Source organism: Electrona antarctica (assembly GCF_951216825.1).
Source record: "Electrona antarctica genome assembly, contig: scaffold_127, whole genome shotgun sequence".
Taxonomy (NCBI): domain Eukaryota; kingdom Metazoa; phylum Chordata; class Actinopteri; order Myctophiformes; family Myctophidae; genus Electrona; species Electrona antarctica.
This window is the reverse complement of record NW_027636977.1, coordinates 297,908-362,500: the sequence shown is the minus strand read 5'-3', so window position 1 is coordinate 362,500 and position 64,593 is coordinate 297,908. Positions and strand designations below refer to the sequence as shown.

Sequence of the window (64,593 nt, the reverse complement as noted above, 5' to 3'; positions counted from 1 at the left end):
CAGTGTAATTTGAATTTGGGCAGTGAGACAGCGGCCAGCAACGCATCCTTGGAGTCGAAAATCCCCGCAAATCGATTTTGAATTGCGCCCACTATTGCCTCAGGCAGTCCAGTGGTCATCTGCGATAGGCCATTTTTCAATGCCATGGTTCTGGCCATTAGAATTTCTAGCGCTGGTCAGGGTTAGAAAAGTATCCTCACCCTGCAGAATGTCAAGTGCGATGGTGAAGGGCTTCAAAATGGCACAATATTCTTTGAGAAGCAGGTACTCCCTCTCGTTCATACATTTAATCTGAAACTCTGTGCTGATGTTGTTGATGTCAGCGAGGGGCATTGATGTGATCCGTGAATATGCATCGTGAAATGAGTTCCACCGTGTCGCTGTGGGGACAATCAGCTTTCGATCACTGAACCTCTCCAGGCTCTCTGATGCTACTGTGGAGCGGCTGGCTCTGGACCACAGCGCTGAACATTTGGCTGTAGCACTGCGATACACAGCCCTCGATTCTGAATGAGATGACAGCCATTTATCAACCTCATTATTGGCAATTAGATTAAGTGTATGGGCTGCACATCGATAGTGGTTGGGCAATGCAAATAAACCAGGCTGGGCATTATCATCCATGGCCGTGTCGAATACAGTATTGAGGTCTGTAAAGGTCACCTCCTCTTCGTCGCGCTCATCTTCGTCGAGCTCCTCTTCATCTGCTGACTCTTGCTGCTGCTGCTGATGATTCTCTTTGAAAGCCTTCACAAAGTTACTGCCATTGTCCGTCACACATGCAGTCACTTTATTGTGGTTCAATCCATATTTTGAGAAAATGTCCTCCAGCTCAGTTGTAATTGCATCATATGTGTGACGGCCTCTGAACCTTTTACAAGCTATCGCTGCCTTCTTTCTTTTCAAAGTACCTGGATCTATCCAGTGGACTGTCACCCCCATGAAACTTTTGTTGTTCGCACTCCATATGTCTGCTGTTGTTGATACATATGGCTGCGCATCCAGTGTTTTTTTTAGCTCCTTCTCCATCAAGGCATATGCTGCGTCCAGGTCTTTGGCGAAAGCTTTTCTGTCTGGTAGGACATGCTGAAAATGTATAGAAGAAGATATTGTATTAATGCCATGATTTCTTGATTTGTAAATAGCATATAATCAAAAAGTGTTACTATTTGCTGCTAGGGCAGTGGTTCAACCTTATACCAAGTACCACCTCAGAAAATATCTGTCTCTCCAAGTACCACCATAATAACCAATGTTAATAAAGAACAGAAGTAATACTTAACACCTGTAGCTGTCACATAAATGTCATAAGACAGAGCCATGGGCAATTAGACAGACAGACAGACAGACAATGACCCAGAGACACAGACAGACAGACAGACAATGACCCAGAGACACAGACAGACAGACAGACAATGACACAGACAGACAATGACACAGACAGACAATGACACAGACAGACAGACAGACAGACAATGACACAGACAGACAGACAGACAATGACACAGACAGACAATGACACAGACAGACAGACAGACAGACAGACAGACAGACAGACAGACAGACAGACAGACAGACAATGACACAGACAGACAGACAGACAGACAGACAGACAGACAGACAGACAGACAGACAGACAGACAGACAGACAGACAGACAGACAGACAGACAGACAGACAGACAGACAGACAGACAGACAATGACACAGAGACAGACAATGACACAGACATACAGACAGACAGACAATGACACAGACAGACAGACAGACAGACAGACAGACAATGACACAGACAGACAGACAGACAGACAGACAGACAATGACACAGAGACAGACAATGACACAGACATACAGACAGACAGACAATGACACAGACAGACAGACAGACAATGACACAGACATACAGACAGACAGACAGACAGACAGACAATGACACAGAGACAGACAATGACACAGACATACAGACAGACAGACAGACAGACAATGACACAGAGACAGACAATGACACAGACAGACAGACAATGACACAGACAGACAGACAGACAGACAGACAGACAATGACACAGACATACAGACAGACAGACAATGACACAGAGACAGACAGACAGACAGACAGACAGACAGACAATGACGTCAGAGACACAGAGACACACACACGCGCGCGCGTTATGTGTTTCAATGAGCCACGGGTGACAGGTTTTAATCATGGACTTGGCCTGATAAGTTTGTCTCTTAACTTCGTTAGATGCCCTTAAGTAAGAGATTCATGCATTCATTGGCAAAAATTGGCAGCGGAATCTTACCTCAGATTTGACGGGGATTTTGCCCACAAGCTTTCTAAACGCTGCCGAATCCACTGTTGACAGCGGCTTCATATCCTCAACGACATACTCTGCGACAAGCCTCTTCACTTCTCGGTGGTCCAGCCGACGCGTGAAATCCATTTTTGGTTGTACAAGTTTGCTGCTCAGTGGGCTTTTGGTGTCGGTGCCATCTGATTTTCTTTTCCTTCTGTTAGTGACAGTGTCAACATCTTTTGCAGTAAGTTTTGTAAGAGGGTGAACACGTTCCAGGTGTGTCTTCAGGTTACTTGTGCTTTTTTTCGCTGTACCAAGGTTCCTTGTCTTCCCTGGCGCTGCTGCACATAGTTTGCACTTGACCACAATGTTCTTATCGTCCTTTTCTTTTATGAATTCAAAATAATGTGAATACATCCACGCAGCAAACGAAGCCTTAGCTGCAGCTGCCGTCTCTGGCTCTTCTTCAACTGCAACCGGTTGATTCTCCTGGTCGTGAATCTCCTCCTCAACCACCATCTCGTCCTCACTTTCAACAAACGCCGCCATTCTGCGTGATGATAATATTGTTGTGTTGTTGCAATGTTTTCTGTTCACTCTGTTGTGCCTTGCGCGCCAACGGGACAGGAAGGAAATAATTGTCCACTCCAGAACTCCGACCGGGTCATTGGGTTGTAGTTGTTGTCCGGACCGGCGCTGCTGCCTCCTGCCTACAGGTGACTGTAGTGTCTGACGCTGCGGCTATAATGCGCTTTTTTTGGTGGATGGATTTTCTTTTTGGATGGAAGTTTGTAACGCGGAAATAACGCGTTAACGGCAAAAGATTTTGATAATACATTACATTTTTTTTCTTCAGTAATATATTATATTACACGTTACCGCATTTCGGTAATATATTACGTAATATATTACGTTACATAACGTCCGTTACCCAACACTGCACATTGACCACTAGGAGGGGCTAGTGTGTTCAGACAACACACACATTGAACACTAGGAGGGGCTAGTGTGTTCAGACAACACACACATTGAACACTAGGAGGGGCTAGTGTGTTCAGACAACACACACATTGAACACTAGGAGGGGCTAGTGTGTTCAGACAACACACACATTGACCACTAGGAGGGGCTAGTGTGTTCAGACAACACACATATTGACCACTAGGAGGGGCTAGTGTGTTCAGACAATACACACATTGACCACTAGGAGGGGCTAGTGTGTTCAGACAATACACACATTGACCACTAGGAGGGGCTAGTGTGTTCAGACAATACACACATTGACCACTAGGAGGGGCTAGTGTGTTCAGACAACACACACATTGAACACTAGGAGGGGCTAGTGTGTTCAGACAACACACACATTGACCACTAGGAGGGGCTAGTGTGTTCAGACAACACACACATCCAAAATGTTCATTTTTCAGGAAATTAAGAAAACCTTATATTTTTAAAACAAAGCAATACTATTACTGCCTCATCAAAGTTGGTGTTGTCACTTTATATTGTCAATTACTTCCATGAGAGGTGGTGGAGTTAGCTGCTTTTTAGCAGACGGTTTGTGGGAGTTGCACTCCCTCTGGTGTTGTGGGTGAATCTGGGTTGTACATGGTTAGTTGCACCCCCTCTGGTGTTGTGGGTGAATCTGGGTTGTACATGGTTAGTTGCACTCCCTCTGGTGTTGTGGGTGAATCTGGGTTGTACATGGTTAGTTGCACACCCTCTGGTGTTGTGGGTGAATCTGGGATGTACATGGTTAGTTGCACTCCCTCTGGTGTTGTGGGTGAATCTGGGTTGTACATGTGTAGCCCAGTCTACAATTCATCCCTTAATTCATTTAGACTACTGGCTAAAATTCATGTAATATAAAAATAGGTTTAAACATTATTCTAAATAAACCTGAATGCATATGGTTTAAATAGGGTCAAATATATGGAAGAAGCCATGTATTAAAATAGGAAACTAATTCACAGTGCTTTGAGTTGAAACATTGAAATGAGTGCATTAGGCCTTTAATGCATAGTTTGTTTGCATTGTGCATTGCCCAGCACATGGTGTGCAGGCACACAACCTATCTTGTTAGCAGAAGTTGTGTCAATCTTGTTTTCTTTTGTTTTTGATTTGTTCATGCTTAATTGACAGCCAATCGGGAGTCCAGTCTCAGGTGGAGGTGGGTTCTCAGAGCCAGCTAGGGAACAGGTGTTCTAAATCAGCCCAAAAGCCTCTAATCAGTCATTCTAACAGAGACAGGCAGAGTGAGAAGTCAGTTTGTTCAGTTGATCCTGTGTGAAGAGAAATAAGTTGTAACCTGGGTTGACGACCAGTTATCCTGTTTGGTGTGAACTTTATTGATCTGCAAAAGGTAAATATATGCCTGTGTAATGTTTCTGTGCTGTAACTAAATGTTGGAGTGTAACAGTTAATGTGTATGTATATTGTGACTAGCAATTAGCATTTTCACAACCTCACATGGCTTTGTATTATGTTGTAAATGCATAGCTTGGCATTCTAAGTGATTGGTTTAAGTACAAGCTACAACTATCTCTTCATGATGTAGTATATGGACTTGTTGCTTAGCTGATTTATTTGCTTCAGGACACTGGCAATTGTGAGCATCACAGTTCCATTGGAACACACTGCCCTGCTGAAGAGTGGCTGTCTCTACTGTTTCTTCTTCTGGAGTTTGTTCTCCTGGAGTGTTTCATCGCTGCTGTTCCCTGTGCTGCATTCCCACCATCACGCAGCTAACCCTCACCATTCCCCCTCTAACATTATCCCTGGACTCGTGAGTACTGTACATGAGCACGTGCATTTTATTTTATGCTTGTGAAACAAGTGAAGCGGCCACTACAGTTTGTAGGCCACAACGCACCCAAGCCACGACTCAGGCCTGCAACGAGCGTTCAGTTAGGGTCACTAAAGAACATTTAAGTTGCAAAGTCAGGTGTGTGTGTGAGTGTGCGAGTGGGGCCCATAACTGTATGTGATCTGTTGTTTACCATTTCTGCAATTATTCACATTCTGAATCCTTTTTATTTTGTTCTATTTCATACTGCATTGAGAAACATTCATTGTGTTTTTGGTGTTAATAAATACCCCTGTCTATGCTAGGTATTTAAACACATTCAGTGCCTAAGACGTGATCTTGTTGTGTCATAGCTCACAGATAATTCATGTTCGGTAATGAAACAATTCATGTATGGTAATGATATAATTCATGTTGGGTAATGCTTGTTTAAAAAGTAGTTAAAAGCAAGTAAGAAGGTAAAAGCATACTTAAAGGTGTATAATGTAATTATATTCTCTAACTTTATTTAGAGGCACCGTCAACTGAATTAAAATTACATAAGTACAGAGTTAAAAAGGTAATAAGTTAGACTACAGGTAGTCGCGCCAGTTCATTAAAACGAACTCAGGCCCCACCCAGAGTACTACTACACAAGAAACCTCATAGCTACCTGGGATGGGTGTTACACATGTTTAGTTGAACACCCTCTGGTGTTGTGGGTGAATCTGGGTTGTACATGGTTAGTTGCACTCCCTCTGCATACATACATACTACAGTATACCTCAACATGCAACCAGAACCCCTCACTGAATTCCCATCTTTAAGGGTTAAAAAAACACCCAATGGGTTTTTTACCACACTTTACTTTGTACTCTATACTTTGTACTCTATACTTTGTACTCTATACTTTCAGGGTTTTTTACCGACCGTTGTTTTTGGCTAGTTTTAGTCATATAGTCTTTGGAATGAAACTTAATTTAGTTTCAGTCCCGTTTTAGTCACCTGGGAGTGTTTTAGTGTTAGTCTAGTTTTAGGTGCAACTAAATGTCATTCGATTTTAGTCGACTAAATCTACAGTTGGTTTAGTCGACTAAAATTTTTTTTCGTGGGCCTTCATGCCGTCGTAATGACTGATTTTACACTTGCTGAAAATAGCAGATCTACAAGCTCACAACGCGACGTGTTGTGAGCTTGTATATTAGTACAACCCTATAATACACTGTTCAATATACATTTATGTAAACAATATATATTATACAGTGTCACACACACACACACACACACACACACACACACACACACACACAAGATCTCTTCACATAGAGAGAGAGAGAGAGAGAAAGCGAGAGAGAGAGACGGCATGTGTGTGTGGGGACACACAATGTTATCGCAATCCACCTGGCAAACTCAAGGTCACTCTTGTGTGTGTGTGCCTTCAATCCCCTGCAGCCCACACACACACACACACACACACACACACACACACACACACACACTTTCGATCATTTCTGTCGCAAGAGCTTCAAGATGTCTAGTCAACCAGGCCTGCAGTAGGCTATGCACTGGACACATGTCTTCTAAATCTAGTCAACCAGGCCTGCAGTAGGCTATGCACTGGACACATGTCTTCTAAATCTAGTCAACCAGGCCTGCAGTAGGCTATGCACTGGACACATGTCTTCTAAATCTAGTCAACCAGGCCTGCAGTAGGCTATGCACTGGACACATGTCTTCTAAATCTAGTCAACCAGGCCTGCAGTAGGCTATGCACTGGACACATGTCTTCTAAATCTAGTCTACCAGGCCTGCAGTAGGCTATGCACTGGACACATGTCTTCTAAATCTAGTCAACCAGGCCTGCAGTAGGCTATGCACTGGACACATGTCTTCTAAATCTAGTCAACCAGGCCTGCAGTAGGCTATGCAGTGGACACATGTCTTCTAAATCTAGTCAACCAGGCCTGCAGTAGGCTATGCACTGGACAAATGGCTTCTAAAACTAGTCCACTGGACACATGTGAATGACATTATTTCAATAAACTATAGAAATACGAGGTAATCTTTGACTATGCATGCACCTCTTGGTACCACAGCACCTCTAAGGCCCTTAAAACTAGGCTCCAGACTTCCCAAAACAAACTGGTCAGGATACTACTTGGCCTCACTGCCCGAACCCACCTCACCCCTGCCCTTTTTTTGGGGGGGGGGGGGGGGGGGAATTACTTCCCAACTCTGACTGGGAGTGTACAAATTGTAGGCCAACACTCTCAGGGATAAATTAACATAGATTTTTACAGTATAAATTGGGGTACCCAGAGATATAAATGCCATTAAATGGGGGTCCGTAGACTAATGCATGTCACACTGGGGTCCTTGACATGAAAACGGGTTGAGAATCACTGCCAGAGAGAAAATCTTTGCTTATACTATAATAACAGAAGGTTTATAGCTACGAGCTTGTAGATCTGCTACTTTTGAAAAATCGTGTAAATGTGGCACAAATCTTTGAATATAATATTCCATCAGAGCGAACGTTTTTAACTCAAATCTTTGCTTCTGGGGGGGAGGGGGGGGTCCCTGGAACAACATATTTTCAGATGGGGGTCGGCGACCAATTACATATAATTCTGGGGGTCCTTGACATGAAAATGTTTGAGAATGACTGACACAGAAACATGAGGGTTAACGTTTTTTCAGAAAACTGTCAGGATTTAGAAGACATTTGTAGAATCGACATCTAAATGGGTTAGTTAGACAAACAAACTTACCCTGGTGCCTGTCTGTCTCTCTGCCTGTCTGTCTCTCTGCCTGTCTGTCTCTCTGCCTGTCTGTCTCTCTGCCTGTCTGTCTCTCTGCCTGTCTGTCTCTCCTCCTCCTCCTCCTACGGACGTGCTTCAGTCGAGCCGATAAACAGTGGCTACAGAATGCAGATCGTTCACCAACAGCTGCGTGAAGAACGTTACCGTGTGAGTTCTGTGTCTCTGCTCTGTGCTTCCGCATGGGGAGGTCCTCCGCATGGGGAGGTCCATGGGGAGGTCCTCCGCATGGGGAGGTCCTCCGCATGGGGAGGTCCTCCGCATGGGGAGGTCCCTGGAACAACATATTCAGATGGGGGTATAGAAACATGAGGGTTTAACCCTGTGAGAACCACTGATATAGAAACATGAGGGTTTAACCCTGTGAGAACCACTGATATAGAAACATAGGGTTTAACCCTGTGAGAACCACTGATATAGAAACATAGGGTTTAACCCTGTGAGAACCACTGATATAGAAACATGAGGGTTTAACCCTGTGAGAACCACTGATATAGAAACATGAGGGTTTAACCCTGTGAGAACCACTGATATAGAAACATGAGGGTTTAACCCTGTGAGAACCACTGATATAGAAACATGAGGGTTTAACCCTGTGAGAACCACTGATATAGAAACATGAGGTTTAACCCTTTCAGAACCACTGATATAGAAACATGAGGTTTAACCCTTTCAGAACCACTGATATAGAAACATGAGGTTTAACCCTTTCAGAACCACTGATATAGAAACATGAGGTTTAACCCTGTGAGAACCACTGATATAGAAACATGAGGTTTAACCCTGTGAGAACCACTGATATAGAAACATGAGGTTTAACCCTGTGAGAACCACTGATATAGAAACATGAGGTTTAACCCTGTGAGAACCACTGATATAGAAACATGAGGTTTAACCCTGTGAGAACCACTGATATAGAAACATGAGGGTTTAACCCTGTGAGAACCACTGATATAGAAACATGAGGGTTTAACCCTTTCAGAACCACTGATATAGAAACATGAGGTTTAACCCTGTGAGAACCACTGATATAGAAACATGAGGTTTAACCCTGTGAGAACCACTGATATAGAAACATGAGGGTTTAACCCTTTCAGAACCACTGATATAGAAACATGAGGGTTTAACCCTGTGAGAACCACTGATATAGAAACATGAGGGTTAACCCTGTGAGAACCACTGATATAGAAACATGAGGTTTAACCCTTTCAGAACCACTGATATAGAAACATGAGGGTTTAACCCTGTGAGAACCACTGATATAGAAACATGAGGGTTTAACCCTTTCAGAACCACTGATATAGAAACATGAGGTTTAACCCTGTGAGAACCACTGATATAGAAACATGAGGTTTAACCCTGTGAGAACCACTGATATAGAAACATGAGGGTTTAACCCTTTCAGAACCACTGATATAGAAACATGAGGGTTTAACCCTTTCAGAACCATTGATATAGAAACATGAGGTTTAACCCTGTGAGAACCACTGACATAGAAACATGAGGTTTAACCATGAGAGAACCACTGATATAGAAACATGAGGTTTAACCATGAGAGAACCACTGATATAGAAACATGAGGTTTAACCATGAGAGAACCACTGATATAGAAACATGAGGTTTAACCCTGTGAGAACCACTGATATAGAAACATGAGGTTTAACCATGAGAGAACCACTGATATAGAAACATGAGGTTTAACCCTGTGAGAACCACTGATATAGAAACATGAGGTTTAACCCTGCGAGAACCACTGATATAGAAACATGAGGTTTAACCCTGTGAGAACCACTGATATAGAAACATGAGGTTTAACCATGAGAGAACCACTGATATAGAAACATGAGGTTTAACCCTGTGAGAACCACTGATATAGAAACATGAGGTTTAACCCTGTGAGAACCACTGATATAGAAACATGAGGTTTAACCCTGTGAGAACCACTGACATAGAAACATGAGGTTTAACCATGAGAGAACCACTGATATAGAAACATGAGGTTTAACCCTGTGAGAACCACTGATATAGAAACATGAGGTTTAACCATGAGAGAACCACTGATATAGAAACATGAGGTTTAACCCTGTGAGAACCACTGATATAGAAACATGAGGTTTAACCCTGTGAGTACCACTGATATAGAAACATGAGGTTTAACCCTGTGAGAACCACTGATATAGAAACATGAGGTTTAACCCTTTCAGAACCACTGAATGTCGCAGATCTACAAGCTCACAACGCGTCGCGAGCTTGTAGATCGGCTATTTTCAGCAAGTGTGAAATCAGTCATTACGACGGCATCAAGGCCATCAAGGACTAAATCAACTGTAGATTTAGTCGACTAAAGCTAGAGGAACACTAAGACATTCCGGGTGACTAAAATAGAATAAATGTCTGGTTTATCTGAATCTGATTATGCTTTTATGTGACAGCTCAAACACAAGAAAATCCAAAAATCACGTCTCAAAATATTAGAATATTTTTTATGAGACCACTAAAAAAAACATTCATAATACAGAAATGTTGTCGACCATCTGAAAAGTATATGTTAAATTATGCACTCAATACATGGAGGTGATCAGCCTGTGGGGGGCACTGTTGAGGTGTTATGGAAGCCCAGGTTTGCTTTGATAACAGCCGTAAATTAAATTAAATTGTTCAGTCTCATGTCTCACACCTTCCTCTTGACGATACAACCTAGATTCTCTGTGGGGTTCAGGTCAGGCCAGTTCAATAACCTTAATAATAGAGACAATACACCATAAATAAATACTGAAACCAGATATAATCATTAGGGAAGGTGTATATGTGTACTACGTGTACAATATGTAAACTCTTCATTTCCACTTTCCAGCCATTCAGTTGCAAACAAAAAATAATAATAATAATAATTTGGGGACCCCCCAAAATAATTTGGCGACCCCCCGAGGGGTCGCGACCCACGGGTTGAGAACCCCTGCCCTAAAGCACTGATTACTCTTAGTGTATAAAACGTTTAACATTCTATCAAAATTATATAAACAAACTTAAAAATTACACAAACACTCGAACTTGAGGCAGTTTTGTTTTTTTATTTTGTCACAACGACCTCATTTTAAACAATAACACACTATGGTCTATTATATCAGTGCAAACATGATTGTATTAATTTGTTTCAAAACCCATTTTGACCTGAGATCAGGTGGCGCGCTATGAGCTTGTAGATCTGCTATTTTTCAATAGCTAAAGCATAACATAATGCTAACACAAAGGGGTTCCCGCCCAAAATGGGTTAAATATGTCTGTTTCATAAAGAAATAAATAGAACATTCATATCAATAGAACATTCACATATCAATAGAACATTCACATATCAATAGAACATTCACATATCAATAGAACATTCACATATCAATAGAACATTCACATATCAATAGAACATTCACATATCAATAGAACATTCACATATCGCTTTTTACTGGAAAATGATTGAAATAAATCGGCAGTTCATGGAAATTTGTCACGTACATATTTTATAATAACATGGTATACATAATACATTATCATTTGAAATGAAACGGTAAAACAAGCGAACATTTCTGTCTGTCTGTCTGTCATTTACACAAAATAGTTTCAACCACTTTCAAACTGTCGTCCTTACTGTAAGCATGTAATCATTGTTAAAAAAAAATCTAAATTTTTAAATTGTAGGCCTATAAAAAACAAATTGAATAACAGCACACCTAGAAAGGATTCCCAAGTATTAAATAGAGTTTACAATTTATTTTCCACCCTATCATTTTTATCCCACTATTTTGTAACCCATTTTTTCATCCGGTTGGACATAATGCGTAGAAGGAACTATGTTAATTCCAACCAGTTCCTTTCCCCTCCATCAGGCGCCCCGGCTGGCCAGGGGGAGGCAGTATAGAGACCAAGATTATGGCATGTATTTATTGTGAGGGTACCTGCCCTAGGGAACACGGGGAGAACATGTGAGGGTACCTACCCTAGGGGACACGGGGAGAACATGTGAGGGTACCTACCCTAGGGGACACGGGGAGAACATGTGAGGGTACCTACCCTAGGGGACACTGGGAGAACATGTGAGGGTACCTACCCTAGGGGACACTGGGAGAACATGTGAGGGTACCTACCCTAGGGGACACTGGGAGAACATGTGAGAGTACCTACCCTAGGGGACACTGGGAGAACATGTGAGGGTACCTACCCTAGGGGACACTGGGAGAACATGTGAGAGTACCTACCCTAGGGGACACTGGGAGAACATGTGAGGGTACCTACCCTAGGGGACACAGGGAGAACATGTGAGGGTACCTACCCTAGGGGACACAGGGAGAACATGTGAGGGTAAATCAGACTGAAGTAGCATGTGCTTAAATTCATATTTAGAAAATGTTTCAGATGTCAAAAATGTCTGAGATGATGATGGTGCGTGCGTGCGTGCGTGCGTGCGGTGTGCGTGCTTGCGTGCGTGTGTTGCATGTGTGCGTGGGTGCATGCGTGTGTTGCGTGTGTGCGTGGATGCGTGTGTTGCGTGCGGTGAGTGCATGCGTGTGTTGTGTGCGGTTCCACGCGGTGGCCACTAGTGGCCGCTGAGCAGCCTCTTGTCCTCCTTGGCTCCGTCCAGACTGCCCGCGATGCTCTGCCCGCTCTCGAACTCCAGGTTGACCTTGTTCTGCCGCAGCGTGTCCTCCACGCTGGGCCACAGGGGGGCGCTGCCGCGCAGCCCGGCCGGCTGCTCCGCCGACGTCACCACCCTGTGGCTCCGCCCCCTGCGGCACCGCAGCCTGGAAAAGGAGAAAAAAAACAAAGAAGTAATGGAACATTCTTAACCTTCCGGTTTTATCAAAATGTACTTGAGTAAATGTACAAAAAGAGCTTATACTGGTCAAAGTGACAGATGTGTTCCCTATGAGTCAAGGCACATTTGGAAACAAGATCCATGGCCTTTGGCCAAACGAGGCACGAGTTGCACTAATAATACTACTAATACTACTAATAATACTAATACTACTACTAATAATACTAATACTACTAATAATAATACTAATACTACTAATAATACTACTAATAATACTAATACTACTACTAATACTACTACTAATACTACTAATAATACTAATACTACTACTAATAATACTAATAATACTAATAATAATACTAATACTACTAATAATACTACTAATACTACTAATAATACTAATACTACTACTAATAATACTAATACTACTAATAATACTACTAATACTACTAATACTACTAATAATACTAATACTACTACTAATAATACTAATACTACTACTAATAATACTAATACTACTAATAATACTAATAATACTACTAATAATACTAATACTACTAATAATAATACTAATAATACTACTAATACTACTAATAATACTACTAATAATACTAATAATACTAATAATACTAATACTACTACTAATAATACTAATACTACTAATAATAATACTAATACTACTAATAATACTACTAATAATACTAATACTACTACTAATAATACTAATAATACTAATAATACTAATAATACTAATACTACTAATAATACTACTACTAATAATACTAATACTACTAATAATACTACTAATAATACTAATACTACTAATAATAATACTAATACTACTAATAATACTACTAATAATACTAATACTACTAATAATACTAATACTACTAATAATAATACTAATACTACTAATAATAATACTAATACTACTAATAATACTACTAATACTACTAATAATACTAATACTACTAATAATACTAATACTACTAATAATACTACTAATACTACTAATAATACTACTAATAATACTAATACTACTACTAATAATACTAATAATACTAATACTACTACTAATAATACTAATACTACTAATAATACTACTAATAATACTAATACTACTAATAATAATACTAATACTACTAATAATAATACTAATACTACTAATAATACTACTAATAATACTAATACTACTAATAATACTACTAATAATACTACTAATAATACTACTAATAATACTACTACTAATAATAATACTAATACTACTAATAATAATACTAATACTACTAATAATACTACTAATAATACTAATACTACTAATAATACTACTAATAATACTACTAATAATAATAATACTAATACTACTAATAATAATACTAATAATAATAATACTACTAATAATAATACTAATAGTGACCTTGAGCAGAGCAGGTAAAACACCTCCACCACGTTGAGAAACAGAGACACACAGGCTACGACCAGCATGAAGATGATGAAGATGGTCTTCTCTGTGGGCCGCGACATGTAGCATTCCACCTTAAAAATATATGCACAGATACATGTAGCATTCCACCTTAAAAATATATACACAGAGACATGTAGCATTCCACCTTAAAAATATATACACAGAGACATGTAGCATTCCACCTTAAAAATATATACACAGAGACATGTAGCATTCCACCTTAAAAATATATACACAGACATGTAGCATTCCACCTTAAAAATATATACACAGACATGTAGCATTCCACCTTAAAAATATCCCTGTCCCTGGAACTACACATTTTCAGATGGTCCTTGACATGAAAATGTTTGAGAACGACTGACATAGAAACATAGGGTTTAACCCTTTTTAGATCAACATGGAACATTCTGTACTGGCCATATATGGAGCATGTCTTGAGTGCATGAGGTCAGATCAACATATGGAATGTCAGAACAGGTCAGCTCCATATATGGAGATCTAAGGGTGGCAGCGGGGGGCAGTGTCTTGAGTGTACAGGGTTTGATGAGGGACCAGGAAGGGCCGGGCCTTAATTTTCGGGCCTGTTGAGAACTCTAGTTCTCGCCGGCTGCCGGGCATGGCTGCACTAACAACTTTGGGGCCCGTCTAGAGTTTAAATGGACAGGTATCAGTCAACAGGCCCGTCTAGAGTTTAAATGGACAGGTATCAGTCAACAGGCCCGTCTAGAGTTTAAATGGACAGGTGTCAGTCAACAGGCCCGTCTAGAGTTTAAATGGACAGGTATCAGTCAACAGGCCCGTCTAGAGTTTAAATGGACAGGTATCAGTCAACAGGCCCGTCTAGAGTTTAAATGGACAGGTATCAGTCAACAGGCCCCCGTCTAGAGTTTAAATGGACAGGTATCAGTCAACAGGCCCGTCTAGAGTTTAAATGGACAGGTATCAGTCAACAGGCCCGTCTAGAGTTTAATGGACAGGTATCAGTCAACAGACCCGTCTAGAGTTTAAATGGACAGGTATCAGTCAACAGGCCCGTCTAGAGTTTAAATGGACAGGTATCGGTCAACAGGCCCGTCTAGAGTTTAAATGGACAGGTATCGGTCAACAGGCCCGTCTAGAGTTTAAATGGACAGGTATCAGTCAACAGGCCCGTCTAGAGTTTAAATGGACAGGTATCAGTCAACAGGCCCGTCTAGAGTTTAAATGGACAGGTATCAGTCAACAGGCCCGTCTAGAGTTTAAACGGACAGGTATTAGTTACAGGTCAGCTCCATATATGGAGATCTAAGTGTTTGACGCTTGAGGTCAGATGTTGGCCAATATTGATGGATCTCCATATATGGGCTTAATATTGATGATATCACCCCTGATGTAAAAACCCTGTAAAAGGACAGGGTTTTAGGGTACTTACGGTAAAAGGACAGGGTTTTAGGGTACTTACGGTAAAAGGTTAGGGTTTCAGGGTACTTACGGTAAAAGGACATGGTTTTAGGTTACGTACGGTAAAAGGACAGGGTTTTAGGTTACTTACGGTAAAAGGGTAGGATTGTAGGGTACTTACGGTAAAAGGGCAGGGTTTTAGGTTACTTACGGTAAAAGGGCAGGGTTTTAGGTTACTTACGGTAAAAGGGCAGGGTTTTAGGTTACTTACGGTAAAAGGACATGGTTTTAGGTTACTTACGGTAAAAGGACATGGTTTTAGGTTACTTACGGTAAAAGGACATGGTTTTAGGTTACTTACGGTAAAAGGACATGGTTTTAGAGAACATGTACTTACGGTAAAAGGGCAGGGTTTTAGAGAACATGTACTTACGGTAAAAGGGCAGGGTTTTAGGGTACTTACGGTAAAGGGGCAGGGTTTTAGGGTACTTACGGTAAAAGGGAAGGGTTTTAGGGTACTTACGGTAAAGGGGCAGGGTTTTAGGGTACTTACGGTAAAGGGGCAGGGTTTTAGGGTAATTACGGTAAAAGGGCAGGGATTTAGGGTACTAACGGTAAAGGGGCAGGGTTTTAGGGTACTTACGGTAAAAGGGCAGGGTTTTAGGGTACTTACGGTAAAGTGGCAGGGTTTAGGGTACTTACGGTAAAGGAGCAGGGGAACATGGTGTACTTACGGTAAAGGGGCAGGGTTTTAGGGTACTTACGGTAAAGGGGCAGGGTTTTAGGGTACTTACGGTAAAGGGGCAGGGTTTTAGGGTACTTACGGTAAAAGGGCAGGGTTTTAGGGTACTTACGGTAAAAGGGCAGGGTTTTAGGGTACTTACGGTAAAAGGGCAGGGTTTTAGGGTACTTACGGTAAAGGGGCAGGGTTTAGGGTACTTACGGTAAAGGGGCAGGGTTTGCGGGAGCAGGGGAACATGGTGTACTTACGGTAAAAGGGCAGGGTTTTAGGTTACTTACGGTAAAAGGGCAGGGTTTTAGGGTACTTACGGTAAAGGGGCAGGGTTTTAGGTTACTTACGGTAAAAGGACATGGTTTTAGAGAACATGTACTTACGGTAAAAGGGCAGGGTTTTAGGGTACTTACGGTAAAGGGGCAGGGTTATAGGGTACTTACGGTAAAAGGGCAGGGTTTTAGGGTACTTACGGTAAAGGGGCAGGGTTTTAGGGTACTTACGGTAAAGGGGCAGGGTTTTAGGGTAATTACGGTAAAAGGGCAGGGTTTTAGGGTACTTACGGTAAAAGGGCATGGTTTTTAGGTACTTACGGTAAAGGGGCAGGGTTTTAGGGTACTTACGGTAAAAGGGCAGGGTTTTAGGGTAATTACGGTAAAAGGGCAGGGATTTAGGGTACTAACGGTAAAGGGGCAGGGTTTTAGGGTACTTACGGTAAAAGGGCAGGGTTTTATGGTACTTACGGTAAAGGGGCAGGGTTTAGGGTACTTACGGTAAAGGAGCAGGGGAACATGGTGTACTTACGGTAAAAGGGCAGGGTTTTAGGGTACTTACGGTAAAGGGGCAGGGTTTTAGGGTACTTACGGTAAAGGGGCAGGGTTTTAGGGTACTTACGGTAAAAGGGCAGGGTTTAGGGTACTTACGGTAAAAGGGCAGGGTTTAGGGTACTTACGGTAAAAGGGCAGGGTTTTAGGGTACTTACGGTAAAGGGGCAGGGTTTAGGGTACTTACGGTAAAGGGGCAGGGTTTGCGGGAGCAGGGGAACATGGTGTACTTACGGTAAAAGGGCAGGGTTTTAGGGTACTTACGGTAAAGGGGCAGGGTTTTAGGGTACTTACGGTAAAAGGGCAGGGTTTTAGGGTACTTACGGTAAAGGGGCAGGGTTTTAGGGTACTTACGGTAAAGGGGCAGGGTTTTAGGGTACTTACGGTAAAAGGGCAGGGTTTTAGGGTACTTACGGTAAAGGGGCAGGGTTTTAGGGTACTTACGGTAAAAGGGCAGGGTTTTAGGGTACTTACGGTAAAGGGGCAGGGTTTTAGGGTACTTACGGTAAAAGGGCAGGGTTTTAGGGTACTTACGGTAAAGGGGCAGGGTTTTAGGGTACTTACGGTAAAGGGGCAGGGTTTGCGGGAGCAGGGGAACATGGGCACCATGATGAAGCCGTACAGGTAGTACTGTCCCACGATGAAGGCCGCTTCGATGACGATCTTAACGAGCAGCTGCGCCAGGTAGCTGCCCAGCAGGTTGCCTTTGATCTTCACCTGAAACACAACGAGCAGCTTAACGAGCGGGCTGCGCCAGGTAGCTGCCCAGCGCCCCTCACTTCACACAAGTGTGATTTATTTTTATTTTTATTATTGTTGTTTATCAAAACAAATTGGAATTGTTTTGAAGTAGGTGAAAGCAAAAGCAACAGCCGCTTGCTCTAAAAGGGATAGCACCAATTTAACATTTTATTGCGCGCTGAAAACAGCCGATCTACAAGCTCACAACGCGTCTCGCTGTGACACGCTGTGAGCTTGTAGATCGGCTATTTTCAGCCATTACGACGCCATCAAGACCGCCAAAATGTTGTTGACTAAATCAACATCTAACACTAAAACATTTCAGGTGACATTCCAAACTGAAACACTGCAGTGAGTCTTATACCCTCCCTCCCACTAGGGGGCAGCAGTGAGTCTTATACCCTCCCTCCCACTAGGGGCAGCAGTGAGTCTTATACCCTCCCTCCCACTAGGGGCAGCAGTGAGTCTTATAGCCTCCCTCCCACTAGGGGCAGCAGTGAGTCTTATACACTCCCTCCCACTAGGGGCAGCAGTGAGTCTTATACCCTCCCTCCCACTAGGGGCAGCAGTGAGTCTTATACCCTCCCTCCCACTAGGGGGCAGCAGTGAGTCTTATACCCTCCCTCCCACTAGGGGCAGCAGTGAGTCTTATACCCTCCCTCCCACTAGGGGGCAGCAGTGAGTCTTATACCCTCCCTCCCACTAGGGGCAGCAGTGAGTCTTATACCCTCCCTCCCACTAGGGGCAGCAGTGAGTCTTATACCCTCCCTCCCACTAGGGGCAGCAGTGAGTCTTATAGCCTCCCTCCCACTAGGGGCAGCAGTGAGTCTTATAGCCTCCCTCCCACTAGGGGCAGCAGTGAGTCTTATACCCTCCCTCCCACTAGGGGCAGCAGTGAGTCTTATACCCTCCCTCCCACTAGGGGCAGCAGTGAGTCTTATACCCTCCCTCCCACTAGGGGCAGCAGTGAGTCTTATACCCTCCCTCCCACTAGGGGCAGCAGTGAGTCTTATACCCTCCCTCCCACTAGGGGCAGCAGTGAGTCTTATACCCTCCCTCCCACTAGGGGCAGCAGTGAGTCTTATACCCTCCCTCCCACTAGGGGCAGCAGTGAGTCTTATACCGTCCCTCCCACTAGGGGCAGCAGTGAGTCTTATACCCTCCCTCCCACTAGGGGCAGCAGTGAGTCTTATACCGTCCCTCCCACTAGGGGCAGCAGTGAGTCTTATACCCTCCCTCCCACTAGGGGCAGCAGTGAGTCTTATACCCTCCCTCCCACTAGGGGCAGCAGTGAGTCTTATACCCTCCCTCCCACTAGGGGCAGCAGTGAGTCTTATACCCTTCCTCCCACTAGCCCATTTTGGGCGGGAACCCCTTTTGGTGTTAGCATTATGCTATGCTTTAGATATTGAAAAATAGCAGATCTACAAGCTCATAGCGCGCCACCGAGTGGCGTGCTACGAGCTTGTAGGTCTGCTATTTTTTTTAAATCAAAGAACGACTGACATAGAAACATAGCTTTTTCAGAAAACTGTCAGGATGTAGAAGACATTTTTAGGTCAAAATGGGCAGCAGTGAGTCTTATACCCTCCCTCCCACTAGGGGGCAGCAGTGAGTCTTATACCCTCCCTCCCACTAGGGGCAGCAGTGAGTCTTATACCCTCCCTCCCACTAGGGGTAGCAGTGAGTCTTATACCCTCCCTCCCACTAGGGGGCAGCAGTGAGTCTTATACCCTCCCTCCCACTACGGGTAGCAGTGAGTCTTATACCCTCCCTCCCACTAGGGGCAGCAGTGAGTCTTATACACTCCCTCCCACTAGGGGCAGCAGTGAGTCTTATACCCTCCCTCCCACTAGGGGGCAGCAGTGAGTCTTATACCCTCCCTCCCACTAGGGGCAGCAGTGAGTCTTATACCCTCCCTCCCACTAGGGGCAGCAGTGAGTCTTACCTTGCCCTTCTCGTCGGTGTATTTGGGTCGTTTTATGGTCTTCCCTCCACCAGGGGGCACCGGACTGGCCAGCTGCTCCCTCAGCTTGTTCTCCTTGTGCGTGACGTGCATCACGTGACCTGTGATGTCACACACTGGGTGTAAGCACACTTGCGATTCCACACGTGGGCAAAAAAAGAAAAGAAAAAACCGCTGGCGGCTCTTCCTGGTGTTTAGAAGCATCTAGAAGGTTTTTAGAAGCATCTAGAAGGTGTTTAGAAGCATCTAGAAGGTTTTTAGAAGCATCTAGAAGGTTTTTAGAAGCATCTAGAAGGTTTTTAGAAGCATCTGGTAGAAGCTTCTAGCTTTTAGGTGGAGCTTCTAAAAACCAGGAAAAAAACTTCGGCCTTGATGCCGTCATTACGACGGATTCAAGGCCGACGTTTTTTTTTTACTTACTGAAAATAGCTGCGACGCGTTGTGGGCTTGTAGATCGTCTATTTTCAGCATGCAACCAAGTGTAAAATGACTGGATATCTTGTCCACTAGTCCCTTCCTAGTGGATCTCTTGTCCACTAGTCCCTTCCTAGTGGATCTCTTGTCCACTAGTCCCTTCCTGACATTTTAGTCTAGTTTTTATTTGTTGACGAAATTGTCGGTATATTTAGTCTAGATGTTGAGAGACCCGAAACCCTGTTGACCTCAGGATACATCACTGAGGATACGTCCCAGGTGGTGACCTTAGGATACATCACTGAGGATACGTCCCAGGTGGTGACCTTAGGATACATCACTGAGGATACGTCCCAGGTGATGACCTTAGGATACATCACTGAGGATACGTCCCAGGTGACCTTAGGATACATCACTGAGGATACGTCCCAGGTGATGACCTCAGGATACATCACTGAGGATACGTCCCAGGTGATGACCTCAGGATACATCACTGAGGATACGTCCCAGGTGATGACCTTAGGATACATCACTGAGGATACATCACTGAGGATACATCCCAGGTGATGACCTTAGGATACATCACTGAGGATACGTCCCAGGTGATGACCTCAGGATACATCACTGAGGATACGTCCCAGGTGATGACCTTAGGATACATCACTGAGGATACGTCCCAGGTGACCTTAGGATACATCACTGAGGATACGTCCCAGGTGATGACCTTAGGATACATCACTGAGGATACGTCCCAGGTGATGACCTCAGAATACATCACTGAGGATACGTCCCAGGTGATGACCTTAGGATACATCACTGAGGATACGTCCCAGGTGACCTTAGGATACATCACTGAGGATACGTCCCAGGTGATGACCTCAGGATACATCACTGAGGATACGTCCCAGGTGATGACCTTAGGATACATCACTGAGGATACGTCCCAGGTGACCTTAGGATACATCACTGAGGATACGTCCCAGGTGATGACCTCAGGATACATCACTGAGGATACGTCCCAGGTGATGACCTCAGGATACATCACTGAGGATACGTCCCAGGTGATGACCTTAGGATACATCACTGAGGATACATCACTGAGGATACATCCCAGGTGATGACCTTAGGATACATTACTGAGGATACGTCCCAGGTGATGACCTCAGGATACATCACTGAGGATACGTCCCAGGTGATGACCTCAGGATACATCACTGAGGATACGTCCCAGGTGGTGACCTCAGGATACATCACTGAGGATACGTCCCAGGTGATGACCTTAGGATACATCACTGAGGATACGTCCCAGGTGATGACCTTAGGATACATCACTGAGGATACGTCCCAGGTGACCTTAGGATACATCACTGAGGATACGTCCCAGGTGATGACCTCAGGATACATCACTGAGGATACGTCCCAGGTGATGACCTCAGGATACATCACTGAGGATACGTCCCAGGTGATGACCTTAGGATACATCACTGAGGATACATCACTGAGGATACATCCCAGGTGATGACCTTAGGATACATCACTGAGGATACGTCCCAGGTGATGACCTCAGGATACATCACTGAGGATACGTCCCAGGTGATGACCTTAGGATACATCACTGAGGATACGTCCCAGGTGACCTTAGGATACATCACTGATGATACGTCCCAGGTGATGACCTTAGGATACATCACTGAGGATACGTCCCAGGTGATGACCTCAGAATACATCACTGAGGATACGTCCCAGGTGATGACCTTAGGATACATCACTGAGGATACGTCCCAGGTGACCTTAGGATACATCACTGAGGATACGTCCCAGGTGATGACCTTAGGATACATCACTGAGGATACGTCCCAGGTGATGACCTCAGGATACATCACTGAGGATACGTCCCAGGTGATGACCTCAGGATACATCACTGAGGATACGTCCCAGGTGATGACCTTAGGATACATCACTGAGGATACATCACTGAGGATACGTCCCAGGTGATGACCTCAGGATACATCACTGAGGATACGTCCCAGGTGGTGACCTTAGGATACATCACTGATGATACGTCCCAGGTGATGACCTCAGGATACATCACTGAGGATACGTCCCAGGTGGTGACCTTAGGATACATCACTGATGATACGTCCCAGGTGATGACCTCAGGATACATCACTGATGATACGTCCCATGTGGTGACCTCAGGATACATCACTGAGGATACGTCCCAGGTGACCTTAGGATACATCACTGATGATACGTCCCAGGTGATGACCTCAGGATACATCACTGAGGATACGTCCCAGGTGGTGACCTTAGGATACATCACTGATGATACGTCCCAGGTGATGACCTCAGGATACATCACTGAGGAGACGTCCCAGGTGATGACCTCAGGATACATCACTGAGGAGACGTCCCAGGTGATGACCTCAGGATACATCACTGAGGATACGTCCCAGGTGATGACCTCAGGATACATCACTGAGGATACGTCCCAGGTGGTGACCTTAGGATACATCACTGAGGATACGTCCCAGGTGATGACCTTAGGATACATCACTGAGGATACATCACTGAGGATACGTCCCAGGTGATGACCTCAGGATACATCACTGAGGATACGTTCCAGGTGGTGACCTTAGGATACATCACTGAGGAGACGTCCCAGGTGGTGACCTCAGGATACATCACTGAGGAGACGTCCCAGGTGATGACCTCAGGATACATCACTGAGGAGACGTCCCAGGTGATGACCTCAGGATACATCACTGAGGATACGTCCCAGTTGGTGACCTTAGGATACATCACTGAGGATACGTCCCAGGTGGTGACCTTAGGATACATCACTGATGATACGTCCCAGGTGATGACCTTAGGATACATCACTGAGGATACGTCCCAGGTGATGACCTTAGGATACATCACTGAGGATACGTCCCAGGTGATGACCTCATGATACATCACTGAGGATACGTCCCAGGTGATGACCTTAGGATACATCACTGATGATACGTCCCAGGTGATGACCTTAGGATACATCACTGAGGATACGTCCCAGGTGATGACCTCGGGATACATCACTGAGGATACGTCCCAGGTGACCTCAGGATACATCACTGAGGAGACGTCCCAGGTGATGACCTCAGGATACATCACTGAGGATACGTCCCAGGTGGTGACCTTAGGATACATCACTGAGGATACGTCCCAGGTGGTGACCTTAGGATACATCACTGATGATACGTCCCAGGTGATGACCTTAGGATACATCACTGAGGATACATCCCAGGTGATGACCTTAGGATACATCACTGAGGATACGTCCCAGGTGATGACCTCAGGATACATCACTGAGGATACGTCCCAGGTGATGACCTTAGGATACATCACTGATGATACGTCCCAGGTGATGACCTTAGGATACATCACTGAGGATACGTCCCAGGTGATGACCTCGGGATACATCACTGAGGATACGTCCCAGGTGCATCCATGCGATGTTGTTTTTTTTAGTTATAGTCTCAGTTTTAGTCGTGGCTTAGTTTTCATTTAGTTTCCATTTAGTTTTTGTCAGTGAAAAAAGGTAGTCGACGAACATTTTTCGTCATAGTTTTAGTCGACAAAAACAACACTGCACCCAGGTAGACGAATATAAATAATATCTGATCTACAGACCCAGGTAGATGCATATAAATAATATCTGATCTACAGACCCAGGTAGACGAATATAAATAATATCTGATCTACAGACCCAAGTAGACGAATATAAATAATATCTGATCTACAGACCCAGGTAGATGCATATAAATAATATCTGATCTACAGACCCAGGTAGATGAATATAAATAATATCTGATCTACAGACCCAAGTAGACGAATATAAATAATATCTGATCTACAGACCCAGGTAGATGAATATAAATAATATCTGATCTACAGACCCAGGTAGACGAATATAAATAATATCTGATCTACAGACCCAAGTAGACGAATATAAATAATATCTGATCTACAGACCCAGGTAGATGAATATAAATAATATCTGATCTACAGACCCAGGTAGATGAATATAAATAATATCTGATCTACAGACCCAGGTAGATGAATATAAATAATATCTGATCTACAGACCCAAGTAGACGAATATAAATAATATCTGATCTACAGACCCAGGTAGATGAATATAAATAATATCTGATCTACAGACCCAGGTAGACGAATATAAATAATATCTGATCTACAGACCCAAGTAGACGAATATAAATAATATCTGATCTACAGACCCAGGTAGATGAATATAAATAATATCTGATCTACAGACCCAGGTAGTCGAATATAAATAATATCTGATCTACAGACCCAGGTAGACGAATATAAATAATATCTGATCTACAGACCCAAGTAGACGAATATAAATAATATCTGATCTACAGACCCAGGTAGATGAATATAAATAATATCTGATCTACAGACCCAGGTAGTCGAATATAAATGATATCTGATCTACAGACCCAGGTAGATGAATATAAATAATATCTGATCTACAGACCCAGGTAGTCGAATATAAATGATATCTGATCTACAGACCCAGGTAGTCGAATATAAATGATATCTGATCTACAGACCCAGGTAGATGAATATAAATGAATAATATCTGATCTACAGACCCAGGTAGATGAATATAAATGAATAATATCTGATCTACAGACCCAGGTAGATGAATATAAATGAATAATATCTGATCTACAGACCCAGGTAGATGAATATAAATGAATAATATCTGATCTACAGACCCAGGTAGATGAATATAAATGATATCTGATCTACAGACCCAGGTAGATGAATATAAATGAATAATATCTGATCTACAGACCCAGGTAGATGAATATAAATGAATAATATCTGATCTACAGACCCAGGTAGACGAATATAAATGATATCTGATCTACAGACCCAGGTAGATGAGTGTGGGCGTGGACACGAAGAGGATCTGAAGCACCCAGAAGCGGATGTGAGAGATGGGGAAGGTTCTGTCGTAGCAGACGTTCTCACAACCAGGCTGCTGTGTGTTGCAGGTGAAGCCCGACTGCTCGTCACCTGAGAGAGGAAGAACGTTAGTCTGATGTTCTAAACGTTTTTGGCCGGGGACCCCCGGAGATGCTTTGGCAGTGTCTCGGGACCCCCGCCCCGCCCCCTCCCGGCCCCCAATATAAATTGACTGCTACAATAACCTTAATAATGGAGACAATACAACATAAATAAATACTGAAACCAGATATAATCATTAGGGAAGGTGTATATAATGTGTACTATTATGTAAACTCTTCATTTCCATTTTCCAGCCCTTCAGTTGCAGCAAAAACAAATAATAATAATTATTTTTTTAAATAATTTGGCGACCCCCAAAGGGGTCGCGACCCACGGGTTGAGAACCCTTGTTCTAAAGGACCAGAGGAACCATGGATAACATCAGTGTGACCAGCTCAGTGGCCTTGTGGTTAGAGTGTCCACCCTGAGACTGGGAGGTCGGGGGTTCGATCCCCGGCCGGGTCATACCAAAGACTGTAAAAACCCTGACTATAGACCCAGGTTGATTCTATAGTCAGGGTGGGGGTCCCCAGGTTGATTCTATAGTCAGGGTGGGGGTCCCCAGGTTGATTCTATAGTCAGGGTGGTGGTCCCCAGGTTGATTCTATAGTCAGGGTGGGGGTCCCCAGGTTGATTCTATAGTCAGGGTGGTGGTCCCCAGGTTGATTCTATAGTCAGGGTGGTGGTCCCCAGGTTGATTCTATAGTCAGGGTGGGGGTCCCCAGGTTGATTCTATAGTCAGGGTGGTGGTCCCCAGGTTGATTCTATAGTCAGGGTGGTGGTCCCCAGGTTGATTCTATAGTCAGGGTGGGGGTCCCCAGGTTGATTCTATAGTCAGGGTGGTGGTCCCCAGGTTGATTCTATAGTCAGGGTGGTGGTCCCCAGGTTGTTTCTATAGTCAGGGTGGTGGTCCCCAGGTTGATTCCATAGTCAGGGTGGTGGTCCCCAGGTTGATTCTATAGTCAGGGTGGTGGTCCCCAGGTTGATTCTATAGTCAGGGTGGGGGTCCCCAGGTTGATTCTATAGTCAGGGTGGGGGTCCCCAGGTTGATTCTATAGTCAGGGTGGTGGTCCCCAGGTTGATTGTATAGTCAGGGTGGGGGTCCCCAGGTTGATTCTATAGTCAGGGTGGTGGTCCCCAGGTTGATTCTATAGTCAGGGTGGGGGTCCCCAGGTTGATTCTATAGTCAGGGTGGTGGTCCCCAGGTTGATTCTATAGTCAGAGTGGGGGTCCCCAGGTTGATTCTATAGTCAGGGTGGTGGTCCCCAGGTTGATTCTATAGTCAGGGTGGTGGTCCCCAGGTTGATTCTATAGTCAGGGTGGTGGTCCCCAGGTTGATTCTATAGTCAGGGTGGTGGTCCCCAGGTTGATTCTATAGTCAGGGTGGTGGTCCCCAGGTTGATTCTATAGTCAGGGTGGGGGTCCCCAGGTTGATTCTATAGTCAGGGTGGTGGTCCCCAGGTTGATTCTATAGTCAGGGTGGTGGTCCCCAGGTTGATTCTATAGTCAGGGTGGTGGTCCCCAGGTTGATTCTATAGTCAGGGTGGGGGTCCCCAGGTTGATTCTATAGTCAGGGTGGGGGTCCCCAGGTTGATTCTATAGTCAGGGTGGTCCCCATGTTGATTCTATAGTCAGGGTGGTGGTCCCCAGGTTGATTCTATAGTCAGGGTGGTGGTCCCCAGGTTGTTTCTATAGTCAGGGTGGTGGTCCCCAGGTTGATTCCATAGTCAGGGTGGTGGTCCCCAGGTTGATTCTATAGTCAGGGTGGTGGTCCCCAGGTTGATTCTATAGTCAGGGTGGTGGTCCCCATGTTGATTCTATAGTCAGGGTGGTGGTCCCCAGGTTGATTCTATAGTCAGGGTGGTGGTCCCCAGGGGGTCCCTGGTTCACAATCAGTTGAAAACCCCTGTTATAAACGACCAGAGGAACCATCGATAATAACGTAACATAATGTAACCAAACCCCCCCCCTGTAACCACACGTACCCCAGACGCTCTCCGCCCCTGCCCCCAGCACCATGATGCGAAACAGGAAAAGGACGCTCATCCAGATCTTGCCGATGACGGTGGAATGACTCTGGACCTTATCCAGGAGAGACGAGAGGAAGCCCCAGTCCCCCATCCTTAAAGCTCTGTGGTCTGTGGAAATAATAATACAATATGTTTAGAGACGAGAGGAAGCCCCATTCCCCCATCTGTAGGTTCAATGCTTAGAGTATATATTAATAGAGACGGCACCCGGAGGAAACCCTGAGGCGAAATGGACATAGTGGCCGAAGTTGGTATTGCAGCTTGACTGTCATTGCACGCGTTCATGTGCGTTCACGTATGAAACAGCGTTCACGTGTCATCGTGAACGTGCACAATGATAGTCAACGGACCAGCGCGTTCATGTGTTTGGGCCCAATCCATCCCAGAATGCACTCTGTTCCTACTCGGAAGGAGGAGTGAAATCGCCTCATGCGCTTTTGAGCAACTTAATGCAAGTGGATGGAGGAGAAATCCACCTTAATGCAAGTGGATGGAGGAGAAATCCACCTTAATGCAAGTGGATGGAGGAGAAATCCACCTTAATGTAAGTGGATGGAGGAGAAATCCACCTTAATGCAAGTGGATGGAGGAGAAATCCACCTTAATGCAAGTGGATGGAGGAGAAATCCACCTTAATGCAAGTGGATGGAGGAGAAATCCACCTTAATGTAAGTGGATGGAGGAGAAATCCACCTTAATGCAAGTGGATGGAGGAGAAATCCACCTTAATGTAAGTGGATGGAGGAGAAATCGGGTCTCTATTCATATATACTCTAAGGTTCAATGTTCTGGGGAATAAATAATACATGTTTAGAGACGAGAGGAAGCCCTAGTCCCCCATCTGTATGTTTAATGTACTTATGTTCTTAATGTTCTTAATGTTCTTAACCCAGTCACCCATCTGTATGTTTAATGTTCTTATGTTCTTATGTTCTTAACCCAGTCCCCCATCTGTATGTTTAATGGGCCTCATGCGCCAACCGTTCTTAAGAAGTTCTTAAGAGGAAATTTGTTCTTAGACCCACTTAGGACATTTTTAAGAAGGTTTTGGGATCCCTCAATCTTTTTTTAGCTGTGATTTGTTCGTAGGTAAGAACAGAATCTACGCACACTGTAGAGCACTCTTAGGGTGCCTTTTTCGTTCTTAAGTGCAATCTGAAAACATAAAGGAAAAACAGCGCCATCTGCATGATGCTCAAAGTTTGGTCTGAGGACCTCAAGGGGTCCTTGAGGAAGTTCCAGGCAGTCCACAGCAAAATATGGAACATTTTACCACTTTAATCCCATTTTATACTTGAAAATACTGAAAATAGTCAATCTACAAGCTCACAAACGCGTCCCATTACTGCCCATTTTGAGCTTGTAGATCGGCTATTTTCGAAACATTTTGATAAATCTTCAAAGCATTTCCCTAGCAGAAAATATTTTCATATGGGGGTCTGCAGAATGCATGTCAATTTGGGGGTCCTTGACATGAAAATGTTTGAGAACCACTGGTTTAGAGTTTACAACCCAACCCAAACAAATGCACCATACCCACCACATAACCCCCCCCCCCCCCCACCCGCCACCCCCCAAGTTGACTATTGTGAGATAAATAATAAAATACATTCATGAATATCGAAAATATTGAAAATATGAAAATTTCTGTTCAGTTCAGTACCTCCACAGTATTATTGATTTTTAATGTTTGGAGTTTGGTGTTCCACCATCTTTAGACTTTAGTTTAGGTATTCTTGACTTCACTCAACTTTATTTCTATGTGTGAGGTCCTGAGATTTCTGTGTGCTGCAATCACACACAGGTGTGACTGCAGGCAAGGCCATGGAGTCATGCAAAACCACACCCACCTGGGTGAACACAGGTAGGAAAGTGAATTCCCAATTCCTTATATGGGATTGGTGGGGTGGTTCCCTATGGTAATTAGGATGCTAATTAGGATATATGGGGCGTCTACCTATGATAATTTGAACGAACTGGCACACCCCTTCAAGTTACGAGGATTTGGATTCATCATCATAAGAACATGCTTACGAACAATTCTGCCTACTTAAGAACGTTTCATGAATCTGACTGGACTTCTCTTAGGAATTCACTTAGGAAGAAATGTAAGAGGAAAAGTTAGGAACTTATTGGCGCATGAGGCCCAATGGGCCTCATGCGCCAATAAGTTCCTAACTTTTCCTCTTACATTTCTTCCTAAGTGAATTCCTAAGAGAGGTCTAGTCAAATGCATGACGTGTTCTTAAAGTGCCAAATTGTTCGCACCTGCTGTTCTTAAGTTGATGAATTCCAAAGTGGAAGCGCGTGCCCGTCTATCATAATTTGCATAGGTAAACGCCCTTAATTCCCCATAAAAGGGCACCTTGCCGGCGGAAAAGGAAAACACTCAAGAGACTAGACGAAATCAAACAGACGAAATCAAACGAATTCAATTCAAGAAAATGCCTAAAAGCAAGGAGAAAAGGGCGAAAAAAGGCCCCGAGCCAAAAAGAAAGAAAAATTGGTCCAGCTCCGAAATGGAGGTACTTCTCCAAGAAGTAGAGATACATAAAAAAATATTATTTAGCAGCAGCAATTCGGGGTTCAAGGGGACCCACAAGGCGAAATGTTGGGGGGAAGTCACGGCAGCGGTGAATGTTGTCTCGAGTGAGGGGCGTACAGGAGCTGATGTGAAGAAAAAATGGTTCGACCTGAAGTCCGAGGCCAAAAAAAGAATTTCCCACTATAGACGGGAGACACTCGTCACGGGAGGTGAGTAGGCTATATGCTGCTAAATGTCTGACTGTATTCAGTTGCTGTTTTTTACATTTCTGTCTAATAAACTTTTCAAACAAACAGGTGGACAGGGTCCTTCCAATCTGGACATTACAGACCTGGACGCCAGAATTGGGGACATAATTGGCGAGACGGCAGTGTCCGGTGTTCCTGGCACAGAGGGCCTGGATTCAGGCCTAACCACCGTGACACTGCCGTCACCACCTCCCGTCTCAGAACCCGATGGTAAGCTTTAATTTCATGTATTTAATTTCATTTAATGTATGGTTTAAAATATGTATTTTACCCTTTAGGCTACTTTTTAACAGATTCCATAAAATGGAGCGTTCCTGGCTACAACAGCAATTTGTGCCTCTGGTGCTGCATGTGTAGGTCTAATGTCATTCTAATTAGGCTTATCTTTTTAGAATTAGTTTTCCCTGGCTTCAATATATATATAGGTCTTGCAGGCCCACGTGTTAAAGTGTTCCCTTGTTTAGTTAAACATTTTCTTTTGCTGTAGCGGTGCGTAATTGAAACCCCACAAATAAAAGTCACTAATGGTTTAATTTTATTACAGGACTAACGCTGCAGCTATCGTCCGAGTCGGATGGTGCAGCCACTGGACAGTCTCGGGACTCCCAGGATATAGAATTTATAGAACCAACGCTGTCGCCCTCGCCATCCTCCTGCAGTGGTACTGTGTCGGTGTCCAGTCGAACAGCACCACCCAGGTCCCGTCCGCAGCCTACCTCTGCCCCCCCACGGGTACTAACCGACGCAGTACTCGATACCCAGGAGAGGCTTGCATGCTCAACTGAGAGCATAGCTCAGTCGCTCATCGAGATCGTCAATGTTTTAAAGGGAATTGCTGCCACACAGGCCAGGATCCTAAATGAACTCACTGACATAAATGTGAACTTCACACCTTAAATAAAATGACTCATGTTCTGAATCCTGGTGTGTTTTATTGGGAAATAATATGAAACTGACAAATTAGAAACGAGCAATTAATTGTTGCAAAATGTCGTTAGCATGCCTATCATCTGGTCCCATGAGTGGTTCTTCTGGTGCGTTACGACGCGCAGCCTCTTGTGGCAGTGGGGGAATTGGCACACCACGTTTCATTGCGATGTTGTGCAAGACACAGCAGGCCATGATCATCTTACAAACCTGGGGAGGGGGGGAAACGTTTCAATTAATCCAGATTGCTCATTTAATATTACACTTAAATTAACGCTGATCATAGTCTAAATAACGTTTTTGGAATGGTAAAGCAAAATCTGTTCTATTTCAACATACCTTCTCCGGTTTGTAAAGCAGTTTGCCTCCTGCTGTGTGCAAACACAACCAGCGTACTTTCAGGATGCCAATTGTCTGCTCGATTTTTGTACGGGTGCGTGCATGAATGTCATTATATGCCCGCTCCTGGGCAGTCTGAGGTCCGTTGACTGGTGTCATTAACCAGGGGGCCAGCGCATATCCACGATCTCCTAATAAAACAAGACAAGTTAGAATGATATAAACCCATGGTGCAGTCATTTATAAATGATAATTAATTTAAAGCATAATTCTACAGATGCATAGCCTGGCCCTACACGAAATACATACCAATGAGCCATGCGTCTCCAGCAGCTCCTTCTTGAAAGCGCATACCCACAGAACTGTTCTGTAAAATAAACGAGTCATGTGCTCCTCCGGGGTACCGGGCGACAGCATTCAGAAGGTTGTGCTCGGAGTCACAGATGACTTGTACATTTATTGAATGGTAACGCTTACGGTTGAGGTATGGGTATGGCTCTGGAGAGGGTGCCTTAATGCGTACGTGCGTGCAGTCTATTGCGCCGATGGTGTTGGGTAGGCCAGCAATAGAATGGAATCCTCTCTTGATGGGGATCTGTTCCGCTGCTGTGTAGGGAAACTGTATGTACTGCGGGGCCAGTTTTATTAATCCATCCAGCACTGGTGGCATGATGCGGCTGATGGTTGATTGCGAGATGCCCACCCTGTCTCCCAACACCGTCTGGAATGTGCCAGTGGCTAAAAAGCCCAAGGTAGAAAGTACCCGCACATGTGTTGGTACTGGGTTAGAGCGTCTGGTGTGGCTCCGCAGTGCTGGCTCCAAACTGTTACACAGCTCTAACAAAACAGCTCTTGGTAGTCTAAAGCGTGAAAATAAATATTCATCACTTCGGGCAAATAGGTCAATATGGTCCTGAAAAACGCGTTCTCTCCCGAGGGCACGATCTGCGATATCTTGCAGCAGCAACAAAATTGCCATTGTGAGTTGATGCAGGCAGAAAGAGGCCTACTTTGGTCCTATATAAATACCAATGATCAATCACTAATTAATGGCCATAATTTACATAATTGATGTAAGTGTTAACGTGTGCGTGTGTGTGTGTGTGTGTGCGTGTGTGTGTGTATTTTTACACAAACATGTGACACTAAGATGAGACATAAAGGAAAAACAGCGCCCTCTTTAAGTCAACTGAAAGAGGGCGCTGTTTTTCCTTTATGTTTAGATTGCACTTAAGAACACAAAAAACACCCTAAGAGTGCTCCACGGTGTGCGTAGATTCTGTTCTTACCTACGAACAAATCACAGCTAAGAAAACATTGAGGGATCCCAAAACCTTCTTAAAAACTTCCTAAGTGGGTCTAAGAACAAATTTCCTCTTAAGACGTTCTTAAGAACCATTGGCGCATGAGGCCCAATGTTCTTATGTTCCTAATGTTCTTACTGGGCCTCATGCGCCAACCGTTCTTAAGAAGTTCTTAAGAGGAAATTTGTTCTTAGACCCACTTAGGACGTTTTTAAGACGGTTTTGGGATCCCTCAATGTTTTCTTAGCTGTGATTTGTTCGTAGGTAAGAACAGAATCTACGCACACTGTGGAGCACTCTTAGGGTGCCTTTTTTGTTCTTAACACAGCCGACGCGAATCACGTATCAATACGTTTCAATCACTTTTTTATAGCATACTTTCATTCATCTTTTTACCCACCCGGACAATGAAGAACCATCCCCCTATCATTGCGGCTTAGTCCCGCTCACGTGATCAGAAAAAAAAACCAAAACAAAAAAAAAAACCCTCCCCTCCTGAAAACAGGAGGGCGGGCCGCTTTACGTGTAGAAGCCACTAAGCCAGTGGACGCGCCCATGGAATGATCCAGTCGGTGTGTGAAAAGAATCAAATTTCACCTAACCTCGCCTCACCAGGCTTTCCTCCACCTATTGGCTTTCACACAACACTATACTACTCGATTCCCCCCTCCCCTCCTGTTTCTCCTGCAGGAGGAGGGCCTTGCGAGATGGGGGCTCTGTCCTGGCTCTGTCTCTCGGAAAAAAACGAACGGATCGCTGCCTAAACACATATGCACCGGATCCGATCGACGTCTGCAACACACATGGACAGATGCATGTTTCCTTCTTCATACTGTAGCGACCAAACGATCCCCGAGCCTACAATACTACGAACTAACCTAACCACAGTATCGAGGGGCCGCCACGACAACAGACACAGACGTCAGACAGTGTGCCGTTGGTGGATCACGTATCGCCATGCAGAACCGTCATAATCGGAGATCGCTCGGACGTGTGTTTGTAACGCTTTTTTATTCATTATAATTGTAGTGATAAGACCGCAATGAACGCATCGGGGACGTAATCGACCCGGGTGTAATGTATAACGAACTTTTCCGCGTCCTAAACCGTGGTGTTGTGATCCGTTGTCGTCGACATCACAGCCGGGTGAATCTTTTTTTCCTCCTCCATCGCCCCCAACCTGCATGCCCAGGCATGTTCTCTTGTTAGTAAATATACTTCACTAGCTTGAAAAACAAAATCAGCTGTTGATGACAACGCGTCTCACCGTTATACTATAGTTCTGAACCGAACGGTGGAATGGGACTTTTTATAGCCGTACGGATCAAGACTTTTGCTGCCCAATGTGCCCATGAACCCCCCCCCCAATGTTTTGCGATCAAGACAATGAGGCAATCATCATCATCATCTAAATAAAGCAGAGTTATGAAGGTTTATAGTCAGACATTGACAGGCAGATATAACAATAAACACAATAAATATGCTATACATCCTATACACCGAATGAAAGCCCTGAATGTGCAACTGTTCTCTACAGTTGCGCGGTGCAACTGTAGAGAACAGTTGCACCGCTCACTTCACAGGGGTGTGATTTTTATTATTACAGTAGAAGTTTACAGACCAAACTGTAAATAAAAGGTTTACATGACTTTCTGTCTCAGTCCGTATATAGCGAGCTGTAGTGAATAAGTACAGAACAGTTGCAACGCTCACTTCACAGGGGTGTGATTTTTATTATTACAGTAGAAGTTTACAGACCAAACTGTAAATAAAAGGTTTACATGACTTTCTGCCTTTAGAGTTCACAACCCAACCCAAACAAACCCAAACAAACGCACCATACCCACCACATAACCCTCACCCCACCCGCAATCATCCCCCCCCATACACCCCCACCTCATATACCGACAGCCACCACCTACATTTTCCTGTAAGCTTCCTACCTGCAAGCCCCCCTATCCCACCCTTTGCACCACCATATCACCATCAACACTATATCCACTACTACTACTTCTGAACATGACATGGATAATATGCTAATTTCTGCAAATTTACATTGATGTCTAGTGGTGAAAGTTGACTATTGTGAGATAAATAATAAAATACATTAATGAATATTGAAAATATTGAAATATTGAAAATATTAACATTTCTGTTCACTTCAGTACCTCCACAGTACTTTTAATGTTTGGAGTCTGGTGTTCCACCATATTTAGACTTTAGTTTAGGTATTCTTGACTTCACTCAACTTTATTTCTGTGTGTGAGGTCCTGTGATTTCTGTGTGCTGCAATCACACACAGGTGTGACTGCAGGCAAGGCCATGGAGTCATGCAAAACCACACCCACCTGGGTGAACACGGGTAGGAAAGTGAATTCCCAATGCCTTATATGGGATTGATGGGGTGGTTCCCTATGGTAATTAGGATGCTAATTAGGATATATGGGGCGTCTACCTATGATAATTTGAATGAACTGGCACACCCCTTCAAGTTACGAGGATTTGGATTCATCATCATAAGAACATGCTTACGAACAATTCTGCCTACTTAAGAACGTTTCATGAATCTGACTGGACTTCTCTTAGGAATTCACTTAGGAAGAAATGTAAGAGGAAAAGTTAGGAACTTATTGGCGCATGAGGCCCAATGTTCTTAATGTTCTTAATGTTCTTAACCCAGTCACCCATCTTCGACCTGAGGAGGATTCTACAAATGTTTTCTACATCCTGACAAGTTTTCTGAAAAAGCTATGTTTCTATGTCAGTCGATTTTTCAAAAATAGCAGACCTACAAGCTCATAGCGCGCCACTTGGTGGGTTCATGTTCCAACATGAACCCAACATGTAAAATATTGTTCCAACATGAACCCAACATTTAAAATATTGTTCCAACATGAACCCAACATTTAAAATATTGTTCCAACATATATCATTATGTTTACACAAACTCTTCAACTTTTTTTCAGGATTCACATACTTGGGTTCATGTTGGAACATACTAGACAACTAGAGTATGTCTGAAATAAGTGTCAGAGCTGAAATTAACATGTACATATGAAATAAATGCTTAAACATGTAGCTATAGGTGTAATGTTAGAGACCACAGAAGACATGTAAATATGAAATAAATGCTTAAACATGTAGCTAGGTGTAATGTTAGAGTCCACAGAAGACATGTAAATATGAAATAAATGCTTAAACATGTAGCTAGGTGTAATGTTAGAGACCACAGAAGACATGTAAACTGAAATAAATGCTTAAACATGTAGCTAGGTGTAATGTTAGAGTCCACAGCAGACATGTAAATATGAAATACATGCTTAAACATGTAGCTAGGTGTAATGTTAGAGACCACAGAAGACATGTAAATTTGAAATACATGCTTAAACATGTAGCTAGGTGTAATGTTAGAGTCCACAGCAGACATGTAAATATGAAATACATGCTTAAACATGTAGCTAGGTGTAATGTTAGAGACCACAGAAGACATGTAAATATGAAATACATGCTTAAACATGTAGCTAGGTGTAATGTTAGAGACCACAGAAGACATGTAAATATGAAATACATGCTTAAACATGTAGCTAGGTGTAATGTTAGAGTCCACAGAAGACATGTAAATATGAAATAAATGCTTAAACATGTAGCTAGGTGTAATGTTAGAGACCACAGAAGACATGTAAATATGAAATAAATGCTTAAACATGTAGCTAGGTGTAATGTTAGAGACCACAGAAGACATGTAAATATGAAATAAATGCTTAAACATGTAGCTAGGTGTAATGTTAGAGTCCACAGGAGACATGTAAATATGAAATAAATGCTTAAACATGTAGCTAGGTGTAATGTTAGAGTCCACAGAAGTGAACCTTTCAAGCCTGTTTTCTCAACTCGCTGTTTCTCTGCAAGACATTACTCTATAAGCCATATCTCCAAAACTGGTGGGTCAAACTGAACAACCAATATGTTAATTTGATGCTATGATTCCCTGCTTTCATATGACATGAAAAAAAACGAAAATTCCAAACAATCCAATGGCAGTCCCATGTCTAACCCCTTCAGACTGAGGTGACTCCACACCTCTGTCGACGTCATTATGTTTACACAAACTCTTCAACTTTCTTTCAGGATTCAAATTCAAAAAGCACAACAAATATCAACAAACAAAACCGTGTCGCCTCGCGCCACATTTTGAACTGTGACCTTTGACCTCATGGTTGTTTGTGACCTGGACACGCCCAGAGGTCGCCTGAGGTCGTCACAATACGTTTCAGTCGATTCAACGAACACGTCTAGATTTAATGTGTCAATATTCTGTCAATATTAGCCTATGTCAATATTCTGTCAATATTAGCCTATGTCAATATTCTGTCAATGAGGTTCACTCACTAGATTTAACAATTGAACAGGAATGTGATTTAAATACAAAAACAGCATTCAGGTCCTTTGCTGGTTAAACTGGAGCATTTTCTGAACCCATTTAGTGTGTGTGTGTGTGTGTGTGTGTGTGTGTGTGTGTGTGTGTGTGTGTGTGTGTGTGTGTGTGTGTGTGTGTGTGTGTGTGTGTGTGTGTGTGTGTGTGTGTGTGTGTGTGTGTGTGTGTGTGTGTGTGTGTGCGTCCTATACCTGCTTTGCAGTCAGAGAGATGTCGTTCTGTCGTGTCGACGAAGAGTTAACTGAACGGGACGGTCGTTGGACCTTGGAGTTTTAGGACCGTTCTGCTGAGGGGGCCGGATCACAGAGGGGTGTGTGTGTGTGTGTGTGTGTGTGTGTGTGTGTGTGTGTGTGTGTGTGTGTGTGTGTGTGTGTGTGTGTGTGTGTGTGTGTGTGTGTGTGTGTGTGTTGCGTTGCGTTGCGTAACTCCCCACTGTCATGTTCACTATCAGCAACTTCAAAACTTTGACCAAAAATAGTGTAATGATTGACAATGTTTTGGTCATAATGATTGACAGGTGTTTTGGTCATAGTGATTGTACGAAGGGTTAGGCGGGGGCAATTTTCTGACATTAATCTCAGAAATGTCTGACTTTATAATCTCACAGAAGGATTTTTTTTTAGATTTTGTTTTTTGTTTTTTAAACTCGGAAATGTCCGAGATTTTTCTCTCCCCGAAATCTCAGAGCTAAATCTCAGAGCTAAATCTCAGAGCTAAATCTCAGAGCTAAATCTCCCAAATCTGTGAGATTATAAAGTCAGAAATTTGCGAGATTTCTCTCGGATATCTCTGAGATTAATGTCGCAATTCTATGAGTTTGTAAAATCAGAAATGTGCGTATTATTTTCCCGAGATTTCTGCGTTTAATGTCAGAAAATGTTCTCATGGTAATGGGGGCAGTAATAAGCCTTGGTATTATTGTTTGACATCTGGAGCATTTATAAAAACCTTAAACATTTTGTTTTCTAATGTATGGAATTTCTTGGATTTTTCTGTGATTTCTTCACAAAATTACTGAAAATACAAAAATAATAATTTTGTTTTCATTTCATTGACTGTTTTGAAATAATTACAAGTAAAATGTAGGAAATTGTAGAGAAATACAGGGACCCCTGGTCCAGAAGACCAGGGGTCCCCAAACCTTTTCATGTCAAGGACCCCCAAGTTGACACTAGTCAGCCCCGTGGACCCCCAAGTTGACACTAGTCAGCCCCGTGGACCCCCAAGTTGACACTAGTCAGCCCCGCGGACCCCCAAGTTGACACTAGTCAGCCCCGCGGACCCCCAAGTTGACACTAGTCAGCCCCGCGGACCCCCAAGTTGACACTAGTCAGCCCCGTGGACCCCCAAGTTGACACTAGTCAGCCCCGCGGACCCCCAAGTTGACACTAGTCAGCCCCGTGGACCCCCAAGTTGACACTAGTCAGCCCCGCGGACCCCCAAGTTGACACTAGTCAGCCCCGTGGACCCCCAAGTTGACACTAGTCAGCCCCGCGGACCCCCAAGTTGACACTAGTCAGCCCCGTGAAATGAAATGAAATGAAACTAGAAAAAGTGCCCTTCCGGGCACAGGTCTCCACCAGGAGGATAGGAGTGTGTGTGATGTTTGGCAAAATGTTTAGGAGGATGTTTTTTTTAATTTGTTGAGGATAGAATTCTGGATGAGCAGGACATGTGGAGCATTTTGTACAAAACGGGCCACTCCTGAAAACTTTGGAAGGCAATGTTAGCCAATCAGTGTACAATCTGAGAAATCCAACAGACTCGTCTTGATCACATGACTACAGAGATCATGTATTTCTGTAGCCATTTCTTCATACGCCTTTGATGGCAATTGGATGATTTGAGGCATTTTGTTCCAAAAATGTGTTTTGCAAAAATCACCCTGTTGGTGGCGCTATAACAGGCCAATGTGAAAAGGGTGGGATATATTCCTCAGCCTAGTAAGAAAATGTGTGAAAGATTTCACGTAAATTGCATGCTGCGTTCATGATTTGAGGCTATTGTTCAAAACGGGGCAATCTTGCAAACTGTGAAAGCCAATTATAGCCAATTAGGATGGAATATGAAATATCGGACAGATCCGACTTGAGCACATGACCATAGAGATACTGTGTAACGATTTGTGAGATTTTTGGACAGAATCTGGAGGAGTAATATCAAAAAATGTGTTTTACAAAAGTCGGCCTCCTGGTGGCGCTATAAAAGGCAGATGCGGAAAATGCAGGTCAAAGGTTTGTCCTTGGCCTCTAGGGAGTGTGCATGCAACGTTTCACGCAGATTGGTGCAGTTTTAGGTAATAAATGTGAAAAGCTGCCTCATGGTGGCGCTATAACAGGCCGTTCTGGAAAATGTGGGGCAGAGGTTCATCGTTGGCATCCAGGGAGTGTGTGTGCAAAGTTTGGCATCGGCCGGGTTAACGGTGACGGAGATTAGCTGTACACAGACGGACGGAAGGAAGGACGGACGGACGGACACACACACGGACGGAGTGCAAAACATACTCTCTCCCCATGCCTTCGGCCTGGTGGAGACAATGATTACTATATGTACCCAGGGTATCTGGGCTAAGCTCAAGAACTTGTTTCCAGCCAGGCCCTGCTCATAGAACATTTCATCGTAGTGGTTCAATGCCTTGTTCAAGGGCACTTCAGCGGTGGTAATTTTAACATGTCGGACCGCTGATTCGAACTGGCGACCTTCCGGTATCAAGACCGCTCCGCAATCCGTTCGGCCACCGTCAACCCCAAGTTGACACTAGTCAGCCCCGCGGACCCCCAAGTTGACCCTAGTCAGCCCCGCGGACCCCCAAGTTGACCCTAGTCAGCCCTGAGGACCCCCAAGTTGACCCTAGTCAGCCCCGTGGACCCCCAAGTTGACACTAGTCAGCCCTGAGGACCCCCAAGTTGACCCTAGTCAGCCCCGCGGACCCCCAAGTTGACCCTAGTCAGCCCCGTGGACCCCCAAGTTGACCCTAGTCAGCCCCGTGGACCCCCAAGTTGACACTAGTCAGCCCCGCGGACCCCCAAGTTGACACTAGTCAGCCCCGAGGACCCCCAAGTTGACACTAGTCAGCCCCGCGGACCCCCAAGTTGACCCTAGTCAGCCCCGTGGACCCCCAAGTTGACCCTAGTCAGCCCCGTGGACCCCCAAGTTGACACTAGTCAGCCCCGTGGACCCCCAAGTTGACCCTAGTCAGCCCTGAGGACCCCCAAGTTGACCCTAGTCAGCCCCGTGGACCCCCAAGTTGACACTAGTCAGCCCTGAGGACCCCCAAGTTGACCCTAGTCAGCCCCGTGGACCCCCAAGTTGACACTAGTCAGCCCCGTGGACCCCCAAGTTGACACTAGTCAGCCCCGCGGACCCCCAAGTTGACCCTAGTCAGCCCCGCGGACCCCTAAGTTGACCCTAGTCAGCCCCACGGACCGCCAAGTTGACACTAGTCAGCCCTGAGGACCCCCAAGTTGACACTAGTCAGCCCTGAGGACCCCCAAGTTGACACTAGTCAGCCCCGTGGACCCCCAAGTTGACACTAGTCAGCCCCGCGGACCCCCAAGTTGACCCTAGTCAGCCCCGCGGACCCCCAAGTTGACCCTAGTCAGCCCCGCGGACCCCCAAGTTGACACTAGTCAGCCCCGTGGACCCCCAAGTTGACCCTAGTCAGCCCTGAGGACCCCCATTTGAAAATATACACCAGGGACCCCAATGCATGAGAGAAGATTTTTACGGCTATAGCAGTGATTCTCAACCCTTTTCATTTCAAGGACCCCCAGTTTGACATGCGTTAGTCTACGACAGACAGACAGACAGACAGACAGACAGACAGACAGACAGACAGACAGACAGACAGACAGACAGACAGACAGACAGACAGACAGACAGACAGACATACAGACATACAGACAGACAGACAGACGCAGGATGGGATGATTGACAGACAGACACACCTGAACTGACTCACCACTGATTAGACTCTGAGCCGGGCGTGGCCACACCTTTAATCGATAATAAGCCAGGTGTGTGTGTGTGTGTGTGTGTGTGTGTGTGTGTGTGTGTGTGTGTGTGTGTGTGTGTGTGTGTGTGTGTGTGTGTGTGTGTGTGTGTGTGTGTGTGTGTGCGCGTGTGCGTGTGCGTGTGCGTGCGTGCGCGTGTGGTTTAGAGATTCAACGTCCATGTAGTGACTAGAAATGCACTGACAATAGTCTGATTGATTGATTGATTGAAATGTTATTGAATTTTTTATGTAAAGCATTTTTTTTAAACAAGGCAAATCATTCATAACATCAACAGTACCAAATAACAATCATATTGAAAAAGGAGTGTAAAGAAGCATGTCTTCTCCATCTAATATCAGTCAATAATATATTCCAAATACTTATAGAACTAAATATGTGATATTACATATAGAAATAGTCTAGAGCAGTTGGTTCCCAAACCTTATCATGTCAAGGACCCCCAAATTGACAATAATCATCCCCGTGGACCCCATAAGAAAATATACACCAGGGACCCCCATAAGAGAAGGTTTTTACGGCTCTAGCAGTGATTCTCAATCCGTTTAATTTCAAGGACCCCCAGTTTGACATGCATTAGATCTACACACCCCCATTTAACCCATTTTGGGTGGGAACCCCTTTTGGTGTTTTAAACATTATGTTATAATTTAGCTATTGAAAAAGTAGCAGATCTACAAGCTCATAGCGCGCCACCGAGTGGTGCGCTACGAGCTTGTAGGTCTGCTATTTTTTTAAAATCGTGGATTTAGAAGATCTTTTTTTAAATTTTGAGGTCAGGCCTAAATGGGTTAATGGCATTTATATCTCTGGGAACCAAATTAATATTGTAAAATCAATGTTAATTTAACTCTGAGACAAAATGGTTCCATTTGTACACTATCTCAGAGTTACATAAGGGTCCATTTGGTTCCAAACTATCATTTTGCTGGGGACCCCCTGGAACTCCCTCAAGGACCCCTGGGGGTCCCCGGACCCCACTTTGGGAACCACAGGTCTAGAGTACATGTGCGTGCATAAAGTGAGTTAAAGGACAACTTTAGTTTTTTCCAACCAAAGTTCATGTCTTAGGTTGTTATTAGAGAAAGTAAAAGATGACGGTAATCTTTTTTTTCAAGCATAGGGCTAAATATGTACCGGTATTGGTTTTTACAACATTTTATATTGATTTATTTTTTTATTATTTACTATAGTCCTAATAAACCCCAGGAAATTACATCTGGCCACAAAAGATCACAGGATCTACTGAATGAGAAGGAGGCCTACTGGGGGGAAGCCACACTGTGTGTCGTAGGCTCAATATGTCAGTTTGACACATTCAGTAGATCCCGTGATCTTTTGTGGCAAGATGTAATTTCTTGGGGTCTAGTATAGGACTAGTAATTAATAAAATAAAATAAATCGCTATAACATTTTGTAAAAAAAATACAGATTTAGCCCCATGCTCGAATGCCTACAGCTGGGTTGTTGGTCAATATATATGTCTAGTGCTACAGCTGGGTTGTAGGTCAATATATATGTCTAGTGCTACATGGGTTGTAGGTCAATATATATGTCTAGTGCTACAGCTGGGTTGTAGGTCAATATATATGTCTAGTGCTACAGCTGGGTTGTAGGTCAATATATATGTCTAGTGCTACATGGGTTGTAGGTCAATATATATGTCTAGTGCTACATGGGTTGTAGGTCAATATATATGTCTAGTGCTACAGCTGGGTTGTAGGTCAATATATATGTCTAGTGCTACAGCTGGGTTGTAGGTCAATATATATGTCTAGTGCTACAGCTGGGTGGTAGGTCAATATATATGTCTAGTGCTACAGCTGGGTTGTAGGTCAATATATATGTCTAGTGCTACAGCTGGGTGGTAGGTCAATATATATGTCTAGTGCTACATGGGTTGTAGGTCAATATATATGTCTAGTGCTACATGGGTTGTAGGTCAATATATATGTCTAGTGCTACATGGGTTGTAGGTCAATATATATGTCTAGTGCTACAGCTGGGTTGTAGGTCAATATATATGTCTAGTGCTACAGCTGGGTTGTAGGTCAATATATATGTCTAGTGCTACAGCTGGGTTGTAGGTCAATATATATGTCTAGTGCTACAGCTGGGTTGTAGGTCAATATATATGTCTAGTGCTACAGCTGGGTTGTAGGTCAATATATATGTCTAGTGCTACAGCTGGGTTGTAGGTCAATATATATGTCTAGTGCTACAGCTGGGTTGTAGGTCAATATATATGTCTAGTGCTACATGGGTTGTAGGTCAATATATATGTCTAGTGCTACATGGGTTGTTGGTCAATATATATGTCTAGTGCTACAGCTGGGTTGTAGGTCAATATATATGTCTAGTGCTACATGGGTTGTAGGTCAATATATATGTCTAGTGCTACAGCTGGGTTGTAGGTCAATATATATGTCTAGTGCTACAGCTGGGTTGTAGGTCAATATATATGTCTAGTGCTACAGCTGGGTTGTAGGTCAATATATATGTCTAGTGCTACATGGGTTGTAGGTCAATATATATGTCTAGTGCTACAGCTGGGTTGTAGGTCAATATATATGTCTAGTGCTACATGGGTTGTAGGTCAATATATATGTCTAGTGCTACATGGGTTGTTGGTCAATATATATGTCTAGTGCTACAGCTGGGTTGTATGTCAATATATATGTCTAGTGCTACATGGGTTGTTGGTCAATATATATGTCTAGTGCTACAGCTGGGTTGTAGGTCAATATATATGTCTAGTGCTACAGCTGGGTTGTAGGTCAATATATATGTCTAGTGCTACATGGGTTGTTGGTCAATATATATGTCTAGTGCTACATGGGTTGTAGGTCAATATATATGTCTAGTGCTACAGCTGGGTTGTAGGTCAATATATATGTCTAGTGCTACAGCTGGGTTGTAGGTCAATATATATGTCTAGTGCTACATGGGTTGTTGGTCAATATATATGTCTAGTGCTACAGCTGGGTTGTTGGTCAATATATATGTCTAGTGCTACATGGGTTGTTGGTCAATATATATGTCTAGTGCTACAGCTGGGTTGTAGGTCAATATATATGTCTAGTGCTACATGGGTTGTTGGTCAATATATATGTCTAGTGCTACATGGGTTGTTGGTCAATATATATGTCTAGTGCTACATGGGTTGTTGGTCAATATATATGTCTAGTGCTACATGGGTTGTAGGTCAATATATATGTCTAGTGCTACAGCTGGGTTGTAGGTCAATATATATGTCTAGTGCTACAGCTGGGTTGTAGGTCAATATATATGTCTAGTGCTACAGCTGGGTTGTAGGTCAATATATATGTCTAGTGCTACAGCTGGGTTGTTGGTCAATATATATGTCTAGTGCTACAGCTGGGTTGTAGGTCAATATATATGTCTAGTGCTACAGCTGGGTTGTAGGTCAATATATATGTCTAGTGCTACATGGGTTGTAGGTCAATATATATGTCTAGTGCTACATGGGTTGTTGGTCAATATATATGTCTAGTGCTACAGCTGGGTTGTTGGTCAATATATATGTCTAGTGCTACAGCTGGGTTGTAGGTCAATATATATGTCTAGTGCTACAGCTGGGTTGTATGTCAATATATATGTCTAGTGCTACATCGGTTGTTGGTCAATATATATGTCTAGTGCTACATGGGTTGTTGGTCAATATATATGTCTAGTGCTACATGGGTTGTAGGTCAATATATATGTCTAGTGCTACATGGGTTGTAGGTCAATATATATGTCTAGTGCTACAGCTGGGTTGTAGGTCAATATATATGTCTAGTGCTACATGGGTTGTAGGTCAATATATATGTCTAGTGCTACATGGGTTGTAGGTCAATATATATGTCTAGTGCTACAACTGGGTTGTAGGTCAATATATATGTCTAGTGCTACAGCTGGGTTGTAGGTCAATATATATGTCTAGTGCTACAGCTGGGTTGTAGGTCAATATATATGTCTAGTGCTACAGCTGGGTTGTAGGTCAATATATATGTCTAGTGCTACATGGGTTGTTGGTCAATATATATGTCTAGTGCTACATGGGTTGTTGGTCAATATATATGTCTAGTGCTACATGGGTTGTAGGTCAATATATATGTCTAGTGCTACAGCTGGGTTGTAGGTCAATATATATGTCTAGTGCTACAGCTGGGTTGTTGGTCAATATATATGTCTAGTGCTACAGCTGGGTTGTAGGTCAATATATATGTCTAGTGCTACAGCTGGGTTGTATGTCAATATATATGTCTAGTGCTACATGGGTTGTTGGTCAATATATATGTCTAGTGCTACATGGGTTGTAGGTCAATATATATGTCTAGTGCTACATGGGTTGTTGGTCAATATATATGTCTAGTGCTACATGGGTTGTAGGTCAATATATATGTCTAATGCTACAGCTGGGTTGTAGGTCAATATATATGTCTAGTGCTACAGCTGGGTTGTAGGTCAATATATATGTCTAGTGCTACATGGGTTGTAGGTCAATATATATGTCTAGTGCTACAACTGGGTTGTAGGTCAATATATATGTCTAGTGCTACAGCTGGGTTGTAGGTCAATATATATGTCTAGTGCTACAACTGGGTTGTAGGTCAATATATATGTCTAGTGCTACAGCTGGGTTGTAGGTCAATATATATGTCTAGTGCTACAACTGGTTTGTAGGTCAATATATATGTCTAGTGCTACAGCTGGGTTGTAGGTCAATATATATGTCTAGTGCTACAGCTGGGTTGCAGGTCAATATATATGTCTAGTGCTACAGCTGGGTTGTAGGTCAATATATATGTCTAGTGCTACATGGGTTGTAGGTCAATATATATGTCTAGTGATACAGCTGGGTTGTAGGTCAATATATATGTCTAGTGCTACAGCTGGGTTGTAGGTCAATATATATGTCTAGTGCTACATGGGTTGTTGGTCAATATATATGTCTAGTGCTACATGGGTTGTAGGTCAATATATATGTCTTGTGCTACAGCTGGGTTGTAGGTCAATATATATGTCTAGTGCTACATGGGTTGTAGGTCAATATATATGTCTAGTGCTACAGCTGGGTTGTAGGTCAATATATATGTCTAGTGCTACATGGGTTGTTGGTCAATATATATGTCTAGTGCTACAGCTGGGTTGTAGGTCAATATATATGTCTAGTGCTACATGGGTTGTTGGTCAATATATATGTCTAGTGCTACATGGGTTGTAGGTCAATATATATGTCTAGTGCTACATGGGTTGTAGGTCAATATATATGTCTAGTGCTACATGGGTTGTTGGTCAATATATATGTCTAGTGCTACAGCTGGGTTGTAGGTCAATATATATGTCTAGTGCTACATGGGTTGTAGGTCAATATATATGTCTAGTGCTACAGCTGGGTTGTAGGTCAATATATATGTCTAGTGCTACATGGGTTGTTGGTCAATATATATGTCTAGTGCTACAGCTGGGTTGTAGGTCAATATATATGTCTAGTGCTACATGGGTTGTTGGTCAATATATATGTCTAGTGCTACATGGGTTGTAGGTCAATATATATGTCTAGTGCTACATGGGTTGTAGGTCAATATATATGTCTAGTGCTACATGGGTTGTAGGTCAATATATATGTCTAGTGCTACATGGGTTGTAGGTCAATATATATGTCTAGTGCTACAGCTGGGTTGTAGGTCAATATATATGTCTAGTGCTACATGGGTTGTAGGTCAATATATATGTCTAGTGCTACATGGGTTGTAGGTCAATATATATGTCTAGTGCTACAGCTGGGTTGTAGGTCAATATATATGTCTAGTGCTACATGGGTTGTAGGTCAATATATATGTCTAGTGCTACATGGGTTGTAGGTCAATATATATGTCTAGTGCTACAGCTGGGTTGTAGGTCAATATATATGTCTAGTGCTACAGCTGGGTTGTAGGTCAATATATATGTCTAGTGCTACAGCTGGGTTGTAGGTCAATATATATGTCTAGTGCTACAGCTGGGTTGTAGGTCAATATATATGTCTAGTGCTACATGGGTTGTAGGTCAATATATATGTCTAGTGCTACATGGGTTGTAGGTCAATATATATGTCTAGTGCTACATGGGTTGTAGGTCAATATATATGTCTAGTGCTACAGCTGGGTTGTTGGTCAATATATATGTCTAGTGCTACATGGGTTGTAGGTCAATATATATGTCTAGTGCTACATGGGTTGTTGGTCAATATATATGTCTAGTGCTACAGCTGGGTTGTAGGTCAATATATATGTCTAGTGCTACATGGGTTGTAGGTCAATATATATGTCTAGTGCTACAGCTGGGTTGTAGGTCAATATATATGTCTAGTGCTACATGGGTTGTAGGTCAATATATATGTCTTGTGCTACAGCTGGGTTGTAGGTCAATATATATGTCTAGTGCTACATGGGTTGTAGGTCAATATATATGTCTAGTGCTACAGCTGGGTTGTAGGTCAATATATATGTCTAGTGCTACATGGGTTGTTGGTCAATATATATGTCTAGTGCTACAGCTGGGTTGTAGGTCAATATATATGTCTAGTGCTACATGGGTTGTTGGTCAATATATATGTCTAGTGCTACATGGGTTGTAGGTCAATATATATGTCTAGTGCTACATGGGTTGTAGGTCAATATATATGTCTAGTGCTACATGGGTTGTTGGTCAATATATATGTCTAGTGCTACAGCTGGGTTGTAGGTCAATATATATGTCTAGTGCTACATGGGTTGTAGGTCAATATATATGTCTAGTGCTACAGCTGGGTTGTAGGTCAATATATATGTCTAGTGCTACATGGGTTGTTGGTCAATATATATGTCTAGTGCTACAGCTGGGTTGTAGGTCAATATATATGTCTAGTGCTACATGGGTTGTTGGTCAATATATATGTCTAGTGCTACATGGGTTGTAGGTCAATATATATGTCTAGTGCTACATGGGTTGTAGGTCAATATATATGTCTAGTGCTACATGGGTTGTAGGTCAATATATATGTCTAGTGCTACATGGGTTGTAGGTCAATATATATGTCTAGTGCTACAGCTGGGTTGTAGGTCAATATATATATATGTCTAGTGCTACATGGGTTGTAGGTCAATATATATGTCTAGTGCTACATGGGTTGTAGGTCAATATATATGTCTAGTGCTACAGCTGGGTTGTAGGTCAATATATATGTCTAGTGCTACATGGGTTGTAGGTCAATATATATGTCTAGTGCTACATGGGTTGTAGGTCAATATATATGTCTAGTGCTACAGCTGGGTTGTAGGTCAATATATATGTCTAGTGCTACATGGGTTGTAGGTCAATATATATGTCTAGTGCTACATGGGTTGTAGGTCAATATATATGTCTAGTGCTACAGCTGGGTTGTAGGTCAATATATATGTCTAGTGCTACAGCTGGGTTGTAGGTCAATATATATGTCTAGTGCTACAGCTGGGTTGTAGGTCAATATATATGTCTAGTGCTACAGCTGGGTTGTAGGTCAATATATATGTCTAGTGCTACATGGGTTGTAGGTCAATATATATGTCTAGTGCTACATGGGTTGTAGGTCAATATATATGTCTAGTGCTACATGGGTTGTAGGTCAATATATATGTCTAGTGCTACATGGGTTGTAGGTCAATATATATGTCTAGTGCTACATGGGTTGTAGGTCAATATATATGTCTAGTGCTACATGGGTTGTAGGTCAATATATATGTCTAGTGCTACATGGGTTGTAGGTCAATATATATGTCTAGTGCTACAGCTGGGTTGTTGGTCAATATATATGTCTAGTGCTACATGGGTTGTAGGTCAATATATATGTCTAGTGCTACATGGGTTGTTGGTCAATATATATGTCTAGTGCTACAGCTGGGTTGTAGGTCAATATATATGTCTAGTGCTACATGGGTTGTAGGTCAATATATATGTCTAGTGCTACATGGGTTGTTGGTCAATATATATGTCTAGTGCTACAGCTGGGTTGTAGGTCAATATATATGTCTAGTGCTACATGGGTTGTAGGTCAATATATATGTCTAGTGCTACAGCTGGGTTGTAGGTCAATATATATGTCTAGTGCTACAGCTGGGTTGTAGGTCAATATATATGTCTAGTGCTACATGGGTTGTAGGTCAATATATATGTCTAGTGCTACAGCTGGGTTGTAGGTCAATATATATGTCTAGTGCTACAGCTGGGTTGTAGGTCAATATATATGTCTAGTGCTACAGCTGGGTTGTAGGTCAATATATATGTCTAGTGCTACATGGGTTGTAGGTCAATATATATGTCTAGTGCTACAGCTGGGTTGTAGGTCAATATATATGTCTAGTGCTACAGCTGGGTTGTTGGTCAATATATATGTCTAGTGCTACATGGGTTGTAGGTTAATATATATGTCTAGTGCTACATGGGTTGTAGGTCAATATATATGTCTAGTGCTACAGCTGGGTTGTCGGTCAATATATATGTCTAGTGCTACATGGGTTGTAGGTCAATATATATGTCTAGTGCTACAACTGGGTTGTAGGTCAATATATATGTCTAGTGCTACATGGGTTGTAGGTCAATATATATGTCTAGTGCTACAGCTGGGTTGTAGGTTAATATATATGTCTAGTGCTACAACTGGGTTGTAGGTCAATATATATGTCTAGTGCTACAGCTGGGTTGTAGGTCAATATATATGTCTAGTGCTACAACTGGGTTGTAGGTCAATATATATGTCTAGTGCTACAGCTGGGTTGTAGGTCAATATATATGTCTAGTGCTACAGCTGGGTTGTAGGTCAATATATATGTCTAGTGCTACATGGGTTGTAGGTCAATATATATGTCTAGTGCTACAACTGGGTTGTAGGTCAATATATATGTCTAGTGCTACAGCTGGGTTGTAGGTCAATATATATGTCTAGTGCTACAGCTGGGTTGTAGGTCAATATATATGTCTAGTGCTACATGGGTTGTAGGTCAATATATATGTCTAGTGCTACATGGGTTGTAGGTCAATATATATGTCTAGTGCTACAGCTGGGTTGTAGGTCAATATATATGTCTAGTGCTACAGCTGGGTTGTAGGTCAATATATATGTCTAGTGCTACATGGGTTGTAGGTCAATATATATGTCTAGTGCTACAGCTGGGTTGTAGGTCAATATATATGTCTAGTGCTACAGCTGGGTTGTAGGTCAATATATATGTCTAGTGCTACAGCTGGGTTGTAGGTCAATATATATGTCTAGTGCTACATGGGTTGTAGGTCAATATATATGTCTAGTGCTACAGCTGGGTTGTAGGTCAATATATATGTCTAGTGCTACAGCTGGGTTGTTGGTCAATATATATGTCTAGTGCTACATGGGTTGTAGGTTAATATATATGTCTAGTGCTACATGGGTTGTAGGTCAATATATATGTCTAGTGCTACAGCTGGGTTGTCGGTCAATATATATGTCTAGTGCTACATGGGTTGTAGGTCAATATATATGTCTAGTGCTACAACTGGGTTGTAGGTCAATATATATGTCTAGTGCTACATGGGTTGTAGGTCAATATATATGTCTAGTGCTACAGCTGGGTTGTAGGTTAATATATATGTCTAGTGCTACAACTGGGTTGTAGGTCAATATATATGTCTAGTGCTACAGCTGGGTTGTAGGTCAATATATATGTCTAGTGCTACAACTGGGTTGTAGGTCAATATATATGTCTAGTGCTACAGCTGGGTTGTAGGTCAATATATATGTCTAGTGCTACAGCTGGGTTGTAGGTCAATATATATGTCTAGTGCTACATGGGTTGTAGGTCAATATATATGTCTAGTGCTACAGCTGGGTTGTTGGTCAATATATATGTCTAGTGCTACAGCTGGGTTGTAGGTCAATATATATGTCTAGTGCTACAGCTGGGTTGTAGGTCAATATATATGTCTAGTGCTACAGCTGGGTTGTAGGTCAATATATATGTCTAGTGCTACATGGGTTGTAGGTCAATATATATGTCTAGTGCTACATGGGTTGTAGGTCAACTAGAACTAGACTAAAAATGTCAGGAAGGGACTAGTGGACAAGAGATCCAGTATAAGTCATTTTACACTTGGTTGCATGCTGAAAATAGCAGATCTACAAGCGTGTTGTGAGCTTGTAGATCGGCTATTTTCAGCAAGTGTAAAAACACTCATTACATAACGGCATCAATTAAGGCCTAAATCACCTGTAGATTTAGTCGACTAAATCACCTGTAGATTTAGTCAACTAAATCACCTGTAGATTATTATGGGATCGGGAGCAAAACAACGTGATCGGGACACGCCCACCTATAAGGACTTGAACAACACCTTTAGGTCACAATATTTCATTAAAGTCATAACGCTGCCACCTACTGGCAACAACGTGAACTATAATCACAGCAAGAATGGCCTGGAAGTTATACTTTTACAAACCAAATCCTGTTTGGAATCATTCATGCAGTGTTGTTTTCGGCGACTAAAACTAAGAAGAAAAATGTTCGTCGACTACCTCTTTTCCGCTGACGAAAACTACATGGAAACTAAATGAAAACTAAGCTATGGTGACTAAAACTAAGACTAAATATACTGACAATTTCGTCAACAAATACAAACTAGACTAAAATGTTAGGAAGGAACTAGTGGACAAGAGATCCAGTATAAGTCATTTTACACTTGGTTGCATGCTGATCTACAATCTCACAACGCGTCGACGTGTTGTGAGATTGTAGATCTGCTATTTTCAGCAAGTGTAAATACAGTCATTACGACTGCATCAAGGCCCGCCAAGACACATTTTAGTCGACTAAATCAACCATAGATTTAGTCGACTAAAATCGTATGGTTAAAAGGCTCTAGATAAAAAGAGAGGACCCGGGCACTCAGAGGAGAGAGAGAGAGATACAAATTAGGAACGCCTTTATTAACCCTTTCAGCGCTAGCATTTATTGAAAAATTAGGATCTAATTCACGCCAGCATTTTTTTTGTTTATTTGTGTCTTTTATTTCAATGTATGTTTGTTAATGGTACAAGATACCCGGGGTTGTGGCTCTTTCAGAGCGGGAACTCTGGGGGGAGGGAGGGGTAAAAATCTCAACAATTTTTTGTATGTTACTTTTGACTCATATGTGACTTGAAAAATGTATAAAGAAACTTTGATCAAATGTCGAATAAATAATGGGTCTGGTGTGAAAAGGGTTGAAAACCATTGCCCTATAGACGCCTTATCAGACGACGTCACACTGATAAGAAACAGCCCTATAGACGCCTTATCAGACGACGTCACACTGATAAGAAACAGCCCTATAGACGCCTTATCAGACGACGTCACACTGATAAGAAACAGCCCTATAGACGCCTTTATATCAGACGACGTCACACTGATAAGAAACAGCCCTATAGACGCCTTATCAGACGACGTCACACTAATAAGAAACAGCCCTATAGACGCCTTATCAGACGACGTCACACTAATAAGAAACAGCATGCGCGCAGAGCCGGACTTACCGTTGGGCTAGGGTGGGCTGAAGCCCGGGGGCCCCCGACTAGGGGGGCCCCCAAAAAAAGGTCGCCTTTTTTTTTTTAGCGCTGTAGGGCTTCAACAGGACTAAGGTGAGGCAGTCAGCAGGTCACAGCGCTGTAGGGCTTCAACAGGACTAAGGTGAGGCAGTCAGCAGGTCACAGCGCTGTAGGGCTTCAACAGGACTAAGGTGAGGCAGTCAGCAGGTCACAGCGCTGTAGGGCTTCAACAGGACTAAGGTGAGGCAGTCAGCAGGTCACAGCACTGTAGGGCTTCCAACCAGGACTAAGGTGAGGCAGTCAGCAGGTCACAGCGCTGTAGGGCTTCAACAGGACTAAGGTGAGGCAGTCAGCAGGTCACAGCGCTGTAGGGCTTCAACCAGGACTAAGGTGAGGCAGTCAGCAGGTCACAGCGCTGTAGGGCTTCAACAGGACTAAGGTGAGGCAGTCAGCAGGTCACAGCGCTGTAGGGCTTCAACAGGACTAAGGTGAGGCAGTCAGCAGGTCACAGCGCTGTAGGGCTTCAACAGGACTAAGGTGAGGCAGTCAGCAGGTCACAGCTCTGTAGGGCTTCAACAGGACTAAGGTGAGGCAGTCAGCAGGTCACAGCGCTGTAGGGCTTCAACAGGACTAAGGTGAGGCAGTCAGCAGGTCACAGCGCTGTAGGGCTTCAACAGGACTAAGGTGAGGCAGTCAGCAGGTCACAGCGCTGTAGGGCTTCAACAGGACTAAGGTGAGGCAGTCAGCAGGTCACAGCGCTGTAGGGCTTCAACAGGACTAAGGTGAGGCAGTCAGCAGGTCACAGCGCTGTAGGGCTTCAACAGGACTAAGGTGAGGCAGTCAGCAGGTCACAGCGCTGTAGGGCTTCCAACCCTATATCCAGCAGAAGCTTGGATAGTACTTATGTCTACCAGTGCTTTTTTTTGCTTTGCAACACCATGCCTTTACTTGCATGTGAATTATTTTGTTTTGGCGGTACTTGTAGGTTCTATATGTTTGTCTAAATAAAATAGGCTATTCATTTAATCAATCAATCAAAGTAAACCCATTAATTAACCTGTTACCCTCTAGGACCTCTAGGAGTCTCAATAACAGTTACGTAACTGCTGTTTAATGTAGCAGAAGAAAGAGGCAATTCAATTTTAACATCCCAGATCGATTGAAATATGAATCCACTGTGCTGACTACACCTCCATGATATCAATATGAATCCACTGTGCTGACTACACCTCCATGATATCAATATGAATCCACTGTGCTGACTACACCTCCATGATATCAATATGAATCCACTGTGCTGACTACACCTCCATGATATCAATATGAATCCACTGTGCTGACTGACAACACCTCCATGATATCAATATGAATCCACTGTGCTGACTACACCTCCATGATATCAATATGAATCCACTGTGCTGACTACACCTCCATGATATCAATATGAATCCACTGTGCTGACTACACCTCCATGATATCAATATGAATCCACTGTGCTGACTACACCTCCATGATATCAATATGAATCCACTGTGCTGACTACACCTCCATGATATCAATATGAATCCACTGTGCTGACTACACCTCCATGATATCAATATGAATCCACTGTGCTGACTACACCTCCATGATATCAATATGAATCCACTGTGCTGACTACACCTCCATGACATCAATATGAATCCACTGTGCTGACTGACAACACCTCCATGATATCAATATGAATCCACTGTGCTGACTACACCTCCATGATATAAATATGAATCCACTGTGCTGACTACACCTCCATGATATAAATATGAATCCACTGTGCTGACTACACCTCCATGACATCAATATGAATCCACTGTGCTGACTGCACCTCCATGATATCAATATGAATCCACTGTGCTGACTGACAACACCTCCATGATATAAATATGAATCCACTGTGCTGACTACACCTCCATGATATAAATATGAATCCACTGTGCTGACTACACCTCCATGACATCAATATGAATCCACTGTGCTGACTACACCTCCATGATATCAATATGAATCCACTGTGCTGACTGACAACACCTCCATGATATAAATATGAATCCACTGTGCTGACTACACCTCCATGATATCAATATGAATCCACTGTGCTGACTACACCTCCATGATATAAATATGAATCCACTGTGCTGACTACACCTCCTTGATAATGATATAAATATGAATCCACTGTGCTGACTACACCTCCATGATATCAATATGAATCCACTGTGCTGACTACACCTCCATGATATCAATATGAATCCACTGTGCTGACTGACAACACCTCCATGATATCAATATGAATCCACTGTGCTGACTACACCTCCATGATATCAATATGAATCCACTGTGCTGACTACACCTCCATGATATCAATATGAATCCACTGTGCTGACTACACCTCCATGATATCAATATGAATCCACTGTGCTGACTACACCTCCATGATATCAATATGAATCCACTGTGCTGACTACACCTCCATGATATCAATATGAATCCACTGTGCTGACTACACCTCCATGATATCAATATGAATCCACTGTGCTGACTACACCTCCATGATATCAATATGAATCCACTGTGCTGACTACACCTCCATGATATCAATATGAATCCACTGTGCTGACTACACCTCCATGATATCAATATGAATCCACTGTGCTGACTACACCTCCATGATATCAATATGAATCCACTGTGCTGACTGACTACACCTAGCTCCATGATATCAATATGAATCCACTGTGCTGACTACACCTCCATGACATCAATATGAATCCACTGTGCTGACTGACAACACCTCCATGATATCAATATGAATCCACTGTGCTGACTACACCTCCATGATATAAATATGAATCCACTGTGCTGACTACACCTCCATGATATAAATATGAATCCACTGTGCTGACTACACCTCCATGACATCAATATGAATCCACTGTGCTGACTGCACCTCCATGATATCAATATGAATCCACTGTGCTGACTGACAACACCTCCATGATATAAATATGAATCCACTGTGCTGACTACACCTCCATGATATAAATATGAATCCACTGTGCTGACTACACCTCCATGACATCAATATGAATCCACTGTGCTGACTACACCTCCATGATATCAATATGAATCCACTGTGCTGACTACACCTCCATGACATCAATATGAATCCACTGTGCTGACTACACCTCCATGACATCAATATGAATCCACTGTGCTGACTACACCTCCATGATATCAATATGAATCCACTGTGCTGACTGACTACACCTCCATGATATCAATATGAATCCACTGTGCTGACTGACAACACCTCCATGATATAAATATGAATCCACTGTGCTGACTACACCTCCATGATATCAATATGAATCCACTGTGCTGACTACACCTCCATGATATAAATATGAATCCACTGTGCTGACTACACCTCCTTGATAATGATATAAATATGAATCCACTGTGCTGACTACACCTCCATGATATCAATATGAATCCACTGTGCTGACTACACCTCCATGATATCAATATGAATCCACTGTGCTGACTGACAACACCTCCATGATATCAATATGAATCCACTGTGCTGACTACACCTCCATGATATCAATATGAATCCACTGTGCTGACTACACCTCCATGATATAAATATGAATCCACTGTGCTGACTACACCTCCTTGATATCAATATGAATCCACTGTGCTGACTACACCTCCATGATATAAATATGAATCCACTGTGCTGACTACACCTCCATGATATCAATATGAATCCACTGTGCTGACTACACCTCCTTGATATCAATATGAATCCACTGTGCTGACTACACCTCCATGATATCAATATGAATCCACTGTGCTGACTCCACCTCCATGATATCAATATGAATCCACTGTGCTGACTACACCTCCATGATATCAATATGAATCCACTGTGCTGACTACACCTCCATGATATCAATATGAATCCACTGTGCTGACTACACCTCCATGATATCAATATGAATCCACTGTGCTGACTACACCTCCATGATATAAATATGAATCCACTGTGCTGACTACACCTCCATGATATCAATATGAATCCACTGTGCTGACTACACCTCCATGATATCAATATGAATCCACTGTGCTGACTACACCTCTTTGATAATGATATAAATATGAATCCACTGTGCTGACTACACCTCCATGATATCAATATGAATCCACTGTGCTGACTACACCTCCTTGATATCAATATGAATCCATTGTGCTGACTACACCTCCATGATATCAATATGAATCCACTGTGCTGACTACACCTCCATGATATCAATATGAATCCACTGTGCTGACTACACCTCCATGATATCAATATGAATCCACTGTGCTGACTACACCTCCATGATATCAATATGAATCCACTGTGCTGACTACACCTCCTTGATATCAATATGAATCCACTGTGCTGACTACACCTCCATGATATCAATATGAATCCACTGTGCTGACTACACCTCCATGATATCAATATGAATCCACTGTGCTGACTACACCTCCATGATATCAATATGAATCCACTGTGCTGACTACACCTCCATGATATCAATATGAATCCACTGTGCTGACAACACCTCCATGATATCAATATGAATCCACTGTGCTGACTACACCTCCTTGATATCAATATGAATCCACTGTGCTGACTACACCTCCATGATATCAATATGAATCCACTGTGCTGACTACACCTCCATGATATCAATATGAATCCACTGTGCTGACTACACCTCCATGATATCAATATGAATCCACTGTGCTGACTACACCTCCATGATATCAATATGAATCCACTGTGCTGACTACACCTCCATGATATCAATATGAATCCACTGTGCTGACTACACCTCCATGATATCAATATGAATCCACTGTGCTGACTACACCTCCATGACATCAATATGAATCCACTGTGCTGACTACACCTCCATGATATCAATTTGAATCCACTGTGCTGACTGACAACACCTCCATGATATAAATATGAATCCACTGTGCTGACTACACCTCCATGATATCAATATGAATCCACTGTGCTGACTGACAACACCTAGCTCCATGATATCAATATGAATCCACTGTGCTGACTACACCTCCATGATATATAGGAGCACACTACAATTTACAATTTAGTCATTTAGCAGACGCTCTTAATCCAGAGCGATTTACATTAAGCAATAACAAAAAGCATGAAGCAATAACAAAAAGCATGGCAATACATCACATACATAAAAGTAGTTTATGTATGCATGAAACATGCGTAAGCTAAGAACGTAACAGTGGAATAATGAAACCATACATATAAACTATACATATGCTATACATATGTACTATGAAGTGCTATGACTACATACAATGCAATTCTAGTGCCGTCTACATAACATGCTATAAGTCTGTATCAAATGATATCTAAGTCTACAAAAAGTGCTATAACAACAATAACTTTGCATTGTGAGTAAAAACAGTGTAATGCTAAAGGTTTAATCACAGGGCTGTCTGCTTCATATGTACCAGTGCATTCTGGTATTGTGAATCAATGCACTAACTTCAGTGTTTACTGACTGACCTAGCTGACCTACAATCACAATATATAATAGCACAGTGAGTCTCAGACTGCAGGGTCCGTCCGGGGACCTCCAGGGGTCCGCAGATTTCGTGTTTTGTTTTTTTAATATAGCATCAACATCAGCTGTAGCTCCACTATAAACCCTATAGGCTACACATCGGCTATTTGAAACTAGCCGATCTACGAGCTTGTTGATCAGCCATATGTTCAACAAATCAGACCTTTAAACTCAGTCAAATACATTTCAAATCATATGAAATAAAACATTGGGTCTTTAGTAGGGTCTAAGGGTCTAAGGGTCTAAGGGTCTTTAGTAGGGTCTAAGGGTCTAAGGGTCTAAGGGTCTTTAGTAGGGTCTAAGGGTCTTTAGTAGGGTCTAAGGGTCTAAGGGTCTAAGGGTCTTTAGTAGGGTCTAAGGGTCTAAGGGTCTTTAGTAGGGTCTAAGGGTCTAAGGGTCTTTAGTAGGGTCTAAGGGTCTTTAGTAGGGTCTAAGGGTCTAAGGGTCTAGGGTCTAAGGGTCTTTAGTAGGGTCTAAGGGTCTAAGGGTCTTTAGTAGGGTCTAAGGGTCTAAGGGTCTTTAGTAGGGTCTAAGGGTCTAAGGGTCTTTAGTAGGGTCTAAGGGTCTAAGGGTCTTTAGTAGGGTCTAAGGGTCTAAGGGTCTTTAGAAGGGTCTAAGGGTCTTTAGTAGGGTCTAAGGGTCTAAGGGTCTAAGGGTCTTTAGTAGGGTCTAAGGGTCTAAGGGTCTTTAGTAGGGTCTAAGGGTCTATGGGTCTTTAGTAGGGTCTAAGGGTCTAAGGGTCTTTAGTAGGGTCTAAGGGTCTAGGGTCTAAGGGTCTAAGGGTCTTTAGTAGGGTCTAAGGGTCTAAGGGTCTTTAGTAGGGTCTAAGGGTCTAAGGGTCTTTAGTAGGGTCTAAGGGTCTAAGGGTCTAAGGGTCTTTAGTAGGGTCTAAGGGTCATTAGTAGGGTCTAAGGGTCTAAGGGTCTAAGGGTCTTTAGCAGGGTCTAAGGGTCTAAGGGTCTTTAGTAGGGTCTAAGGGTCTTTAGTAGGGTCTAAGGGTCTAAGGGTCTAAGGGTCTTTAGTAGGGTCTAAGGGTCTAAGGGTCTTTAGTAGGGTCTAAGGGTCTAAGGGTCTAAGGGTCTTTAGTAGGGTCTAAGGGTCTAAGGGTCTTTAGTAGGGTCTAAGGAGTAAACAGTGATCCTGTGAGTTATTATTAATCGTCAGCTGGTTGCTATGCAGCGTTCAGCCCCATCATGTACAGTAACAGTCAGCTGGTTGCTATGCAGCGTTCAGCCCCATCATGTACAGTAACAGTCAGCTGGTTGCTATGCAGCGTTCAGCCCCATCATGTACAGTAACAGTCAGCTGGTTGCTATGCAGCGTTCAGCCCCATCATGTACAGTAACAGTCAGCTGGTTGCTATGCAGCGTTCAGCCCCATCATGTACAGTAACAGTCAGCTGGTTGCTATGCAGCGTTCAGCCCCATCATGTACAGTAACAGTCAGCTGGTTGCTATGCAGCGTTCAGCCCCATCATGTACAGTAACAGTCAGCTGGTTGCTATGCAGCGTTCAGCCCCATCATGTACAGTAACAGTCAGCTGGTTGCTATGCAGCGTTCAGCCCCATCATGTACAGTAACAGTCAGCTGGTTGCTATGCAGCGTTCAGCCCCATCATGTACAGTAACAGTCAGCTGGTTGCTATGCAGCGTTCAGCCCCATCATGTACAGTAACAGTCAGCTGGTTGCTATGCAGCGTTCAGCCCCATCATGTACAGTAACAGTCAGCTGGTTGCTATGCAGCGTTCAGCCCCATCATGTACAGTAACAGTCAGCTGGTTGCTATGCAGCGTTCAGCCCCATCATGTACAGTAACAGTCAGCTGGTTGCTATGCAGCGTTCAGCCCCATCATGTACAGTAACAGTCAGCTGGTTGCTAGGCAGCGTTCAGCCCCATCATGTACAGTAACAGTCAGCTGGTTGCTATGCAGCGTTCAGCCCCATCATGTACAGTAACAGTCAGCTGGTTGCTATGCAGCGTTCAGCCCCATCATGTACAGTAACAGTCAGCTGGTTGCTATGCAGCGTTCAGCCCCATCATGTACAGTAACAGTCAGCTGGTTGCTATGCAGCGTTCAGCCCCATCATGTACAGTAACAGTCAGCTGGTTGCTAGGCAGCGTTCAGCCCCATCATGTACAGTAACAGTCAGCTGGTTGCTAGGCAGCGTTCAGCCCCATCATGTACAGTAACAGTCAGCTGGTTGCTATGCAGCGTTCAGCCCCATCATGTACAGTAACAGTCAGCTGGTTGCTAGGCAGCGTTCAGCCCCATCATGTACAGTAACAGTCAGCTGGTTGCTATGCAGCGTTCAGCCCCTTCATGTACAGTAACAGTCAGCTGGTTGCTATGCAGCGTTCAGCCCCATCATGTACAGTAACAGTCAGCTGGTTGCTAGGCAGCGTTCAGCCCCATCATGTACAGTAACAGTCAGCTGGTTGCTAGGCAGCGTTCAGCCCCATCATGTACAGTAACAGTCAGCTGGTTGCTAGGCAGCGTTCAGCCCCATCATGTACAGTAACAGTCAGCCCAGTGGGCTACAGTAGGCCTATTAAGTATTAACAGATCCCTGATTGATCTAAAAACGAATCCACCATATAGTAATTCACCAAATCACCAAGACTGCAAAGCATTAAAACGTTTCCTTTGGAAAGTCAGAAAGTGATCTATTAGACATAAATAAAAAATAAAATCAGCCAATGTATACACACTATGTTACGTACCTTTTCTGTGGTCAAGAAAAAGCATTTTACCTGTCAGTGCTGCTGCTGCTGCTGCTGCTGCTGCTGCTGCTGCTGCTGCTGCTGCTGCTCGGGTCTTCATGTATAGCCTAGTTGTGGCGTAAACACTAAATCCAGGCCAGAATCACGAGATATTCAGCAAGTCATTAATTACAGAAGTATTTCACAGACCTTGATTTGATTGTTCGCTGTGATAAAGGAACTAAAAGGTGATCATGAAGAACAGCAGAGGGAAAAAAGTAAACACAAGTCCGTTGGCAGCGCCACAGCCCATTGGGGTGCAGCGCCACAGCCCATTGGGGTGCAGCGCCACAGCCCATTGGGGTGCAGCGCCACAGCCCATTGGGGTGCAGCGCCACAGCCCATTGGGGTGCAGCGCCACAGCCCATTGGGGTGCAGCGCCACAGCCCATTGGGGTGCAGCGCCACAGCCCATTGGGGTGCAGCGCCACAGCCCATTGGGGTGCAGCGCCACAGCCCATTGGGGTGCAGCGCCACAGCCCATTGGGGTGCAGCGCCACAGCCCATTGGGGTGCAGCGCCACAGCCCATTGGGGTGCAGCGTCACAGCCCATTGGGGTGCAGCGCCACAGCCCATTGGGGTGCAGCGCCACAGCCCATTGACACCCACGTTGTGGCCAGAAATGTCATTCCGTTTATTACACATTTCTAGAGTTTCTCAGAGTTACATTAACCTTGATTTTACAATATAAATTGGGGGTCCCCGAGATAGAAATGCCATTAAATGGGGGTCCGTAGCCTAATGCAGGTCAAACTAACCCTCACAAAAACAAGTAATCCGTGGATGTTGGAAAAGTATCGGAGGGGCCTTGAACTCACGATGTTATGAAGTTTGGACTGAAAGACCGACGTGGAGTCCACTAGACCACTGAGGATGCTTCCAATCTGGGAATCAGACTCTGTATTGACTATTTAAGCCATGACGTCAGCCGCTCTTCCACAGCCACTTCCGGGTCTTACTCAAGGAAACTTCCACGTCATATATTTTCTTTGTCGTGGACACTTACATTAATAATTCTAGTTCGGGTTGGAAGCATTAAGACCCATTTTAACCAACAATGGCTTCCTTTCTGAAAAATAACGTCATTGTAAAAAGATTCACGCGTTGCTAGTATTTACAATGAGAAGTGGACGGGAGCTGGTGAGGACGTAACCCGGACATAACGTAGGACTACAAATGACTACAACAGACTCGCGGGAAAAACTCGTGGGCGGAGCCTCACACCGGAAGGAAGTGACGCCCCCCTCAAATAGGGCGCAGACGCATTCATGCGGGTTTGAACACAGTTTGTTGAGAGCGCCACGTCACCACTTCGTGCTCGTCGTCTGCAGGTAAATAATTAATGTTCTTTAATACTTATCGCTGTTTTTGTTGTTTGTTTGTTGTTGTGGAATTGGCGGGGAGCAACGGGAATCGAACCCGGGCACTCATGTTTACAAGTTGCCGAGACTAACCATTCGGCTACAGTGATATATAAGTACCATCAACACGCTACTTTATGTTATTTATATGTTATGTTACTGCTATGACGTTGCATTGTGGTGGTGTAGCCGTGTGATTAGAGTCCGGCGTTTTGTTAACATCACTTACATCAGGGCCCGGCTTCTCCTCCCCGTCGAGGCAGGAGTCTTATACCTATTTACCAACCAAACAATCGACATTTATTCACATCTAGTCGAGGTCCATTATTTATTGAACATTTGAGCCACGGCCACCATTGGCTCAAATGGGCCTGAGAGGCTAAATGGCCTCAAATGGTGGTCCGTGGCTCAAATGCTGAATACATAATCGACTAGATGTGAAAAGAGTACTATTTGTTTGGTAAAAGGACAAATATTCTGTGGAATTGGCGGGAAGCAACAAACGTAGTTTGGAACTAGTGGGAATCGAACGCGGGCACCCTTGTTTGTAAGGTGCCGAGACTAACCATTCGGCTACAGTGATATATAATTACCATCACCACGTTACTTTATATGTTATTTATATATTATGTTACTGCTATGATGTTGCATTGTGGTGGTGTGGTTATGTGGTTAGAGTCCGGCGGGCCCGGACTCAGGGCCCGGCTTCTCCTCCCCGTCGAGGCAGGAGTCTTATACCTTATACCAACCAAACAAAAGATATTTTTTCCACATGTAGTCGAGGTCCATTATTTATTCAGCATTTGAGCCACGGCCACCATTGGCTCAAATGGGCCTGAGAGGCTAAATGGCCTCAAATGGTGGTCCGTGGCTCAAATGCTGAATACATAATCGACTAGATGTGAAAATAGTATTATTTGTTTGTTTGGTAAAAGGATAAACATTCTGTGGAATTTGCGGGAAGCAACAAACATTCTTTGGAACTAACAGGGAATCGAACCCGGGCACTTATGTTTACAAGGTGCCGTGAGTAACGATTAGGCTACAGTGATATAGATATAAGTACCATCAACAAGTTCCTTCATATGTTATTAAAGTAGCAATCTTCTACGTTTTTTGGAAATTAAGCAGCTGCTTAACAAAAATGAAACTATTGAGAGTGTAAAGATCTACTATTGGGGCCCATTTGGTTACCTAAATTAAATTGCTCTGTATTGTGACAGTAATCATTGCTATAGAGTGTGTTCAGTAACAGTGTTAAATAGCTCTATAGTGTGACAGTAATCATTGCTATAGTGTGTTCAGTAACAGTGTTAAATAGCTCTATGTTGTGACAGTAATCATTGCTATAGAGTGTGTTCAGTAACAGTGTTAAATAGCTCTATATTGTGACAGTAATCATTGCTATAGAGTGTGTTCAGTAACAGTGTTAAATAGCTCTATATTATGACAGTAATCATTGCTATAGTGTGTGTTCAGTAACAGTGTTAAATAGCTCTATATTGTGACAGTAATCATTGCTATAGAGTGTGTTCAGTAACAGTGTTAAATAGCTCTATATTCTGACAGTAATCATTGCTATAGTGTGTGTTCAGTAACAGTGTTAAATAGCTCAATAGTGTGACAGTAATCATTGCTATAGAGTGTGTGTTCAGTAACAGTGTTAAATAGCTCAATAGTGTGACAGTAATCATTGCTATAGAGTGTGTGTTCAGTAACGGTGTTAAATAGCTCTATATTGTGACAGTAATCATTGCTATAGAGTGTGTTCAGTAACAGTGTTAAATAGCTCTATATTATGACAGTAATCATTGCTATAGTGTGTGTTCAGTAACAGTGTTAAATAGCTCTATATTGTGACAGTAATCATTGCTATAGAGTGTGTGTTCAGTAACAGTGTTAAATAGCTCTATATTATGACAGTAATCATTGCTATAGTGTGTGTTCAGTAACAGTGTTAAATAGCTCTATATTGTGACAGTAATCATTGCTATAGTGTTTGTTCAGTAACAGTGTTAAATAGCTCTATAGTGTGACAGTAATCATTGCTATAGTGTTTGT

At 43.2% G+C, this 64,593-nt stretch overlaps 1 protein-coding gene across 1 annotated transcript; it reads right to left on the bottom strand.

The window, feature by feature from the left end:
• Nucleotides 1-12,484: 12,484 nt before the first annotated feature.
• LOC306919595 (gap junction Cx32.2 protein-like) lies at nucleotides 12,485-27,435 on the bottom strand (the record flags this gene model as incomplete). The annotated part of the gene is made up of 6 exons (XM_079532352.1): nucleotides 12,485-12,689; nucleotides 14,121-14,239; nucleotides 17,673-17,825; nucleotides 19,798-19,916; nucleotides 25,180-25,323; nucleotides 27,300-27,435. 6 exons carry the CDS (start codon nucleotides 27,433-27,435, stop codon nucleotides 12,485-12,487), a joined length of 876 nt encoding a protein of 291 aa, XP_079388478.1.
• Between the last annotated feature and the right edge of the window lie 37,158 nt (nucleotides 27,436-64,593).